This window comes from Melospiza melodia, chromosome 3 (genome assembly GCF_035770615.1).
Source record: "Melospiza melodia melodia isolate bMelMel2 chromosome 3, bMelMel2.pri, whole genome shotgun sequence".
Lineage (NCBI taxonomy): Eukaryota > Metazoa > Chordata > Aves > Passeriformes > Passerellidae > Melospiza > Melospiza melodia.
Genome location: NC_086196.1, coordinates 95927903 through 95999679, shown reverse-complemented (window position 1 = coordinate 95999679; position 71777 = coordinate 95927903).

The window sequence follows — 71777 nt, the reverse complement described above, 5'->3', positions numbered from 1 at the left end:
TTGGCAGGCGAGTTTTGTTTTCCAGGGAAAAGCGCCGTTGTTTGTGTTTGAGGGCCTGTGGCTGGGAGTGGCCGGCTGGCTCCTTAGAATCCACGATACGCAGGATGGTTCCCAGACCTGAGGTGGCACCAGTGCCAAGTCGGGCTAGTTTGATGGTGCAAAGTGGCTCCTGCAATCTGCCATCCAGAAGCGGGGCAGCTTACTTTTGTTTTCCAGGGAAACGGGCCGAGCTTTTTGTCTGGGGTCTATGGCTGGGAGTGACCGGCTGGCTCCTGAAAAGCTACGATAGGCAGGATGGTGACCAGACCCATGGTGGCACCAGAGCCATGTTCGGCTGATTTCAAAGTACAAAGTTGCTCCTGCAATCTTCCATCAAAAAGTCAGCAGGCGAGTTTTGTTTTCCAGGGAAAAGCGCCGTTGTTTGTGTCTGCGGGCCTGTGGCTGGAGTGGCCGGCTGGCTCCTTTCAACACACGATACGCCGGATGGTTCCCAGACCTGAGGTGGCACCAGTGCCAAGTTGGGCTGGTTTGATAGTACCAAGTGGTTCCTGCAATCTGCCATCAAAATGTTGGCAGGCGAGTTTTGTTTTCCAGGGAAAAGCGCCGTTGTTTTTTTTTGGGGGCCTGTGGCTGGGAGTGGCCGGCTGGCTCCTTAGAATCCACGATACGCAGGATGGTTCCCAGACCAGAGGTGGCACCAGTACCAAGTCGGGCTGGTTTGATAATAACAAGTGGCTCCTGCAATCTGCCATCCAGAAGCGGGGCAGCTTACTTTTGTTTGCCAGGGAAACGGGCCGAGCTTTGTGTCTGGGGGCCTATGGCTGGGAGTGACCGGCTGGCTCCTGAAAAGCTACGATAGGCAGGATGGTGACCAGACCCATGGTGGCACCAGTGCCAAGTTGGGCTGGTTTGATAGTACCAAGTGGCTCCTGCAATCTGCCATCAAAAAGTTGGCAGGCGAGTTTTGTTTTCCAGGGAAAAGCGTCGTTGTTTGTGTTTGGGGGCCTGTGGCTGGGAGTGGCCGTCTTGCTAATTGGAATCCACGATACACATGATGGTTCCCAGACCTGAGGTGGCACCAGTGACAAGTCGGGCCAGTTTGATGGTGCAAAGTGGCTCCTGCAATCTGCCATCCAGAAGCGGGGCAGCTTACTTTTGTTTGCCAGGGAAACGGGCCGAGGTTTGTGTCTGGGGGCCTATGGCTGGGAGTGACCGGCTGGCTCCTGAAAAGCTACGATAATCAGGATGGTGACCAGACCCATGGTGGCACCAGTGCCAAGTTGGGCTGATTTGATAGTACCAAGTGGCTCCTGCGATCTGCCATCAAAAAGTTGGCAGACGAGTTTTGTTTTCCAGGGAAAAGCGCTGTTGTTTGTATTTGGGGGCCTGTGGCTGGGAGTGACCGGCTGGCTCCTTAGAATCCACGATACGCAGGATGGTTCCCAGACCCAAGGTGGCACCAGTGCCAAGTTGGGCTGGTTTGATTATACCAAGTGGTTCCTGCAATCTGCCATCCAGAAGCGGGGCAGCTTACTTTTGTTTGCCAGGGAAACGGGCCGAGCTTTGTGTCTGGGGGCCTATGGCTGGGAGTGACCTGCTAGGTCCTGAAAAGCTACGATAGGCAGGATGGTGACCAGACCCATGGTGGCACCAGTGCCAAGTTGGGCTGGTTTGATAGTACCAAGTGGCTCCTGCAATCTGCCATCAAAAAGTTGGCAGGCGAGTTTTGTTTTCCAGGAAAAAGCGCCGTTGTTTGTGTTTGGGGGCCTGTGGCTGGGAGTGGCCGGCTGGCTCCTTAGAATCCACGATACGCAGCATTGTTCCCAGACCAGAGGTGGCACCAGTGCCAAGTCGGGCTAGTTTGATGGTGCAAAGTGGCTCCTGCAATCTGCCATCCAGTAGCGGGGTAGCTTACTTTTTTTTGCCAGGGAAACGGGCCGAGGTTTTTGTCTGGAGGCCTATGGCTGGGAGTGACCGGCTAGGTCCTGAAAAGCTACGATAGGCAGGATGGTGACCAGACCCATGGTGGCACCAGTGCCAAGTTGGGCTGGTTTGATAGTACCAAGTGGCTCCTGCAATCTGCCATCAAAACGTTGTCAGGCGAGTTTTGTTTTCCAGGGAAAAGCGCCGTTGTTTGTGTTTGCGGGCCTGTGGCTGGGAGTGGCCGGCTGACTCCTTAGAATCCACGATACGCAGGATGGTTCCCAGACCCAAGATGGCACCAGTGCCAAGTCGGGCTGGTTTGATAGTACCAAGTGGTTCCTGCAATCTGCCATCCAGAAGCGGGGTAGCTTACTTTTGTTTGCCAGGGAAACGGGCCGAGCTTTGTTTTTGGGGGCCTGTGGCTGGCAGTGGCCAGCTGGCTCCTGAAAATCCATGATACGCAGCATGGTTCCCAGACCCAAGATGGCACCAGTGCCAAGTGGGGCTGGTTTGACAGTGTCAAGTGCCTCATGCAATCTCCCATCCAGAAACGGGGCAGCTGAGTTCTTTTGCCTGTGAACCGGCCGTTGTTTTTGATTGGGGTCTGTGGCCGAGAATGGTCGACTGGCTACTGACAATCCACAATACGCAGGATGGTTCCCAGACTCAAGGTGGCACCAGGGCCAGGTCGGGCTCGTTTGATAGTACCAAGTGGCTCCTGCAATCTGCCATCCTGACGCGGGGCAGCGGATCTTTGTTTGCCAGAGTAAAGTTCCGTGGTTTGTTTTTGGGGGCATATGGCTGGGAGTGGCCGGCTGGCTCCTTAAGAAGCTCGATACGCAGGATGGTTCCCAGATCCATGGTGGCACCATTGCCTAATTTGGCTGTTTTTGTAGTACCAAGTGCGTCCTGCAATTTTCCATCCAGAAGAAGGGCAGTTGAGTTTTGTTTTCCAGGGAAAAGCGCCGTTGTTTTTGTTTGGAGGCCTGTGGCTGGGAGTGGCCGGCTGGCTCCTTTCAACACACGATACGCCGGATGGTTCCCAACCCAAGGTGGCACCAGTGCCAAGTTGGGCTGGTTTGATAGTACCAAGTGGCTCCTGCAATCTGCCATCCAGAAGCGGGGCAGCTTACTTTTGTTTGCCAGGGAAACGGGCCGAGGTTTGTGACTGGGGGCCTATGGCTGGGAGTGACCGGCTGGCTCCTGAAAAGCTACGATAATCAGGATGGTGACCAGACCCATGGTGGCACCAGTGCCAAGTTGGGCTGATTTGATAGTACCAAGTGGCTCCTGCGATCTGCCATCAAAAAGTTGGCAGGCGAGTTTTGTTTTCCAGGGAAAAGCGCTGTTGTTTGTATTTGGGGGCCTGTGGCTGGGAGTGACCGGCTGGCTCCTTAGAATCCACGATACGCAGGATGGTTCCCAGACCCAAGGTGGCACCAGTGCCAAGTTGGGCTGGTTTGATTATACCAAGTGGTTCCTGCAATCTGCCATCCAGAAGCGGGGCAGCTTACTTTTGTTTGCCAGGGAAACGGGCCGAGCTTTGTGTCTGGGGGCCTATGGCTGGGAGTGACCTGCTAGGTCCTGAAAAGCTACGATAGGCAGGATGGTGACCAGACCCATGGTGGCACCAGTGCCAAGCTGGGCTGGTTTGATAGTACCAAGTGGCTCCTGCAATCTGCCATCAAAAAGTTGGCAGGCGAGTTTTGTTTTCCAGGGAAAAGCGCTGTTGTTTGTATTTGGGGGCCTGTGGCTGGGAGTGGCCGGCTGGCTCCTTAGAATCCACGATACGCAGCATTGTTCCCAGACCAGAGGTGGCACCAGTGCCAAGTCGGGCTAGTTTGATGGTGCAAAGTGGCTCCTGCAATCTGCCATCCAGTAGCGGGGTAGCTTACTTTTTTTTGCCAGGGAAACGGGCCGAGGTTTTTGTCTGGAGGCCTATGGCTGGGAGTGACCGGCTAGGTCCTGAAAAGCTACGATAGGCAGGATGGTGACCAGACCCATGGTGGCACCAGTGCCAAGTTGGGCTGGTTTGATAGTACCAAGTGGCTCCTGCAATCTGCCATCAAAACGTTTTCAGGCGAGTTTTGTTTTCCAGGGAAAAGCGCCGTTGTTTGTGTTTGCGGGCCTGTGGCTGGGAGTGGCCGGCTGACTCCTTAGAATCCACGATACGCAGGATGGTTCCCAGACCCAAGATGGCACCAGTGCCAAGTCGGGCTGGTTTGATAGTACCAAGTGGTTCCTGCAATCTGCCATCCAGAAGCGGGGTAGCTTACTTTTGTTTGCCAGGGAAACGGGCCGAGCTTTGTTTTTGGGGGCCTGTGGCTGGCAGTGGCCAGCTGGCTCCTGAAAATCCATGATACGCAGCATGGTTCCCAGACCCAAGATGGCACCAGTGCCAAGTGGGGCTGGTTTGACTGTGTCAAGTGCCTCATGCAATCTCCCATCCAGAAACGGGGCAGCTGAGTTCTTTTGCCTGTGAACCGGCCGTTGTTTTTGATTGGGGTCTGTGGCCGAGAATGGTCGACTGGCTACTGACAATCCACAATACGCAGGATGGTTCCCAGACTCAAGGTGGCACCAGGGCCAAGTCGGGCTCGTTTGATAGTACCAAGTGGCTCCTGCAATCTGCCATCCTGACGCGGGGCAGCGGATCTTTGTTTGCCAGAGTAAAGTTCCGTGGTTTGTTTTTGGGGGCATATGGCTGGGAGTGGCCGGCTGGCTCCTTAAGAAGCTCGATACGCAGGATGGTTCCCAGATCCATGGTGGCACCATTGCCTAGTTTGGCTGTTTTTGTAGTACCAAGTGCGTCCTGCAATTTTCCATCCAGAAGAAGGGCAGTTGAGTTTTGTTTTCCAGGGAAAAGCGCCGTTGTTTTTGTTTGGAGGCCTGTGGCTGGGAGTGGCCGGCTGGCTCCTTTCAACACACGATACGCCGGATGGTTCCCAACCCAAGGTGGCACCAGTGCCAAGTTGGGCTGGTTTGATAGTACCAAGTGGCTCCTGCAATCTGCCATCCAGAAGCGGGGCAGCTTACTTTTGTTTGCCAGGGAAACGGGCCGAGGTTTGTGACTGGGGGCCTATGGCTGGGAGTGACCGGCTGGCTCCTGAAAAGCTACGATAGGCAGGATGGTGACCAGACCCATGGTAGCACCAGTGCCAAGTTGGGCTGGTTTGATAGTACCAAGTGGCTCCTGCAATCTGCCATCAAAAACTTGGCAGGCGAGTTTTGTTTTCCAGGGAAAAGCGCCGTTGTTTGTGTTTGGGGGCCTGTGGGTGGGAGTGGCCGGCTGGCTCCTTAGAATCCACGATATGCAGGATGGTTCCCAGACCTGAGGTGGCACCAGTGCCAAGTCGGGCTGGTTTGATGGTGCAAAGTGGCTCCTGCAATCTGCCATCCAGACGCAGGGCAGCAGATTTTTGTTTCCAAGAGAAATGGTCCGTGGTTTGTTTTTGGGGGTATATGGCTGGGCGTGGCCTGCTGGCTCCTTAAAAAGCTACGATAGGCAGGATGGTTCCCTGACCCAAGGTGGCACCAGTGCCAAGTCGGGCGGTTTTCGTAGTACAAAGTGCGTCCTAAAATTTGCCATCCAGAAGAGGGGCAGTTGAGTTTTGTTTATCAGAGAAAAGGGCCGTGGTTTTTTTTTGGGGGCATATGGCTGAGAGTGGCCGTCTGGCCCCTGAAAATCCACGATAGGCAGGATGGTTCCCAGACCAGAGGTGGCACCAGTGCCAAGTCGGGCTGGTTTGATAGTACTAAATAGCACCTGCAATCTGCCATCAAAAAGTTGGCAGGCCAGTTTTCTTTTCCAGGGAAAAGCACCGTTGTTTGTGTTTGGGGGACTGTGGCTGGGAGTGGCCGGCTGGCTCCTTAGAACACACGATACGCAGGATGGTTCCCAGACCCAAGGTGGCACCAGTGCCACGTCGGGCTAGTTTGATGGTGCAAAGTGGCTCCTGCAATCTGCCATCCTGAAGCGGGGTAGCTTACTTTTGTGTGCCAGGGAAACGGGCCGAGGTTTATGACTGGGGGCCTAGGGCTAGGAGTGACAGGCTGGCTCCTGAAAAGCTACAATATGCAGGATGGTTCCCAGACCCAAGGTGGCACCAGTGCAAAGTTGGGCTGGTTTGATGGTACCAAGTGGCTCCTGCAATCTGCCATCAAAAAGTTGGCAGGCCAGTTTTGTTTTCCAGGGAAAAGCGCCGTTGTTTGTGTTTGGGGGACTGTGGCTGGGAGTGGCCGGCTGGCTCCTTAGAACACAAGATACGCAGGATGGTTCCCAGACCAGAGGTGGCACCAGTGCCAAGTTGGGCTGGTTTGATAGTCCCAAGTGTCTCCTGCAATCTGCCATCCAGAAGCGGGGCAGCTTACTTTTGTTTGCCAGAGAAATAGGCCTAGGTTTTTGTTTGGGGGCCTGTGGCTAGGAGTGGCCGGCTGGCTCCTAAGAATCCACGATACGCAGGATGTTTACATGACCCATGGTGGCACCAGTGCCAAGTTGGGCTGGTTTGATAGTACCAAGTGGCTCCTGCAAACTCCATCAAAAAGTTGGCAGGCGTGTTTTGTTTTCCAGGGAACAGCGCCGTTGATTTTGTTTGGGGGCCTGTGGCTGGGAGTGGCCGGCTGGCTCCTTAGAATCCACGATACGCAGGATGGTTCCCAGACCCAAGGTGGCACCAGTGGCAAGTCGGGCTGGTTTGATAGTACCAAGTGGCTCCGGCAATCTGCCATCCAGAAGTGAGGCAGCTAAGTTTTGTTTGCGAGAAAAAAGGGCCGTGGTTTTTGTTGGGGGCCTGTGGCTGGGAGTAGCCGGCTGGCTCCTTAAAATCCACGATAGGCAGGATGGTTCCCAGACCCAAGGTGGCACCAGTGCCAAGTCGGGCTGGTTTGATAGTACCAAGTGGCTCCTGCAATCTGCCATCCAGAAGCGGGGCAGCTGAGTTTTGTTTGCCAGAGAAAAAGGCTGTGGTTTGTGTTTGGGGGCCTGTGGCTGGCAGTGGCCGGCTGGCTCCTGAAAATCCACGATACGCAGCATGGTTCCCAGACCCAAGGTGGCACCAGTGCCAAGTGGGTCTCGTTTGACAGTGTAAAGTGCCTCCTGCAATCTCCCATCCAGAAGCGGGGCAGCTGAGTTTTTTTTGCCAGGGAAACGGACCTTTGTTTTTGATTGGGGTCTGTGGCCGAGAGTGGTCGGCTGTCTCCTGACAATCCACAATACGCAGGATGGTTCCCAGACCAAAGGTGGCACCAATGCCAAGTCGGGCTGGTTTGATAGTACCAAGTGTCTCCTGCAATCTGCCATCCAGAAGCGGGGCAGCTGAGTTTTGTTTGCCAGAGAAAAGGGCCGTGGGTTGTGTTTGGGGGCATATGGCTGGGAGTGGCCACCTGGCTCCTTAAAATGCACGATACGCCGCATGGTAACCAGACGCAAGGTGGCACCAGTGCCAAGTCGGGCTGTTTTTGTAGTACCCAGTGGCTTCTGCAATTTGCCATCCAGAAGCGGGGCAGCTAAATTTTGTTTGCTAGAGAAAAGGGCTGTGGTTTGTGTTTGGGGGCCTATGGCTGAGAGTGGCCGGCTGGCCCCTGAAAATCAACGATAGGCAGGATGGTTCCCAGATCCAAGGTGGCACCAGTGCCAAGTAAGGCTGGTTGTATGGTTCAAAGTGACTCCTGCAATCTGCCATCCAGAAGCGGGACAGCTGAGTTTTTTTTGCCAGAGAAAAGGTCCATGGTTTCTTTTTGGGGCATACGGCTGGGAATTGCCGGCTGGCTCCTTAAAATGCTCGATACGCAGGATGGTTCCCAGAGCCAAGGTGGCACCACTGCCAAGTCGGGCTCTTTTTGTAGTACCAAGTGCGTCCTGCAATTTGCCATCCAGAAGAGGGGCAGTTGAGTTTTGTTTGCCAGAGAAAAGGGCCGAGGTTTGTGTTTGGGGGCATATGGCTGGGAGTGTTCGGCTGGTTCCTGAATATGTACGATACGCAGGATGGTTCCCAGATCCAAGGTGGCAGCAGTGCCATGTTGTGCTGGTGTGATAGTCCCAAGTGGCTCCTGCAATCTGCCATCCAGAAGTGGGGCAGCTGATTTTTGTTTGCCAGAGAAAAGGTCCGTGGTTTGTGTTTGGGGGCATATGGCTGAGAGTGGCCGGCTGGCCCCTGAAAATCCACGATACACAGGATGGTTCCCAGATCCAAGGTGGCACCTGTGCCAAGTCGGGCTGATTTGATAGTACTAAGTAGCTCCTGCAATCTGCCATCCAGAAGCAGGGCAGCTGAGTTTTGTTTGCCAGAGAAAAGGGCCTTGGTTTGTGTTTGGGGGCATATGGCTGGGTGTGGCCAGCTGGCTCCTTAAAATGCACGATATGCAACATGGCTCCCAGACCCAAGGTGGCACAAGTGCCAAGTTGGGCTGGTTTGATAGTACCAAGTGGCTCCTGCAATCTTCCATGATCACGTGGAGAAATACTTTCTGGTTTCAGCCTCATGCTCTTTCTTCTCTCCCTCAACTTCTCTATCACCTCTCATCTGGTTCACATGCGCTGTCTTCAAGGTCCACAGGCTACTTTTCACAGAATCTTCTGGCCTGATGAAGTAAGGATGATGAATAGAACAGAGCTGGGATCTATTTTCCAGTTTGGATAAAATGCATTCTGCACACAAATCCAAGGAGAACGGGCTGCCCCGATGCCCAGAAAATCTTTCACTCCTGCTAGTGTTCTACGTCAACCGCAACTTAGTCTGAAAGAAAAGCTTTTTCTCTGAGAGCATCTGAGAGGTTTGCATGAAGCACTGATATCTGACATATGCAATTTTGAATAGGAGAGGAAAAAGAAAATGGCAAGGAGTTTTTAATTTTAGTGGTTTCAATTTTAATTTCCGTGCACTTTTTCAAAACTTGTCAGCTCAAATGCCCATCAACATCTTTTAGTCATCTGTAAGTCAGTATTCATATAAAATGTGCTTCAAATCCAAAGAATTTCAAATTTGCACTCCAAGCTTCTATGCCTAGATTTATGATTTCCTACACATATTAGATGAAAGGAAGGCCTTTTTTACTGTGGGAGTGCTGGAACACTGGAACAGGTTGCCCAGAGAAGTTGTGGGTGTCCCATCCCTGAAAGTATTCAAGGTCACCTTGGACGGGGCTTGGAGCAGCAACAAAGGAGAAGCTTGATGGTAGAGAAACAAAGTTGGACTATAGAAGAAACTCGGATTGAAGTATAGGATCAAGTTTTCTCTCAGCTCTTGGGGTAAATTCAAAGTTGTACAAAATGACATTTATCTGTGCTATTCACTACTGTAACAGAAAGTTTCATGAAAACTGTACAGAAGATAGTAAATTTTAAAAGAGATAAGAATTACAGCATAAAATCCATGGGATAGGTTACAACATGAGACACTCTCTAAGAGAAAATCTCTGTGTTTCAGCACTTCATCGGGGTAAGATTTCATGAAGTGCCAAAGAAGGCGGCAAAATATCATTCGGGACATTATTTACTGGAATTCAGCCTGGCCATTAGTAGGAACTGCCTTTGAACATATCATGTAGATATACCACACACGCTTTCCCTTCACTGAAAAATTACTGTTTACAACAAATAAGCAATTGACGATCAAAATTGATTGAAAGCATCTTAAACATGTCAAGTATTTCATTGTAGATGATCTGTGATCCAAATGCTTCTTCCACCTTCGAGAGGGACAGAAGAATTCTTCCATATCATGATGGTTTAAAATTGTATCAACCAATGTTTTCTGCTGAAAAGATATCATCTATTTTTTTCTATTTTTGGAAGAAAATATTCCTAGACATACAACAGGTGAGAACTAAGTAATTTTAAAGAAACAAATGAAATGAAAATATTCTGTAAATAGAATGAAATGAAAAGCTGTGTTTTAAATAGGAGCTAAATATTAAACAGAATTTTTGTACCAGGCATTTGAATTACTGCACCAGCTCTTTTGCCCATCAAGAGAGGCATTTAGCATTTCAGTCTTTTCCAAGGTGTTCATGATCTGCTATGCTGATCTCTGTGTGTGCCTAGGTGTGTGTGGAGGGGGGGGCATATGAAGGGGAGTGTGTATGTTTGCTTTACAATTGTTGTGGCAGATTCATGCCTCAGCTCCACATTTTGTTTTAAAAAGGTCACACCGAGTGGATATGAAGTTTACTATCAACAAGAGATCGATTCCCAAATCATCCATTTGACTCTCCCTTATAAATCATGTGCTTTGTTGCATATTTTATCAAATATACTTTCAAGCCAGATGGAGGAAGGAGGATGTGGGAATCCCTCCACCATCTTGCAACTTTTATGTAAGTAGGTTTTCAAGAAAATCATCATTTCTCTTTTAAATATGTCTGGAACAGGCATGATGGTAGTGTCAACCTGTTGGAGTTTTTGTTGCTGGAAGAAGTTGTACAAAAGGATTGGTTTTTACATTGACCAGTTACTGAATCAAGCGCAGGAATACATTGGAAATTTAGCTGGGGGTTCCTTTTCCCAGCAGACTACTTCTAGAACGAGCTTGTACACTGAAGCTGACTCTTTTGCTCTCTTTTTGTTTCTTTCCTATTTTCTTGGCTTCTTTGCCACTATCTAGACAATTTTGGAACTTTGTTCCCAACTAAAATGGTTTCAATAGTCTGATTGTGATCATACATTTTTACAAGGAATTTTTAAAATCTTTCCTCGAGTCCAGAAAGTCAAGGACTTAGATCTTTTTCTTCCCTTATCAATATTGCCATGAAATTGATAAATAAAGACCAACTCTTTATTTTTGTTTTTAACCCACGTAGATAATTCCCATCCATTAATCCATTTTGTGGACCAATAGCTGCCATTCTGATGGAAGCTGTCACTTCTTAACAATAGGCATTCTGTGACTATGTTGACAGCACTTTGGGTGAAGATCCTAACTGGTCTTAGATATACATAGGGAGAAATTTGCTCAGCCAGTGTCAGTCTTAAGCATGCGTATCAGAAGATCTTTCTAGAGCTGGGAATTTTCCCATGAAAGGGATTCAGTTAGGGAAGAGACACTTGTGCCAGAGTTTTACATTCTTCTTGAACACTGCTTAAGGAACTTAGATGCCATGTCCATTTGGATCTCTGTCTGCACAGAACTTTGTCATGCCAGTGCTTTGAAATGCATCTTGAAGAGAATTCACTAGCACAGAATGAAAGAGAGTGGAAGGGGTTGGTGGGGCTAACCAGGCCCAACCCCCCTGCCTAAACCAGGATACCTAGAGCCTCTTGCCCAGGATTCTATCTGGGTGTACTTTTAATGTCTTCAAAGATCCAGGCTCCACAATCTTTCTGGGCAGTCTGTGCCGTGGTTCAGTCACCCTGACAGTAAAGAAACATTTACTGATGTTCAAAGGCAATCTCCTGTATTTCAGTGTGTGCCCACTGCCTCTTGTCTTTTCCCTCAGCATCACTGAAAAGACACTGATTCCCTCCCCTTTGCACTATTGCTTCCATATGTATGTGTGATGCCATGTAGAGGTATGTCAAAAACCTCCCTGAAGCCCAGGCAGATAATATTCCCTTCATCTACCAGTCAAGTTGATTCATCAGAGGAGTTTAAAGTGATGTTCAGCATGAAATTCCCCTGAAAAATCATGCTAACTACATTATTTGGTCATCTGTCATGTGCCTGGCAAGGATTTCCAGGAAGAGCTGCTTCATCAACTTCCTGGGGATAAAAAAGAGGCTGGCTGGTTTGTACTATGGCGAGTCCTCTTAATTGCCTTTTTTGAAGATGGGTGTCATTTGCTAACATCCACTCTTTAGCCTCTCTTGTCGTCTACATCTTAGCAAAACGCTTTTCCACTATGTCTGGCTAGGAAAAACTGTGCCAGCACAGAAAACATCTCCCATCGTGTTCTAGAAGTTGCACGGATGTCTGCCAAGTGTTTGGCAGGAAGAAAAGAAAAGTTGTCCAAAACAGCTTCCAATCGAATGTTCCTGTGATTGGAAAAGTCAGGAGAGTGCAAAGGTACTGTTTTCTATCAGTTGGCAAGGTGCGCACACAATCCCAGTGTTGTACAGCTTGCTTCTTCACCTTCCCGAAGCTGCCGCTCTCGCCGGCTGCCGGAGCCCAAGAAGCGGCTTCTTCGCGCAAAGACGATTGTGCCGCTCACAGGGCTCTCCTTAGCGCGGCTTCTGCCGAAAGACGCCCGGCAGCGGCTCTTACCTCCGGAGAGCATCCTACCTTCGTCTTTAGCTCCTCTTCTCATCTACACCTAGGCAAAAAGCTTCTCCACTATGTCTGGCTAGGAAAAACTGTGCCAGCACAGAAAACATCTCCCATCGTGTTCTAGAAGTTGCACGGATGTCTGCCAAGTGTTTGGCAGGAAGAAAAGAAAAGTTGTCCAAAACAGCTTCCAATCGAATGTTCCTGTGATTGGAAAAGTCAGGAGAGTGCAAAGGTACTGTTTTCTATCAGTTGGCAAGGTGCGCACACAATCCCAGTGTTGTACAGCTTGCTTCTTCACCTTCCCGAAGCTGCCGCTCTCGCCGGCTGCCGGAGCCCAAGAAGCGGCTTCTTCGCGCAAAGACGATTGTGCCGCTCACAGTGCTCTCCTTAGCGCGGCTTCTGCCGAAAGACGCCCGGCAGCGGCTCTTACCTCCGGAGAGCATCCTACCTTCGTCTTTCGCGTCTTTTGTAGTCTACATCTTAGCAAAACGCTTTTCCACTATGTCTGGCTAGGAAAAACTGTGCCAGCACAGAAAACATCTCCCATCGTGTTCTAGAAGTTGCACGGATGTCTGCCAAGTGTTTGGCAGGAAGAAAAGAAAAGTTGTCCAAAACAGCTTCCAATCGAATGTTCCTGTGATTGGAAAAGTCAGGAGAGTGCAAAGGTACTGTTTTCTATCAGTTGGCAAGGTGCGCACACAATCCCAGTGTTGTACAGCTTGCTTCTTCACCTTCCCGAAGCAGCCGCTTTCGCCGGCTGCCGGAGCCCAAGAAGCGGCTTCTTCGCGCAAAGACGATTGTGCCGCTCACAGTGCTCTCCTTAGCGCAGCTTCTGCCGAAAGACGCCCGGCAGCGGCTCTTACCTCCTGAGAGTGGCAGCTTCGGGAAGATGAAGAAGCAAGCTGTACAACACTGGGATTGTGTGCGCACCTTGCCAACTGATAGAAAACAGTACCTTTGCACTCTCCTGACTTTTCCAATCACATGAACATTCGATTGGAAGCTGTTTTGGACAACTTTTCTTTTCTTCCTGCCAAACACTTGGCAGACATCCGTGCAACTTCTAGAACACGATGGGAGATGTTTTCTGTGCTGGCACGGGTTTTCCTAGCCAGACATAGTGGAAAAGCGTTTTGCTAAGATGTAGACTACAAAAGACGCGAAAGACGAAGGTAGGATGCTCTCCGGAGGTAAGAGCCGCTGCCGGGCGTCTTTCGGCAGAAGCCGCGCTAAGGAGAGCCCTGTGAGCGGCACAATCGTCTTTGCGCGAAGAAGCCGCTTCTTGGGCTCCGGCAGCCGGCGAGAGCGGCAGCTTCGGGAAGGTGAAGAAGCAAGCTGTACAACACTGGGATTGTGTGCGCACCTTGCCAACTGATAGAAAACAGTACCTTTGCACTCTCCTGACTTTTCCAATCACAGGAACATTCGATTGGAAGCTGTTTTGGACAACTTTTCTTTTCTTCCTGCCAAACACTTGGCAGACATCCGTGCAACTTCTAGAACACGATGGGAGATGTTTTCTGTGCTGGCACAGTTTTTCCTAGCCAGACATAGTGGAAAAGCGTTTTGCTAAGATGTAGACTACAAAAGACGCGAAAGACGAAGGTAGGATGCTCTCCGGAGGTAAGAGCCGCTGCCGGGCGTCTTTCGGCAGAAGCCGCGCTAAGGAGAGCACTGTGAGCGGCACAATCGTCTTTGCGCGAAGAAGCCGCTTCTTGGGCTCCGGCAGCCGGCGAGAGCGGCAGCTTCGGGAAGGTGAAGAAGCAAGCTGTACAACACTGGGATTGTGTGCGCACCTTGCCAAATGATAGAAAACAGTACCTTTGCACTCTCCTGACTTTTCCAATCACAGGAACATTCGATTGGAAGCTGTTTTGGACAACTTTTCTTTTCTTCCTGCCAAACACTTGGCAGACATCCGTGCAACTTCTAGAACACGATGGGAGATGTTTTCTGTGCTGGCACAGTTTTTCCTAGCCAGACATAGTGGAAAAGCTTTTTGCCGAGGTGTAGATGAGAAGAGGAGCTAAAGACGAAGGTAGGATGCTCTCCGGAGGTAAGAGCCGCTGCCGGGCGTCTTTCGGCAGAAGCCGCGCTAAGGAGAGCACTGTGAGCGGCACAATCGTCTTTGCGCGAAGAAGCCGCTTCTTGGGCTCCGGCAGCCGGCGAGAGCGGCAGCTTCGGGAAGGTGAAGAAGCAAGCTGTACAACACTGGGATTGTGTGCGCACCTTGCCAACTGATAGAAAACAGTACCTTTGCACTCTCCTGACTTTTCCAATCACAGGAACATTCGATTGGAAGCTGTTTTGGACAACTTTTCTTTTCTTCCTGCCAAACACTTGGCAGACATCCGTGCAACTTCTAGAACACGATGGGAGATGTTTTCTGTGCTGGCACAGTTTTTCCTAGCCAGACATAGTGGAGAAGCGTTTTGCTAAGATGTAGACTACAAAAGACGCGAAAGACGAAGGTAGGATGCTCTCCGGAGGTAAGAGCCGCTGCCGGGCGTCTTTCGGCAGAAGCCACGCTAAGGAGAGCCCTGTGAGCGGCACAATCGTCTTTGCGCGAAGAAGCCGCTTCTTGGGCTCCGGCAGCCGGCGAGAGCGGCAGCTTCGGGAAGGTGAAGAAGCAAGCTGTACAACACTGGGATTGTGTGCGCACCTTGCCAACTGATAGAAAACAGTACCTTTGCACTCTCCTGACTTTTCCAATCACAGGAACATTCGATTGGAAGCTGTTTTGGACAACTTTTCTTTTCTTCCTGCCAAACACTTGGCAGACATCCGTGCAACTTCTAGAAAACGATGGGAGATGTTTTCTGTGCTGGCACGGGTTTTCCTAGCCAGACATAGTGGAAAAGCGTTTTGCTAAGATGTAGACTACAAAAGACGCGAAAGACGAAGGTAGGATGCTCTCCGGAGGTAAGAGCCGCTGCCGGGCGTCTTTCGGCAGAAGCCGCGCTAAGGAGAGCCCTGTAAGCGGCACAATCGTCTTTGCGCGAAGAAGCCGCTTCTTGGGCTCCGGCAGCCGGCGAGAGCGGCAGCTTCGGGAAGGTGAAGAAGCAAGCTGTACAACACTGGGATTGTGTGCGCACCTTGCCAACTGATAGAAAACAGTACCTTTGCACTCTCCTGACTTTTCCAATCACAGGAACATTCGATTGGAAGCTGTTTTGGACAACTTTTCTTTTCTTCCTGCCAAACACTTGGCAGACATCCGTGCAACTTCTAGAACACGATGGGAGATGTTTTCTGTGCTGGCACAGTTTTTCCTAGCCAGACATAGTGGAAAAGCGTTTTGCTAAGATGTAGACTACAAAAGACGCGAAAGACGAAGGTAGGATGCTCTCCGGAGGTAAGAGCCGCTGCCGGGCGTCTTTCGGCAGAAGCCGCGCTAAGGAGAGCCCTGTAAGCGGCACAATCGTCTTTGCGCGAAGAAGCCGCTTCTTCGGCTCCGGCAGCCGGCGAGAGCGGCAGCTTCGGGAAGGTGAAGAAGCAAGCTGTACAACACTGGGATTGTGTGCGCACCTTGCCAACTGATAGAAAACAGTACCTTTGCACTCTCCTGACTTTTCCAATCACAGGAACATTCGATTGGAAGCTGTTTTGGACAACTTTTCTTTTCTTCCTGCCAAACACTTGGCAGACATCCGTGCAACTTCTAGAACACGATGGGAGATGTTTTCTGTGCTGGCACAGTTTTTCCTAGCCAGACATAGTGGAGAAGCGTTTTGCTAAGATGTAGACTACAAAAGACGCGAAAGACGAAGGTAGGATGCTCTCCGGAGGTAAGAGCCGCTGCCGGGCGTCTTTCGGCAGAAGCCGCGCTAAGGAGAGCCCTGTGAGCGGCACAATCGTCTTTGCGCGAAGAAGCCGCTTCTTGGGCTCCGGCAGCCGGCGAGAGCGGCAGCTTCGGGAAGGTGAAGAAGCAAGCTGTACAACACTGGGATTGTGTGCGCACCTTGCCAACTGATAGAAAACAGTACCTTTGCACTCTCCTGACTTTTCCAATCACAGGAACATTCGATTGGAAGCTGTTTTGGACAACTTTTCTTTTCTTCCTGCCAAACACTTGGCAGACATCCGTGCAACTTCTAGAACACGATGGGAGATGTTTTCTGTGCTGGCACGGGTTTTCCTAGCCAGACATAGTGGAAAAGCGTTTTGCTAAGATGTAGACTACAAAAGACGCGAAAGACGAAGGTAGGATGCTCTCCGGAGGTAAGAGCCGCTGCCGGGCGTCTTTCGGCAGAAGCCGCGCTAAGGAGAGCCCTGTAAGCGGCACAATCGTCTTTGCGCGAAGAAGCCGCTTCTTGGGCTCCGGCAGCCGGCGAGAGCGGCAGCTTCGGGAAGGTGAAGAAGCAAGCTGTACAACACTGGGATTGTGTGCGCACCTTGCCAACTGATAGAAAACAGTACCTTTGCACTCTCCTGACTTTTCCAATCACAGGAACATTCGATTGGAAGCTGTTTTGGACAACTTTTCTTTTCTTCCTGCCAAACACTTGGCAGACATCCGTGCAACTTCTAGAACACGATGGGAGATGTTTTCTGTGCTGGCACAGTTTTTCCTAGCCAGACATAGTGGAGAAGCTTTTTGCCTAGGTGTAGATGAGAAGAGGAGCTAAAGACGAAGGTAGGATGCTCTCCGGAGGTAAGAGCCGCTGCCGGGCGTCTTTCGGCAGAAGCCGCGCTAAGGAGAGCCCTGTGAGCGGCACAATCGTCTTTGCGCGAAGAAGCCGCTTCTTGGGCTCCGGCAGCCGGCGAGAGCGGCAGCTTCGGGAAGGTGAAGAAGCAAGCTGTACAACACTGGGATTGTGTGCGCACCTTGCCAACTGATAGAAAACAGTACCTTTGCACTCTCCTGACTTTTCCAATCACAGGAACATTCGATTGGAAGCTGTTTTGGACAACTTTTCTTTTCTTCCTGCCAAACACTTGGCAGACATCCGTGCAACTTCTAGAACACGATGGGAGATGTTTTCTGTGCTGGCACAGTTTTTCCTAGCCAGACATAGTGGAAAAGCGTTTTGCTAAGATGTAGACGACAAGAGAGGCTAAAGAGTGGATGTTAGCAAATGACACCCATCTTCAAAAAAGGCAATTAAGAGGACTCGCCATAGTACAAACCAGCCAGCCTCTTTTTTATCCCCAGGAAGTTGATGAAGCAGCTCTTCCTGGAAATCCTTGCCAGGCACATGACAGATGACCAAATAATGTAGTTAGCATGATTTTTCAGGGGAATTTCATGCTGAACATCACTTTAAACTCCTCTGATGAATCAACTTGACTGGTAGATGAAGGGAATATTATCTGCCTGGGCTTCAGGGAGGTTTTTGACATACCTCTACATGGCATCACACATACATATGGAAGCAATAGTGCAAAGGGGAGGGAATCAGTGTCTTTTCAGTGATGCTGAGGGAAAAGACAAGAGGCAGTGGGCACACACTGAAATACAGGAGATTGCCTTTGAACATCAGTAAATGTTTCTTTACTGTCAGGGTGACTGAACCACGGCACAGACTGCCCAGAAAGATTGTGGAGCCTGGATCTTTGAAGACATTAAAAGTACACCCAGATAGAATCCTGGGCAAGAGGCTCTAGGTATCCTGGTTTAGGCAGGGGGGTTGGGCCTGGTTAGCCCCACCAACCCCTTCCACTCTCTTTCATTCTGTGCTAGTGAATTCTCTTCAAGATGCATTTCAAAGCACTGGCATGACAAAGTTCTGTGCAGACAGAGATCCAAATGGACATGGCATCTAAGTTCCTTAAGCAGTGTTCAAGAAGAATGTAAAACTCTGGCACAAGTGTCTCTTCCCTAACTGAATCCCTTTCATGGGAAAATTCCCAGCTCTAGAAAGATCTTCTGATACGCATGCTTAAGACTGACACTGGCTGAGCAAATTTCTCCCTATGTATATCTAAGACCAGTTAGGATCTTCACCCAAAGTGCTGTCAACATAGTCACAGAATGCCTATTGTTAAGAAGTGACAGCTTCCATCAGAATGGCAGCTATTGGTCCACAAAATGGATTAATGGATGGGAATTATCTACGTGGGTTAAAAACAAAAATAAAGAGTTGGTCTTTATTTATCAATTTCATGGCAATATTGATAAGGGAAGAAAAAGATCTAAGTCCTTGACTTTCTGGACTCGAGGAAAGATTTTAAAAATTCCTTGTAAAAATGTATGATCACAATCAGACTATTGAAACCATTTTAGTTGGGAACAAAGTTCCAAAATTGTCTAGATAGTGGCAAAGAAGCCAAGAAAATAGGAAAGAAACAAAAAGAGAGCAAAAGAGTCAGCTTCAGTGTACAAGCTCGTTCTAGAAGTAGTCTGCTGGGAAAAGGAACCCCCAGCTAAATTTCCAATGTATTCCTGCGCTTGATTCAGTAACTGGTCAATGTAAAAACCAATCCTTTTGTACAACTTCTTCCAGCAACAAAAACTCCAACAGGTTGACACTACCATCATGCCTGTTCCAGACATATTTAAAAGAGAAATGATGATTTTCTTGAAAACCTACTTACATAAAAGTTGCAAGATGGTGGAGGGATTCCCACATCCTCCTTCCTCCATCTGGCTTGAAAGTATATTTGATAAAATATGCAACAAAGCACATGATTTATAAGGGAGAGTCAAATGGATGATTTGGGAATCGATCTCTTGTTGATAGTAAACTTCATATCCACTCGGTGTGACCTTTTTAAAACAAAATGTGGAGCTGAGGCATGAATCTGCCACAACAATTGTAAAGCAAACATACACACTCCCCTTCATATGCCCCCCCCTCCACACACACCTAGGCACACACAGAGATCAGCATAGCAGATCATGAACACCTTGGAAAAGACTGAAATGCTAAATGCCTCTCTTGATGGGCAAAAGAGCTGGTGCAGTAATTCAAATGCCTGGTACAAAAATTCTGTTTAATATTTAGCTCCTATTTAAAACACAGCTTTTCATTTCATTCTATTTACAGAATATTTTCATTTCATTTGTTTCTTTAAAATTACTTAGTTCTCACCTGTTGTATGTCTAGGAATATTTTCTTCCAAAAATAGAAAAAAATAGATGATATCTTTTCAGCAGAAAACATTGGTTGATACAATTTTAAACCATCATGATATGGAAGAATTCTTCTGTCCCTCTCGAAGGTGGAAGAAGCATTTGGATCACAGATCATCTACAATGAAATACTTGACATGTTTAAGATGCTTTCAATCAATTTTGATCGTCAATTGCTTATTTGTTGTAAACAGTAATTTTTCAGTGAAGGGAAAGCGTGTGTGGTATATCTACATGATATGTTCAAAGGCAGTTCCTACTAATGGCCAGGCTGAATTCCAGTAAATAATGTCCCGAATGATATTTTGCCGCCTTCTTTGGCACTTCATGAAATCTTACCCCGATGAAGTGCTGAAACACAGAGATTTTCTCTTAGAGAGTGTCTCATGTTGTAACCTATCCCATGGATTTTATGCTGTAATTCTTATCTCTTTTAAAATTTACTATCTTCTGTACAGTTTTCATGAAACTTTCTGTTACAGTAGTGAATAGCACAGATAAATGTCATTTTGTACAACTTTGAATTTACCCCAAGAGCTGAGAGAAAACTTGATCCTATACTTCAATCCGAGTTTCTTCTATAGTCCAACTTTGTTTCTCTACCATCAAGCTTCTCCTTTGTTGCTGCTCCAAGCCCCGTCCAAGGTGACCTTGAATACTTTCAGGGATGGGACACCCACAACTTCTCTGGGCAACCTGTTCCAGTGTTCCAGCACTCCCACAGTAAAAAAGGCCTTCCTTTCATCTAATATGTGTAGGAAATCATAAATCTAGGCATAGAAGCTTGGAGTGCAAATTTGAAATTCTTTGGATTTGAAGCACATTTTATATGAATACTGACTTACAGATGACTAAAAGATGTTGATGGGCATTTGAGCTGACAAGTTTTGAAAAAGTGCACGGAAATTAAAATTGAAACCACTAAAATTAAAAACTCCTTGCCATTTTCTTTTTCCTCTCCTATTCAAAATTGCATATGTCAGATATCAGTGCTTCATGCAAACCTCTCAGATGCTCTCAGAGAAAAAGCTTTTCTTTCAGACTAAGTTGCGGTTGACGTAGAACACTAGCAGGAGTGAAAGATTTTCTGGGCATCGGGGCAGCCCGTTCTCCTTGGATTTGTGTGCAGAATGCATTTTATCCAAACTGGAAAATAGATCCCAGCTCTGTTCTATTCATCATCCTTACTTCATCAGGCCAGAAGATTCTGTGAAAAGTAGCCTGTGGACCTTGAAGACAGCGCATGTGAACCAGATGAGAGGTGATAGAGAAGTTGAGGGAGAGAAGAAAGAGCATGAGGCTGAAACCAGAAAGTATTTCTCCACGTGATCATGGAAGATTGCAGGAGCCACTTGGTACTATCAAACCAGCCCAACTTGGCACTGGTGCCACCTTGGGTCTGGGAGCCATGTTGCATATCGTGCATTTTAAGGAGCCAGCTGGCCACACCCAGCCATATGCCCCCAAACACAAACCAAGGCCCTTTTCTCTGGCAAAAAAAACTCAGCTGCCCTGCTTCTGGATGGCAGATTGCAGGAGCCACTTGGTACTATCAAACCAGCCCAACTTGGCACTGGTGCCACCATGGGTCTGGTCACCATCCTGCCTATTGTAGCTTTTCAGGAGCCAGCCGGTCACTCTCAGCCATAGGCCCCCAAACACAAACCTCGGCCCGTTTCTCTGGAAAACAAAAGTAAGCTGCCCCGCTTCTGCATGGCAGATTGCAGGAGCTACTTAGTACTATCAAATCAGCCCGACTTGGCACAGGTGCCACCTTGGATCTGGGAACCATCCTGTGTATCGTGGATTTTCAGGGGCCAGCCGGCCACTCTCAGCCATATGCCCCCAAACACAAACCACGGACCTTTTCTCTGGCAAACAAAAATCAGCTGCCCCACTTCTGGATGGCAGATTGCAGGAGCCACTTGGGACTATCACACCAGCACAACATGGCACTGCTGCCACCTTGGATCTGGGAACAATCCTGCGTATCGTACATATTCAGGAACCAGCCGAACACTCCCAGCCATATGCCCCCAAACACAAACCTCGGCCCTTTTCTCTGGCAAACAAAACTCAACTGCCCCTCTTCTGGATGGCAAATTGCAGGACGCACTTGGTACTACAAAAAGAGCCCGACTTGGCAGTGGTGCCACCTTGGCTCTGGGAACCATCCTGCGTATCGAGCATTTTAAGGAGCCAGCCGGCAATTCCCAGCCGTATGCCCCAAAAAGAAACCATGGACCTTTTCTCTGGCAAAAAAAACTCAGCTGTCCCGCTTCTGGATGGCAGATTGCAGGAGTCACTTTGAACCATACAACCAGCCTTACTTGGCACTGGTGCCACCTTGGATCTGGGAACCATCCTGCCTATCGTTGATTTTCAGGGGCCAGCCGGCCACTCTCAGCCATAGGCCCCCAAACACAAACCACAGCCCTTTTCTCTAGCAAACAAAATTTAGCTGCCCCGCTTCTGGATGGCAAATTGCAGAAGCCACTGGGTACTACAAAAACAGCCCGACTTGGCACTGGTGCCACCTTGCGTCTGGTTACCATGCGGCGTATCGTGCATTTTAAGGAGCCAGGTGGCCACTCCCAGCCATATGCCCCCAAACACAACCCACGGCCCTTTTCTCTGGCAAACAAAACTCAGCTGCCCCGCTTCTGGATGGCAGATTGCAGGAGACACTTGGTACTATCAAACCAGCCCGACTTGGCATTGGTGCCACCTTTGGTCTGGGAACCATCCTGCGTATTGTGGATTGTCAGGAGACAGCCGACCACTCTCGGCCACAGAGCCCAATCAAAAACAAAGGTCCGTTTCCCTGGCAAAAAAAACTCAGCTGCCCCGCTTCTGGATGGGAGATTGCAGGAGGCACTTTACACTGTCAAACGAGACCCACTTGGCACTGGTGCCACCTTGGGTCTGGGAACCATGCTGCGTATCGTGGATTTTCAGGAGCCAGCCGGCCACTGCCAGCCACAGGCCCCCAAACACAAACCACAGCCTTTTTCTCTGGCAAACAAAACTCAGCTGCCCCGCTTCTGGATGGCAGATTGCAGGAGCCACTTGGTACTATCAAACCAGCCCGACTTGGCACTGGTGCCACCTTGGGTCTGGGAACCATCCTGCCTATAGTGGATTTTAAGGAGCCAGCCGGCTACTCCCAGCCACAGGCCCCCAACAAAAACCACGGCCCTTTTTTCTGGCAAACAAAACTTAGCTGCCTCACTTCTGGATGGCAGATTGCCGGAGCCACTTGGTACTATCAAACCAGCCCGACTTGCCACTGGTGCCACCTTGGGTCTGGGAACCATCCTGCGTATCGTGGATTCTAAGGAGCCAGCCGGCCACTCCCAGCCACAGGCCCCCAAACAAAATCAACGGCGCTGTTCCCTGGAAAACAAAACACGCCTGCCAACTTTTTGATGGAGTTTGCAGGAGCCACTTGGTACTATCAAACCAGCCCAACTTGGCACTGGTGCCACCATGGGTCATGTAAACATCCTGCGTATCGTGGATTCTTAGGAGCCAGCCGGCCACTCCTAGCCACAGGCCCCCAAACAAAAACCTAGGCCTATTTCTCTGGCAAACAAAAGTAAGCTGCCCCGCTTCTGGATGGCAGATTGCAGGAGACACTTGGGACTATCAAACCAGCCCAACTTGGCACTGGTGCCACCTCTGGTCTGGGAACCATCCTGCGTATCTTGTGTTCTAAGGAGCCAGCCGGCCACTCCCAGCCACAGTCCCCAAAACACAAACAACGGCGCTTTTCCCTGGAAAACAAAACTGGCCTGCCAACTTTTTGATGGCAGATTGCAGGAGCCACTTGGTACCATCAAACCAGCCCAACTTGGCACTGGTGCCACCTTGGGTCTGGGAACCATCCTGCCTATAGTAGCTTTTCAGGAGCCAGCCTGTCACTCCTAGCCCTAGGCCCCCAGTCATAAACCTCGGCCCGTTTCCCTGGCACACAAAAGTAAGCTACCCCGCTTCAGGATGGCAGATTGCAGGAGCCACTTTGCACCATCAAACTAGCCCGACGTGGCACTGGTGCCACCTTGGGTCTGGGAACCATCCTGCGTATCGTGTGTTCTAAGGAGCCAGCCGGCCACTCCCAGCCACAGTCCCCCAAACACAAACAACGGTGGTTTTCCCTGGAAAAGAAAACTGGCCTGCCAACTTTTTGATGGCAGATTGCAGGTGCTATTTAGTACTATCAAACCAGCCCGACTTGGCACTGGTGCCACCTCTGGTCTGGGAACCATCCTGCCTATCGTGGATTTTCAGGGGCCAGACGGCCACTCTCAGCCATATGCCCCCAAAAAAAAACCACGGCCCTTTTCTCTGATAAACAAAACTCAACTGCCCCTCTTCTGGATGGCAAATTTTAGGACGCACTTTGTACTACGAAAACCGCCCGACTTGGCACTGGTGCCACCTTGGGTCAGGGAACCATCCTGCCTATCGTAGCTTTTTAAGGAGCCAGCAGGCCACGCCCAGCCATATACCCCCAAAAACAAACCACGGACCATTTCTCTTGGAAACAAAAATCTGCTGCCCTGCGTCTGGATGGCAGATTGCAGGAGCCACTTTGCACCATCAAACCAGCCCGACTTGGCACTGGTGCCACCTCAGGTCTGGGAACCATCCTGCATATCGTGGATTCTAAGGAGCCAGCCGGCCACTCCCACCCACAGGCCCCCAAACACAAACAACGGCGCTTTTCCCTGGAAAACAAAACTCGCCTGCCAAGTTTTTGATGGCAGATTGCAGGAGCCACTTGGTACTATCAAACCAGCCCAACTTGGCACTGGTGCTACCATGGGTCTGGTCACCATCCTGCCTATCGTAGCTTTTCAGGAGCCAGCCGGTCACTCCCAGCCATAGGCCCCCAGTCACAAACCTCGGCCCGTTTCCCTGGCAAACAAAAGTAAGCTGCCCCGCTTCTGGATGGCAGATTGCAGGAGCCACTTGGTACTATCAAACCAGCCCAACTTGGCACTGGTGCCACCTTGGGTTGGGAACCATCCGGCGTATCGTGTGTTGAAAGGAGCCAGCCGGCCACTCCCAGCCACAGGCCTCCAAACAAAAACAACGGCGCTTTTCCCTGGAAAACAAAACTCAACTGCCCTTCTTCTGGATGGAAAATTGCAGGACGCACTTGGTACTACAAAAACAGCCAAACTAGGCAATGGTGCCACCATGGATCTGGGAACCATCCTGCGTATCGAGCTTCTTAAGGAGCCAGCCGGCCACTCCCAGCCATATGCCCCCAAAAACAAACCACGGAACTTTACTCTGGCAAACAAAGATCCGCTGCCCCGCGTCAGGATGGCAGATTGCAGGAGCCACTTGGTACTATCAAACGAGCCCGACTTGGCCCTGGTGCCACCTTGAGTCTGGGAACCATCCTGCGTATTGTGGATTGTCAGTAGCCAGTCGACCATTCTCGGCCACAGACCCCAATCAAAAACAACGGCCGGTTCACAGGCAAAAGAACTCAGCTGCCCCGTTTCTGGATGGGAGATTGCATGAGGCACTTGACACTGTCAAACCAGCCCCACTTGGCACTGGTGCCATCTTGGGTCTGGGAACCATGCTGCGTATCATGGATTTTCAGGAGCCAGCTGGCCACTGCCAGCCACAGGCCCCCAAAAACAAAGCTCGGCCCGTTTCCCTGGCAAACAAAAGTAAGCTACCCCGCTTCTGGATGGCAGATTGCAGGAACCACTTGGTACTATCAAACCAGCCCGACTTGGCACTGGTGCCATCTTGGGTCTGGGAACCATCCTGCGTATCGTGGATTCTAAGGAGCCATCCGTCCACTCCCAGCCACAGGCCCGCAAACACAAACAACGGCGCTTTTCCCTGGAAAACAAAACTCGCCTGACAACGTTTTGATGGCAGATTGCAGGAGCCACTTGGTACTATCAAACCAGCCCAACTTGGCACTGGTGCCACCATGGGTCTGGTCACCATCCTGCCTATCGTAGCTTTTCAGGACCTAGCCGGTCACTCCCAGCCATAGGCCTCCAGACAAAAACCTCGGCCCGTTTCCCTGGCAAAAAAAAGTAAGCTACCCCGCTACTGGATGGCAGATTGCAGGAGCCACTTTGCACCATCAAACTAGCCCGACTTGGCACTGGTGCCACCTCTGGTCTGGGAACAATGCTGCGTATCGTGGATTCTAAGGAGCCAGCCGGCCACTCCCAGCCACAGGCCCCCAAACACAAACAACGGCGCTTTTTCCTGGAAAACAAAACTCGCCTGCCAACTTTTTGATGGCAGATTGCAGGAGCCACTTGGTACTATCAAACCAGCCCAACTTGGCACTGGTGCCACCATGGGTCTGGTCACCATCCTGCCTATCGTAGCTTTTCAGGACCTAGCAGGTCACTCCCAGCCATAGGCCCCCAGACACAAAGCTCGGCCCGTTTCCCTGGCAAACAAAAGTAAGCTGCCCCGCTTCTGGATGGCAGATTGCAGGAACCACTTGGTATAATCAAACCAGCCCAACTTGGCACTGGTGCCACCTTGGGTCTGGGAACCATCCTGCGTATCGTGGATTCTAAGGAGCCAGCCGGTCACTCCCAGCCACAGGCCCCCAAATACAAACAACAGCGCTTTTCCCTGGAAAACAAAACTCGCCTGCCAACTTTTTGATGGCAGATCGCAGGAGCCACTTGGTACTATCAAATCAGCCCAACTTGGCACTGGTGCCACCATGGGTCTGGTCACCATCCTGATTATCGTAGCTTTTCAGGAGCCAGCCGGTCACTCCCAGCCATAGGCCCCCAGACACAAACCTCGGCCCGCTTCCCTGGCAAACAAAAGTAAGCTGCCCCGCTTCTGGATGGCAGATTGCAGGAGCCACTTTGCACCATCAAACTGGCCCGACTTGTCACTGGTGCCACCTCAGGTCTGGGAACCATCATGCGTATCGTGGATTCCAATTAGCAAGACGGCCACTCCCAGCCACAGGCCCCCAAACACAAACAACGACGCTTTTCCCTGGAAAACAAAACTCGCCTGCCAACTTTTTGATGGCAGATTGCAGGAGCCACTTGGTACTATCAAACCAGCCCAACTTGGCACTGGTGCCACCATGGGTCTGGTCACCATCCTGCCTATCGTAGCTTTTCAGGAGCCAGCCGGTCACTCCCAGCCATAGGCCCCCAGACACAAAGCTCGGCCCGTTTCCCTGGCAAACAAAAGTAAGCTGCCCCGCTTCTGGATGGCAGATTGCAGGATCCACTTGTTATTATCAAACCAGCCCGACTTGGTACTGGTGCCACCTCTGGTCTGGGAACCATCCTGCGTATCGTGGATTCTAAGGAGCCAGCCGGCCACTCCCAGCCACAGGCCCCCAAAAAAAAACAAGGGCGCTTTTCCCTGGAAAACAAAACTCGCCTGCCAACATTTTGATGGCAGATTGCAGGAACCACTTGGTACTATCAAACCAGCCCAACTTGGCACTGGTGCCACCTCAGGTCTGGGAACCATCCGGCGTATCGTGTGTTGAAAGGAGCCAGCCGGCCACTCCAGCCACAGGCCCGCAGACACAAACAACGGCGCTTTTCCCTGGAAAACAAAACTCGCCTGCTGACTTTTTGATGGAATATTGCAGGAGCAACTTTGTACTTTGAAATCAGCCGAACATGGCTCTGGTGCCACCATGGGTCTGGTCACCATCCTGCCTATCGTAGCTTTTCAGGAGCCAGCCGGTCACTCCCAGCCATAGACCCCAGACAAAAAGCTCGGCCCGTTTCCCTGGAAAACAAAAGTAAGCTGCCCCGCTTCTGGATGGCAGATTGCAGGAGCCACTTTGCACCATCAAACTAGCCCGACTTGGCACTGGTGCCACCTCAGGTCTGGGAACCATCCTGCGTATCGTGGATTCTAAGGAGCCAGCCGGCCACTCCCAGCCACAGGCCCTCAAACACAAACAACGGCGCTTTTCCCTGGAAAACAAAACTCGCCTGCCAAATTTTGATGGCAGATTGCCGGAGCCACTTGGTACTATCAAACCAGCCCAACTTGGCACTGGTGCCACCATGGGTCTGGTCACCATCCTGCCTATCGTGGATTTTCAGGACCTAGCCGGTCACTCCCAGCCATAGGCCCCCAGACACAAACCTCGGCCCGTTTCCGTGGCAAACAAAACTAAGCGGCGCCGCTTGTGGATGGCAGATTGCAGGACGCACTTGGTACTATCAAACCAGCCCAACTTGGCACTGGTGCCACCTTGGGTCTGGGAACCATCCTGCGTATCGTGGTCTCTAAGGAGCCAGCCGGCCACTCCCAGCCACAGGCCCCCAAACAAAATCAACGGCGCTGTTCCCTGGAAAACAAAACACGCCTGCCAACTTTTTGATGGAGTTTGCAGGAGCCAATGGTACTATCAAACCAGCCCAACTTGGCACTGGTGCCACCATGGGTCTGGTAAACATCCTGCGTATCGTGGATTCTTAGGAGCCAGCCGGCCACTCCTAGCCACAGGCCCCCAAACAAAAACCTAGGCCTATTTCTCTGGCAAACAAAAGTAAGCTGCCCCGCTTCTGGATGGCAGATTGCAGGAGACACTTGGGACTATCAAACCAGCCCAACTTGGCACTGGTGCCACCTCTGGTCTGGGAACCATCCTGCGTATCTTGTGTTCTAAGGAGCCACCTGGCCACTCCCAGCCACAGTCCCCCAAACACAAACAACGGCGCTTTTCCCTGGAAAACAAAACTGGCCTGCCAACTTTTTGATGGCAGATTGCAGGAGCCACTTGGTACCATCAAACCAGCCCAACTTGGCACTGGTGCCACCTTGGGTCTGGGAACAATCCTGCCTATTGTAGCTTTTCAGGAGCCAGCCTGTCACTCCTAGCCCTAGGCCCCCAGTCATAAACCTCGGCCCGCTTCCCTGGCACACAAAAGTAAGCTACCCCGCTTCAGGATGGCAGATTGCAGGAGCCACTTTTCACCATCAAACCAGCCCGACGTGGCGCTGGTGCCACCTTGGGTCTGGGAACCATCCTGCGTATCGTGTGTTCTAAGGAGCCAGCCGGCCACTCCCAGCCACAGTCCCCCAAACACAAACAACGGTGCTTTTCCTTGGAAAACAAAACTGGCCTGCCAACTTTTTGATGGCAGATTGCAGGTGCTATTTAGTACTATCAAACCAGCCCGACTTGGCACTGGTGCCACCTCTGGTCTGGGAACCATCCTGCCTATCGTGGATTTTCAGGGGCCAGACGGCCACTCTCAGCCATATGCCCCCAGACACAAAGCTCTGCCCGTTTCCCTGGCAAACAAAAGTAAGCTACCCCGCTTCTGGATGGCAGATTGCAGGAGCCACTTGGTACTATCAAACCAGCCCAACTTGGCACTGGTGCCACCATGGGTCTGGTCACCATCCTGCCTATCGCAGCTTTTCAGGACCTAGCAGGTCACTCCCAGCCATAGGCCCCCAGACACAAACCTCGGCCCGTTTCCCTGGCAAACAAAAGTAAGCTGCCCCGCTTCTGGATGGCAGATTGCAGGACGCACTTGGTACTATCAAACCAGCCCAACTTGGCAAAGGTGCCACCTCTGGTCTGGGAACCATCCTGCGTATCGTGGATTCTAAGGAGCCAGCCGGCCACTCCCAGCCACAGGCCCTCAAACACAAACAACGGCGCTTTTCCCTGGAAAACAAAACTCGCCTGCCAACTTTTTGATGGCAGATTGCAGGAGCCACTTGGTACTATCAAACCAGCCCAACTTGGCACTGGTGCCACCATGGGTCTGGTCACCATCCTGCCTATCGTAGCTTTTCAGGAGCCAGCCGGTCACTCCCAGCCATAGGTCCCCAGTCACAAACCTCGGCCCGTTTCCCTGGCAAACAAAAGTAAGCTGCCCCGCTTCTGGATGGCAGATTGCAGGAGCCCCTTGGTACTATCAAACCAGCCCGACTTGGAACTGGTGCCACCTCTGGTCTGGGAACCATGCTGCGTAACACCGATTCTAAGGCGCCAGCCGGCCACTCCCAGCCACAAGCCCCCAAACACAAACAACGGCGCTATTCTCTGGCAAACAAAACTCCACTGCCCCTCTTCTGGATGGCAAATTGCAGGACGCACTTGGTACTATAAAAACAGCCCGACTTGGCACTGGTGCCACCTTGGGTCTCGGAACCATCCTGCGTATCGATCTTTTTAATGAGACAGCCGGCCACTCCAAGCCATATGCCCCCAAACACAACCCACGGCCCTTTTCTCTGGCAAACAAAACTCAACTGCACCGCTTCTGGATGGCAGATTGCAGGAGCCACTTGGTACTATCAAACCAGCCCGACTTGGCACTGGTGCCACCTTGGGTCTGGGAACCATCCTGCGTATTGTGGGTTGTCAGGAGCCAGCCGAACACTCTCGGCCACAGACCCCAATCAAAAACAACGGCCCGTTTCACAGGCAAACAAAACTCAACTGCCCCTCTTCTGGATGGCAAATTTTAGGACGCACTTTGTACTACGAAAACCGCCCGACGTGGCACTGGTGCCACCTTGTGTCAGGGAACCATCCTGCATATCGAGCTTTTTAAGGAGCCAGCCGGCCACGCTGAGCCATATACCCCCAAAAACAAACCACGGACCATTTCTCATGGAAACAAAAATCCGCTGCCCCGCGTCTGGATGGCAGATTGCAGGAGCCACTTTGCACCATCAAACCAGCCCGACTTGGCACTGGTGCCACCTTGGGTCTGGGAACAATCCTGCATATCGTGGATTCTAAGGAGCCAGCCGGCCACTCCCAGCCACAGGCCCCCAAACACAAACAAAGGCGCTTTTCCCTGGAAAACAAAACTCGCCTGCCAGCTTTTTGATGGCAGATTGCAGGAGCCACTTGGTACTATCAAATCATCCCAACTTGGTACTGGTGCCACTATGGGTCTGGGAACCATCCTGCCTATTGTAGCATTTCAGGAGCCAGCCGGTCACTCCCAGCCATAGGCCCCCATACACAAACCTCGGACCGTTTCCCTGGCAAACAAAATTAAGCTGCCCCGATTCTGGATGGCAGATTGCAGGAGCCACTTGGTAGTGTCAAACCAGCCCGACTTGGCACTGGTGCCACCTTGGGTCTGGGAACCATCCTGCGTATCGTGGATTCTAAGCAGCCACCCGGCCACTCTGAGCCACAGGCGCCCAAACACAAAATACGGCGCTTTTCCCTGGAAAACAAAACTCGCCTGCCAACATTTTGATGGCAGATTGCAGGAGGCACATGGTACTATCAGACCAGGCAAACATGGCACTGGTGCCACCTTGGCTCTGGGAACCATCCTGCCTATCGTGGATTTTCAGGGGCCAGCCGGCCAATCTCAGCCATATGGATCCAAACACATACCACGGCCCTTTTCTCTGACAAACAAAACTCAACTGCCCCTCTTCTGGATGGCAAATTGCAGGACGCACTTGGTACTACGAAAACAGCCCGACTTGGCACTGATGCCACCTTGGGTCAGGGAACAATCCTGCGTATCGATCTTTTTATGGAGCCAGCCGGCCACGTCCAGCCATATACCCCCAAAAAAAAACCACGGAACTTTTCTCCAGCAAACAAAAATCCGCTGCCCCGCGTCTGAATGGCAGATTTCAGGAGCTATTTAGTATTATCAAACCAGCCCGACTTGGCACTGGTGCCACCATGAGTCTGGTAACCATCCTGCCTATCGTAGCTTTTCAGTAGCCAGCCGGTCACTCCCAGCCATAGGCCCCCAGACAAATACCTCGGCCCGTTTCCCTGGGAAACAAAAGTAAGCTGTCCCGCTTCTGGATGGCAGATTGCAGGAGCCACTTGGTACTATCAAACCAGCCCAACTTGGCACTGGTGCCACCTTGGCTCTGGGAACCATCCTGCGTATCCTGGGTTCAAAGGAGGCAGCCGGCCACTCCCAGCCACAGGCCTCTAAACAAGAACAACGGCGCTTTTCCCTGGAAAACAAAACTCGCCTGACAACTTTTGGATGGCAGATTGCAGGAGCCACTTGGTACTATCAAACCAGCCCAACTTGGCACTGGTGCCACCATGGGTCTGGTCACCATCCTGCCTATCGTAGCTTTTCAGGAGCCAGCCGGTCACTCCCAGCCATAGGCCCCCAGACAAATATCTCGGCCCGTTTCCCTGGCAAGCAAAAGTAAGCAGCCCCGCTTCTGGATGGCAGATTGCAGGAGCCACATGGTACTATCAAACCAGGCCAACATGGCACTGGTGCCACCTTGGTTCTGGGAACCATCCTGCCTATCGTGGATTTTCAGGGGCCAGCCGGCCACTCTCAGCCATATGCCCCCAAACATATACCACGGTCCTTTTCTCTGGCAAACAAAACTCAACTGCCCCTCTTCTGGATGGCAAATTGCAGGACGCACTTGGTACTACGAAAACAGCCCGACTTGGCACTCATGCCACCTTGGGTCAGGGAACAATCCTGCGTATCGAGATTTTTAAGGAGCCAGCCGGCCACGTCCAGCCATATACCCCCAAAAAAAACCACGGAACTTTTCTCCAGCAAACAGAAATCCGCTGCCCCGCGTCTGGATGGCAGATTTCAGGAGTTATTTAGTATTATCAAACCAGCCCGACTTGGCAGTGGGGCCACCATGAGACTGGTAACCATCCTGCCTATCGTAGCTTTTCAGTAGCCAGCCAGTCACGCCCAGCCATAGGCCCCCAGACAAATACCTCGGCCCGTTTCCCTGGGAAACAAAATTAAGCTGTCCCGCTTCTGGATGGCAGTTTGCAGGATCCACTTGGTACTATCAAACCAGCCGAACTTGGCACTGGCGTAACCTTGGCTCTGGGAACCATCCTGCGTATCCTGGGTTCAAAGGAGGCAGCCGGCCACTCCCACCCACAGGCCCCCAAACAGAAACAACGGCGCTTTTCCCTGGAAAACAAAACTGGCCTGCCAAGTTTTTGATGGCAGATTGCAGGAGCCACTTGGTACTATCAAACCAGCCCAACTTGGCACTGGTGCCACCATGGGTCTGGTCACCATCCTGCCTATCGTAGCTTTTCAGGAGCCAGCCGGTCACTCCCAGCCATAGGCCCCCAGACAAATATCTCGGCCCGTTTCCCTGGCAAGCAAAAGTAAGCAGCCCCGCTTCTGGATGGCAGATTGCAGGAGCCACATGGTACTATCAAACCAGGCCAACATGGCACTGGTGCCACCTTGGTTCTGGGAACCATCCTGCCTATCGTGGATTTTCAGGGGCCAGCCGGCCACTCTCAGCCATATGCCCCCAAACATATACCACGGTCCTTTTCTCTGGCAAACAAAACTCAACTGCCCCTCTTCTGGATGGCAAATTGCAGGACGCACTTGGTACTACGAAAACAGCCCGACTTGGCACTCATGCCACCTTGGGTCAGGGAACAATCCTGCGTATCGAGATTTTTAAGGAGCCAGCCGGCCACGTCCAGCCATATACCCCCAAAAAAAAACCACGGAACTTTTCTCCAGCAAACAGAAATCCGCTGCCCCGCGTCTGGATGGCAGATTTCAGGAGTTATTTAGTATTATCAAACCAGCCCGACTTGGCAGTGGGGCCACCATGAGCCTGGTAACCATCCTGCCTATCGTAGCTTTTCAGTAGCCAGCCAGTCACGCCCAGCCATAGGCCCCCAGACAAATACCTCGGCCCGTTTCCCTGGGAAACAAAATTAAGCTGTCCCGCTTCTGGATGGCAGTTTGCAGGATCCACTTGGTACTATCAAACCAGCCGAACTTGGCACTGGCGTAACCTTGGCTCTGGGAACCATCCTGCGTATCCTGGGTTCAAAGGAGGCAGCCGGCCACTCCCAGCCACAGGCCCCCAAACAGAAACAACGGCGCTTTTCCCTGGAAAACAAAACTGGCCTGCCAAGTTTTTGATGGCAGATTGCAGGAGCCACTTGGTACTATCAAACCAGCCCAACTTGGCACTGGTGCCACCATGGGTCTGGTCACCATCCTGCCTATCGTAGCTTTTCAGGCGCCAGCCGGTCACTCCCAGCCATAGGCCCCCAGTCACAAACCTCGGCCCGTTTCCCTGGCAAACAAAAGTAAGCTACCCCGCTTCTGGATGGCAGATTGCAGGAGCCACTTTGCACCATCAAACCAGCCCGACTTGGCACTGCTGCGACCTCTGGTCTGGGAACCATCCTGCGTATCGTGGATTCTAAGGAGCCAGCTGGCCACTCCCAACCACAGGCCCCCAAACAGAAACAACGGCGCTTTTCCCTGGAAAACAAAACTCACCTGCCAACTTTTTGATGGCAGATTGCAGGAGCCACTTGGTACTATCAAACCAGCCCAACTTGGCACTGGTGCCACCATGGGTCTGGTCACCATCCTGCCTATCGTAGCTTTTCAGGAGCCAGCCGGTCACTCCCAGCCATAGGCCCCGAGACACAAACCTCGGCCCGTTTCCCTGGCAAACAAAAGTAAGCTACCCCGCTTCTGGATGGCAGATTGCAGGACGCACTTGGTACTATCAAACCAGCCCAACTTGGCACTGGTGCCACCTCAGGTCTGGGAACCATCCTGCGTCTCGTGGATTCTAAGGAGCCAGCCGGCCACTCCCACCCATAGGCCCCCAAACAAAAACAACGGCGCTTTTCCCTGGAAAACAAAACTAGCCAGCCAACTTTTTGATGGCCGATTGCAGGAACCACTTGGTATTATCAAGCCAGCCCGACTTGGCACTGGTGCCACCTTGGGTCTGGGAACCATGCTGCGTATCGTGGATTCTAAGGAGCCAGCCGGCCACTCCCTGCCACAGGCCCCCAAACACAAACAACGGCGCTTTTCCCTGGAAATCAACACTCGCTTGCCGACTTTTTGATGGCAGATTGCAGGAGCCACTTGGTACTATCAAACCAGCCCAACTTGGCACTGGTGCCACCATGGGTCTGGTCACCATCATGCCTCTCGTAGCTTTTAAGGACCTAGCGGGTCACTCACAGCCATAGGCCCCCAGACACAAACCTTGGCCCGTTTCCCTGGCAAAGAAAAGTAAGCTGCCCCGTTTCTGGATGGCAGATTTCAGTAGCAACTTTGCACCATCAAACTGGCCCGACTTGTAACTGGTGCCACTTTAGGTCTGGGAACCATCCTGCGTATCGTGGATTCTAATTAGCCATCCGGCCACTCCCACCCACAGGCCCCCAAACACAAACAACGGCGCTTTTCCCTGGAAAACAAAACTCGCCTACCAACATTTTGATGGCAGATTGCAGGAGCCACTTGGTACTATCAAATCAGCCCAACTTGGCACTGGTGCCACCATGGGTCTGGTAACCATCCTGCCTATCGTACCTTTTCAGGAGCCAGCTGGTCACTCCCAGCCATAGGCCCCCAGACAAAAACCTCGGCTCCTTTCCCTGGCAAACAAAAGTAAGCAGCCCTGCTTCTGGATGGCAGATTGCAGGAGCCACTTTGCACCATCAAACTGGCCCGACTTGTCACTGTTGCCACCACTGGTCTGGGAACCATCCTGCGTATCGTGGGTTCTAATTAGCCAGCCGGCCACTCCCAGCCACAGGCCCCCAAACACAAACAACGGCGCTTTTCCCTGGAAAACAAAACTGGCCTGCCAACTTTTTGATGGCAGATTGCAGGAGCCACTTGGTACTATCAAACCAGCCCAACTTGGCACTGGTGCCACCATGGGTCTGGTCACCATCCTGCCTATCGTAGCTTTTCAGGAGCCAGCCGGTCACTCCCAGCCATAGGCCCCCAGACACAAAGCTCGGCCCGTTTCCCTGGCAAACAAAAGTAAGCTGCCCCGCTTCTGGATGGCTGATTGCAGGAGCCACTTGGTACTATCAAACCAGCCCGACTTGGCACTGGTGCCACCACTGGTCTGGGAACCATCCTGCGTATCGTGGATTCTAATTAGCCAGCCGGCCACTCCCAGCCACAGGCACCCAAACACAAACGACGGCGCTTTTCCCTGGAAAACAAAACTCGCCTGACAACTTTTTGATGGCAGATTGCAGGAGCCACTTGGTACTATCAAACCAGCCCGACTTGGCACTGGTGCCACCTCTGGTCTGGGAACCATCCTGCCTATCGTGGATTTTCAGGGGCCAGACGGCCACTCTCAGCCATATGCCCCCAGACACAAAGCTCTGCCCGTTTCCCTGGCAAACAAAAGTAAGCTGCCCCGCTTCTGGATGGCAGATTGCAGGACGCACTTGGTACTATCAAACCAGCCCGACTTGGCACTGGTGCCACGTCAAGTCTGGGAACCATCCTGCGTATCGTGGATTCTAAGGAGCCAGCCGGCCACTCCCAGCCACAGGCCCCCAAACACAAACAACGGCGCTTTTCCCTGGAAAACAAAACTCGCCTGCCAACTTTTTGATGGCAGATTGCAGGAGCAACTTGGTACTATCAAACCAGCCCAACTTGGCACTGGTGCCACCATGGGTCTGGTCACCATCCTGCCTATCGTAACTTTTCAGGAGCCAGCCGGTCACTCTCAGCCATAGGCCCCCAAACAAAACCCACGGCCCGTTTCCCTGGCAAACAAAAGTAAGCTGCCCCGCTTCTGGATGGCAGATTCCCGGACGCACTTGGTACTATCAAACCAGCCCAACTTGGCACTGGTGCCACCTCTGATCTGGGAACCATGCTGAGTATCGTGGATTCTAAGGAGCCAGCCGGCCACTCCCAGCCACAGGCCCCCAAACACAAACAACGGCGCTTTTCCCTGGAAAACAAAACTCGCCCGCCAAGTTTGTGATGGCAGATTGCAGGAGCCACTTGGTACTATCAAACCAGCCCAACTTGGCACTGGTGCCGTCATGGGTCTGGTCACCATCCTGCCTATCGTAGCTTTTCACGAGCCAGCCGGTCACTCCCAGCCATAGGCCCCCAGACAAAAACCTCGGCCCGTTTCCCTGGCAAACAAAAGTAAGCTGCCCCGCTTCTGCATGGCAGATTGCAGGAGCCACTTGGTACTATCAAACCAGCCCAACTTGGCACTGGTGCCACCATGGGTCTGGTCACCATCCTGCCTATCGTAGCTTTTCAGGAGCCAGCCAGCCACCCCCAGCCAGAGGCCCCCAGACAAATATTTCGGCCCGTTTCCCTGGCAAACAAAAGTAAGCTGCCCCGCTTCTGCATGGCAGATTGCAGGAGCCACTTTGCACCGTCAAACCAGCCCAACTTGGCACTGGTGCCACCTCAGGTCTGGGAACCATCCTGCGTCTCGTGGGTTCTAATTAGCCATCCGTCCACTCCAGGCCATAGGGCCCCAGGCACAAACAACGGCGCTTTTCCCTGGAAAACAAAACTCGCCTGCCAACATTTTGATGGCCGATTGCAGGAACCACTTGGTATTATCAAGCCAGCCCAACTTGGCACTGGTGCCACCATGGGTCTGGTCACCATCCTGCCTATCGTAGCTTTTCAGGAGCCAGCCGGTCACTCCCAGCCATAGGCCCCCAGACACAAACCTCGGACCGTTTCCCTGGCAAACAAAAGTAAGCTGCCCCGCTTCTGGATGGCAGATTGCAGGAACCACTTGGTACTATCAAACCAGCCCAACTTGGCACTGGTGCCACCATGGGTCTGGGAACCATCCTGTGTATCGTGGATTCTAATTAGCCATCCGTCCACTCCAGGCCAAATGGCCCCAGGCACAAACAACGGCGCTTTTCCCTGGAAAACAAAACTCGCCTGCGAACATTTTGATGGCCGATTGCAGGAACCACTTGGTATTATCAAGCCAGCCCGACTTGGCACTGGTGCCACCTTGGGTCTGGGAACCATGCTGCGTATCGTGGATTCTAAGGAGCCAGCCGGCCACTCCCAGCCACAGGCCCCCAAACACAAACAACGACGCTTTTCCCTGGAAATCAACACTCGCTTGCCGACTTTTTGATGGCAGATTGCAGGAGCCACTTGGTACTATCAAACCAGCCCAACTTGGCACTGGTGCCACCATGGGTCTGGTCACCATCCTGCCTATCGTAGCTTTTCATGAGCCAGCCGGCCACTCCCAGCCATAGGCCCCCAGACACAAACCTCGGCCCGTTTCCCTGGCAAACAAAAGTAAGCTGCCCCGCTTCTGGATGGCAGATTCCCGGACGCACTTGTTACAATCAAACCAGCCCAACTTGGCACTGGTGCCACCTCTGGTCTGGGAACCATCCTGCGTATCGTGGATTCTAAGGAGCCAGCCGGCCACTCCCAGCCACAGGCCCCCAAACACAAACAACGGCGCTTTTCCCTGGAAAACAAAACTCGCCTGCCAAGTTTTTGATGGCAGATTGCAGGAGCAACTTGGTACTATCAAACCAGCCCAACTTGGTACTGGTGCCGTCATGGGTCTGGTCACCATCCTGCCTATCGTAGCTTTTCACGAGCCAGCCGGTCACTTCCAGGCTTAGGCCCCCAGACACAATCCTCGGACCGTTTCCCTGGCAAACAAAAGTAAGCTGCCCCGCTTCTGGATGGCAGATTGCAGGAACCACTTGGTACTATCAAACCAGCCCAAGTTGGCACTGGTGCCACCATGGGTCTGGGAACCATCCTGTGTATCGTGGATTCTAATTAGCCATCCGTCCACTCCAGGCCATAGGGCCCCAGGCACAAACAACGGCGCTTTTCCCTGGATAACAAACTCGCCTGCCAAATTTTTGATGGCAGATTGCAGGAGCCACTTGGTACTATCAAACCAGCCCAACTTGGCACTGGTGCCACCATGGGTCTGGTCACCATCCTGCCTATCGTAGCTTTTCAGGAGCCAGCCGGTCACTCCCAGCCATAGGCCCCGAGACACAAACCTCGGCCCGTTTCCCTGGCAAACAAAAGTAAGCTGCCCCGCTTCTGGATGGCAGATTGCAGGAGCCACTTGGTACTATCAAACCAGCCCGACTTGGCACTGGTGCCACCACTGGTCTGGGAACCATCCTGCGTATCGTGGATTCTAATTAGCCAGCTGGCCACTCCCAGCCACAGGCACCCAAACACAAACGACGGCGCTTTTCCCTGGAAAACAAAACTCGCCTGACAACTTTTTGATGGCAGATTGCAGGAGCCACTTGGTACTATCAAACCAGCCCAACTTGGCACTGGTGCCACCATGGGTCTGGTCACCATCCTGCCTATCGTAGCTTTTCAGGAGCCAGCCGGTCACTCCCAGCCATAGGCCCCCAGACAAATACCTCGGCCCGTTTCCCTGGAAAACAAAAGTAAGCTGCCCCGCTTCTGGATGGCAGATTGCAGGACGCACTTGGTACTATCAAACCAGCCCGACTTGGCACTGGTGCCACGTCAAGTCTGGGAACCATCCTGCGTATCGTGGATTCTAAGGAGCCAGCCGGCCACTCCCTGCCACAGGCCCCCAAACACAAACAACGGCGCTTTTCCCTGGAAAACAAAACTCGCCTGCCAACTTTTTGATGGCAGATTGCAGGAGCAACTTGGTACTATCAAACCAGCCCAACTTGGCACTGGTGCCACCATGGGTCTGGTCACCATCCTGCCTATCGTAACTTTTCAGGAGCCAGCCGGTCACTCTCAGCCATAGGCCCCCAAACAAAACCCACGGCCCGTTTCCCTGGCAAACAAAAGTAAGCTGCCCCGCTTCTGGATGGCAGATTCCCGGACGCACTTGGTACTATCAAACCAGCCCAACTTGGCACTGGTTCCACCTCTGATCTGGGAACCATGCTGAGTATCGTGGATTCTAAGGAGCCAGCCGGCCACTCCCAGCCACAGGCCCCCAAACACAAACAACGGCGCTTTTCCCTGGAAAACAAAACTCGCCCGCCAAGTTTGTGATGGCAGATTGCAGGAGCCACTTGGTACTATCAAACCAGCCCAACTTGGCACTGGTGCCGTCATGGGTCTGGTCACCATCCTGCCTATCGTAGCTTTTCACGAGCCAGCCGGTCACTCCCAGCCATAGGCCCCCAGACAAAAACCTCGGCCCGTTTCCCTGGAAAACAAAAGTAAGCTGCCCCGCTTCTGGATGGCAGATTGCAGGAACCACTTGGTACTATCAAACCAGCCCAACTTGGCACTGGTGCCACCATGGGTCTGGGAACCATCCTGTGTATCGTGGATTCTAATTAGCCATCCGTCCACTCCAGGCCATAGGGCCCCAGGCACAAACAACAGCGCTTTTCCCTGGAAAACAAAACTCGCCTGCCAACTTTTTGATGGCCGATTGCAGGAACCACTTGGTATTATCTAGCCAGCCCAACTTGGCACTGGTGCCACCATGGGTCTGGTCACCATCCTGCCTATCGTAGCTTTTCAGGAGCCAGCCGGTCACTCCCAGCCACAGGCCCCCAAACAAAATCAACGGCGCTGTTCCCTGGAAAACAAAACACGCCTGCCAACTTTTTGATGGAGTTTGCAGGAGCCAATGGTACTATCAAACCAGCCCAACTTGGCACTGGTGCCACCATGGGTCTGGTAAACATCCTGCGTATCGTGGATTCTTAGGAGCCAGCCGGCCACTCCTAGCCACAGGCCCCCAAACAAAAACCTAGGCCTATTTCTCTGGCAAACAAAAGTAAGCTGCCCCGCTTCTGGATGGCAGATTGCAGGAGACACTTGGGACTATCAAACCAGCCCAACTTGGCACTGGTGCCACCTCTGGTCTGGGAAACATCCTGCGTATCTTGTGTTCTAAGGAGCCACCTGGCCACTCCCAGCCACAGTCCCCCAAACACAAACAACGGCGCTTTTCCCTGGAAAACAAAACTGGCCTGCCAACTTTTTGATGGCAGATTGCAGGAGCCACTTGGTACCATCAAACCAGCCCAACTTGGCACTGGTGCCACCTTGGGTCTGGGAACCATCCTGCCTATTGTAGCTTTTCAGGAGCCAGCCTGTCACTCCTAGCCCTAGGCCCCCAGTCATAAACCTCGGCCCGTTTCCCTGGCACACAAAAGTAAGCTACCCCGCTTCAGGATGGCAGATTGCAGGAGCCACTTTTCACCATCAAACCAGCCCGACGTGGCACTGGTGCCACCTTGGGTCTGGGAACCATCCTGCGTATCGTGTGTTCTAAGGAGCCAGCCGGCCACTCCCAGCCACAGTCCCCCAAACACAAACAACGGTGCTTTTCCCTGGAAAACAAAACTGGCCTGCCAACTTTTTGATGGCAGATTGCAGGTGCTATTTAGTACTATCAAACCAGCCCGACTTGGCACTGGTGCCACCTCTGGTCTGGGAACCATCCTGCCTATCGTGGATTTTCAGGGGCCAGACGGCCACTCTCAGCCATATGCCCCCAGACACAAAGCTCTGCCCGTTTCCCTGGCAAACAAAAGTAAGCTACCCCGCTTCTGGATGGCAGATTGCAGGAGCCACTTGGTACTATCAAACCAGCCCAACTTGGCACTGGTGCCACCATGGGTCTGGTCACCATCCTGCCTATCGCAGCTTTTCAGGACCTAGCAGGTCACTCCCAGCCATAGGCCCCCAGACACAAACCTCGGCCCGTTTCCCTGGCAAACAAAAGTAAGCTGCCCCGCTTCTGGATGGCAGATTGCAGGACGCACTTGGTACTATCAAACCAGCCCAACTTGGCAAAGGTGCCACCTCTGGTCTGGGAACCATCCTGCGTATCGTGGATTCTAAGGAGCCAGCCGGCCACTCCCAGCCACAGGCCCTCAAACACAAACAACGGCGCTTTTCCCTGGAAAACAAAACTCGCCTGCCAACTTTTTGATGGCAGATTGCAGGAGCCACTTGGTACTATCAAACCAGCCCAACTTGGCACTGGTGCCACCATGGGTCTGGTCACCATCCTGCCTATCGTAGCTTTTCAGGAGCCAGCCGGTCACTCCCAGCCATAGGTCCCCAGTCACAAACCTCGGCCCGTTTCCCTGGCAAACAAAAGTAAGCTGCCCCGCTTCTGGATGGCAGATTGCAGGAGCCCCTTGGTACTATCAAACCAGCCCGACTTGGAACTGGTGCCACCTCTGGTCTGGGAACCATGCTGCGTAACACAGATTCTAAGGCGCCAGTCGGCCACTCCCAGCCACAAGCCCCCAAACACAAACAACGGCGCTATTCTCTGGCAAACAAAACTCCACTGCCCCTCTTCTGGATGGCAAATTGCAGGACGCACTTGGTACTATAAAAACAGCCCGACTTGGCACTGGTGCCACCTTGGGTCTCGGAACCATCCTGCGTATCGATCTTTTTAATGAGACAGCCGGCCACTCCAAGCCATATGCCCCCAAACACAACCCACGGCCCTTTTCTCTGGCAAACAAAACTCAACTGCACCGCTTCTGGATGGCAGATTGCAGGAGCCACTTGGTACTATCAAACCAGCCCGACTTGGCACTGGTGCCACCTTGGGTGTGGGAACCATCCTGCGTATTGTGGGTTGTCAGGAGCCAGCCGAACACTCTCGGCCACAGACCCCAATCAAAAACAACGGCCCGTTTCACAGGCAAACAAAACTCAACTGCCCCTCTTCTGGATGGCAAATTTTAGGACGCACTTTGTACTACGAAAACCGCCCGACGTGGCACTGGTGCCACCTTGTGTCAGGGAACCATCCTGCATATCGAGCTTTTTAAGGAGCCAGCCGGCCACGCTGAGCCATATACCCCCAAAAACAAACCACGGACCATTTCTCATGGAAACAAAAATCCGCTGCCCCGCGTCTGGATGGCAGATTGCAGGAGCCACTTTGCACCATCAAACCAGCCCGACTTGGCACTGGTGCCACCTTGGGTCTGGGAACAATCCTGCATATCGTGGATTCTAAGGAGCCAGCCGGCCACTCCCAGCCACAGGCCCCCAAACACAAACAACGGCGCTTTTCCCTGGAAAACAAAACTCGCCTGCCAGCTTTTTGATGGCAGATTGCAGGAGCCACTTGGTACTATCAAATCATCCCAACTTGGTACTGGTGCCACTATGGGTCTGGGAACCATCCTGCCTATTGTAGCATTTCAGGAGCCAGCCGGTCACTCCCAGCCATAGGCCCCCAGACACAAACCTCGGACCGTTTCCCTGGCAAACAAAATTAAGCTGCCCCGATTCTGGATGGCAGATTGCAGGAGCCACTTGGTAGTGTCAAACCAGCCCGACTTGGCACTGGTGCCACCTTGGGTCTGGGAACCATCCTGCGTATCGTGGATTCTAAGCAGCCACCCGGCCACTCTGAGCCACAGGCGCCCAAACACAAAATACGGCGCTTTTCCCTGGAAAACAAAACTCGCCTGCCAACATTTTGATGGCAGATTGCAGGAGGCACATGGTACTATCAGACCAGGCAAACATGGCACTGGTGCCACCTTGGCTCTGGGAACCATCCTGCCTATCGTGGATTTTCAGGGGCCAGCCGGCCAATCTCAGCCATATGGATCCAAACACATACCACGGCCCTTTTCTCTGACAAACAAAACTCAACTGCCCCTCTTCTGGATGGCAAATTGCAGGACGCACTTGGTACTACGAAAACAGCCCGACTTGGCACTGATGCCACCTTGGGTCAGGGAACAATCCTGCGTATCGATCTTTTTATGGAGCCAGCCGGCCACGTCCAGCCATATACCCCCAAAAAAAAACCACGGAACTTTTCTCCAGCAAACAAAAATCCGCTGCCCCGCGTCTGAATGGCAGATTTCAGGAGCTATTTAGTATTATCAAACCAGCCCGACTTGGCACTGGTGCCACCATGAGTCTGGTAACCATCCTGCCTATCGTAGCTTTTCAGTAGCCAGCCGGTCACTCCCAGCCATAGGCCCCCAGACAAATACCTCGGCCCGTTTCCCTGGGAAACAAAAGTAAGCTGTCCCGCTTCTGGATGGCAGATTGCAGGAGCCACTTGGTACTATCAAACCAGCCCAACTTGGCACTGGTGCCACCTTGGCTCTGGGAACCATCCTGCGTATCCTGGGTTCAAAGGAGGCAGCCGGCCACTCCCAGCCACAGGCCTCTAAACAAGAACAACGGCGCTTTTCCCTGGAAAACAAAACTCGCCTGACAACTTTTGGATGGCAGATTGCAGGAGCCACTTGGTACTATCAAACCAGCCCAACTTGGCACTGGTGCCACCATGGGTCTGGTCACCATCCTGCCTATCGTAGCTTTTCAGGAGCCAGCCGGTCACTCCCAGCCATAGGCCCCCAGACAAATATCTCGGCCCGTTTCCCTGGCAAGCAAAAGTAAGCAGCCCCGCTTCTGGATGGCAGATTGCAGGAGCCACATGGTACTATCAAACCAGGCCAACATGGCACTGGTGCCACCTTGGTTCTGGGAACCATCCTGCCTATCGTGGATTTTCAGGGGCCAGCCGGCCACTCTCAGCCATATGCCCCCAAACATATACCACGGTCCTTTTCTCTGGCAAACAAAACTCAACTGCCCCTCTTCTGGATGGCAAATTGCAGGACGCACTTGGTACTACGAAAACAGCCCGACTTGGCACTCATGCCACCTTGGGTCAGGGAACAATCCTGCGTATCGAGATTTTTAAGGAGCCAGCCGGCCACGTCCAGCCATATACCCCCAAAAAAAACCACGGAACTTTTCTCCAGCAAACAGAAATCCGCTGCCCCGCGTCTGGATGGCAGATTTCAGGAGTTATTTAGTATTATCAAACCAGCCCGACTTGGCAGTGGGGCCACCATGAGCCTGGTAACCATCCTGCCTATCGTAGCTTTTCAGTAGCCAGCCAGTCACGCCCAGCCATAGGCCCCCAGACAAATACCTCGGCCCGTTTCCCTGGGAAACAAAATTAAGCTGTCCCGCTTCTGGATGGCAGTTTGCAGGATCCACTTGGTACTATCAAACCAGCCGAACTTGGCACTGGCGTAACCTTGGCTCTGGGAACCATCCTGCGTATCCTGGGTTCAAAGGAGGCAGCCGGCCACTCCCACCCACAGGCCCCCAAACAGAAACAACGGCGCTTTTCCCTGGAAAACAAAACTGGCCTGCCAAGTTTTTGATGGCAGATTGCAGGAGCCACTTGGTACTATCAAACCAGCCCAACTTGGCACTGGTGCCACCATGGGTCTGGTCACCATCCTGCCTATCGTAGCTTTTCAGGAGCCAGCCGGTCACTCCCAGCCATAGGCCCCCAGACAAATATCTCGGCCCGTTTCCCTGGCAAGCAAAAGTAAGCAGCCCCGCTTCTGGATGGCAGATTGCAGGAGCCACATGGTACTATCAAACCAGGCCAACATGGCACTGGTGCCACCTTGGTTCTGGGAACCATCCTGCCTATCGTGGATTTTCAGGGGCCAGCCGGCCATTCTCAGCCATATGCCCCCAAACATATACCACGGTCCTTTTCTCTGGCAAACAAAACTCAACTGCCCCTCTTCTGGATGGCAAATTGCAGGACGCACTTGGTACTACGAAAACAGCCCGACTTGGCACTCATGCCACCTTGGGTCAGGGAACAATCCTGCGTATCGAGATTTTTAAGGAGCCAGCCGGCCACGTCCAGCCATATACCCCCAAAAAAAAACCACGGAACTTTTCTCCAGCAAACAGAAATCCGCTGCCCCGCGTCTGGATGGCAGATTTCAGGAGTTATTTAGTATTATCAAACCAGCCCGACTTGGCAGTGGGGCCACCATGAGACTGGTAACCATCCTGCCTATCGTAGCTTTTCAGTAGCCAGCCAGTCACGCCCAGCCATAGGCCCCCAGACAAATACCTCGGCCCGTTTCCCTGGGAAACAAAATTAAGCTGTCCCGCTTCTGGATGGCAGTTTGCAGGATCCACTTGGTACTATCAAACCAGCCGAACTTGGCACTGGCGTAACCTTGGCTCTGGGAACCATCCTGCGTATCCTGGGTTCAAAGGAGGCAGCCGGCCACTCCCAGCCACAGGCCCCCAAACAGAAACAACGGCGCTTTTCCCTGGAAAACAAAACTGGCCTGCCAAGTTTTTGATGGCAGATTGCAGGAGCCACTTGGTACTATCAAACCAGCCCAACTTGGCACTGGTGCCACCATGGGTCTGGTCACCATCCTGCCTATCGTCGCTTTTCAGGCGCCAGCCGGTCACTCCCAGCCATAGGCCCCCAGTCACAAACCTCGGCCCGTTTCCCTGGCAAACAAAAGTAAGCTACCCCGCTTCTGGATGGCAGATTGCAGGAGCCACTTTGCACCATCAAACCAGCCCGACTTGGCACTGCTGCGACCTCTGGTCTGGGAACCATCCTGCGTATCGTGGATTCTAAGGAGCCAGCTGGCCACTCCCAACCACAGGCCCCCAAACACAAACAACGGCGCTTTTCCCTGGAAAACAAAACTCACCTGCCAACTTTTTGATGGCAGATTGCAGGAGCCACTTGGTACTATCAAACCAGCCCAACTTGGCACTGGTGCCACCATGGGTCTGGTCACCATCCTGCCTATCGTAGCTTTTCAGGAGCCAGCCGGTCACTCCCAGCCATAGGCCCCGAGACACAAACCTCGGCCCGTTTCCCTGGCAAACAAAAGTAAGCTACCCCGCTTCTGGATGGCAGATTGCAGGACGCACTTGGTACTATCAAACCAGCCCGACTTGGCACTGGTGCCACCTCAGGTCTGGGAACCATCCTGCGTCTCGTGGATTCTAAGGAGCCAGCCGGCCACTCCCTGCCACAGGCCCCCAAACACAAACAACGGCGCTTTTCCCTGGAAATCAACACTCGCTTGCCGACTTTTTGATGGCAGATTGCAGGAGCCACTTGGTACTATCAAACCAGCCCAACTTGGCACTGGTGCCACCATGGGTCTGGTCACCATCATGCCTCTCGTATCTTTTAAGGACCTAGCGGGTCACTCACAGCCATAGGCCCCCAGACACAAACCTTGGCCCGTTTCCCTGGCAAACAAAAGTAAGCTGCCCCGTTTCTGGATGGCAGATTTCAGTAGCAACTTTGCACCATCAAACTGGCCCGACTTGTCACTGGTGCCACTTTAGGTCTGGGAACCATCCTGCGTATCGTGGATTCTAATTAGCCATCCGGCCACTCCCACCCACAGGCCCCCAAACACAAACAACGGCGCTTTTCCCTGGAAAACAAAACTCGCCTACCAACATTTTGATGGCAGATTGCAGGAGCCACTTGGTACTATCAAATCAGCCCAACTTGGCACTGGTGCCACCATGGGTCTGGTAACCATCCTGCCTATCGTACCTTTTCAGGAGCCAGCTGGTCACTCCCAGCCATAGGCCCCCAGACAAAAACCTCGGCTCCTTTCCCTGGCAAACAAAAGTAAGCAGCCCTGCTTCTGGATGGCAGATTGCAGGAGCCACTTTGCACCATCAAACTGGCCCGACTTGTCACTGTTGCCACCTCTGGTCTGGGAACCATCCTGCGTATCGTGGGTTCTAATTAGCCAGCCGGCCACTCCCAGCCACAGGCCCCCAAACACAAACAACGGCGCTTTTCCCTGGAAAACAAAACTCGCCTGACAACTTTTTGATGGCAGATTGCAGGAGCCACTTGGTACTATCAAACCAGCCCAACTTGGCACTGGTGCCACCATGGGTCTGGTCACCATCCTGCCTATCGTAGCTTTTCAGGAGCCAGCCGGTCACTCCCAGCCATAGGCCCCCAGACACAAAGCTCGGCCCGTTTCCCTGGCAAACAAAAGTAAGCTGCCCCGCTTCTGGATGGCTGATTGCAGGAGCCACTTGGTACTATCAAACCAGCCCGACTTGGCACTGGTGCCACCACTGGTCTGGGAACCATCCTGCGTATCGTGGATTCTAATTAGCCAGCCGGCCACTCCCAGCCACAGGCACCCAAACACAAACGACGGCGCTTTTCCCTGGAAAACAAAACTCGCCTGACAACTTTTTGATGGCAGATTGCAGGAGCCACTTGGTACTATCAAACCAGCCCGACTTGGCACTGGTGCCACCTCTGGTCTGGGAACCATCCTGCCTATCGTGGATTTTCAGGGGCCAGACGGCCACTCTCAGCCATATGCCCCCAGACACAAAGCTCTGCCCGTTTCCCTGGCAAACAAAAGTAAGCTGCCCCGCTTCTGGATGGCAGATTGCAGGACGCACTTGGTACTATCAAACCAGCCCGACTTGGCACTGGTGCCACGTCAAGTCTGGGAACCATCCTGCGTATCGTGGATTCTAAGGAGCCAGCCGGCCACTCCCAGCCACAGGCCCCCAAACACAAACAACGGCGCTTTTCCCTGGAAAACAAAACTCGCCTGCCAACTTTTTGATGGCAGATTGCAGGAGCAACTTGGTACTATCAAACCAGCCCAACTTGGCACTGGTGCCACCATGGGTCTGGTCACCATCCTGCCTATCGTAACTTTTCAGGAGCCAGCCGGTCACTCTCAGCCATAGGCCCCCAAACAAAACCCACGGCCCGTTTCCCTGGCAAACAAAAGTAAGCTGCCCCGCTTCTGGATGGCAGATTCCCGGACGCACTTGGTACTATCAAACCAGCCCAACTTGGCACAGGTTCCACCTCTGATCTGGGAACCATGCTGAGTATCGTGGATTCTAAGGAGCCAGCCGGCCACTCCCAGCCACAGGCCCCCAAACACAAACAACGGCGCTTTTCCCTGGAAAACAAAACTCGCCCGCCAAGTTTGTGATGGCAGATTGCAGGAGCCACTTGGTACTATCAAACCAGCCCAACTTGGCACTGGTGCCGTCATGGGTCTGGTCACCATCCTGCCTATCGTAGCTTTTCACGAGCCAGCCGGTCACTCCCAGCCATAGGCCCCCAGACAAAAACCTCGGCCCGTTTCCCTGGCAAACAAAAGTAAGCTGCCCCGCTTCTGGATGGCAGATTGCAGGAACCACTTGTTACTATCAAACCAGCCCAACTTGGCACTGGTGCCACCATGGGTCTGGGAACCATCCTTTGTATCGTGGATTCTAATTAGCCATCCGTCCACTCCAGGCCATAGGGCCCCAGGCACAAACAACGGCGCTTTTCCCTGGAAAACAAAACTCGCCTGCCAACTTTTTGATGGCCGATTGCAGGAACCACTTGGTATTATCAAGCCAGCCCGACTTGGCACTGGTGCCACCTTGGGTCTGGGAACCATGCTGCGTATCGTGGATTCTAAGGAGCCAGCCGGCCACTCCCTGCCACAGGCCCCCAAACACAAACAACGGCGCTTTTCCCTGGAAAACAAAACTCGCCTGACAACTTTTTGATGGCAGATTGCAGGAGCCACTTGGTACTATCAAACCAGCCCAACTTGGCACTGGTGCCACCATGGGTCTGGTCACCATCCTGCCTATCGTAGCTTTTCAGGAGCCAGCCAGCCACCCCCAGCCAGAGGCCCCCAGACAAATATTTCGGCCCGTTTCCCTGGCAAACAAAAGTAAGCTGCCCCGCTTCTGCATGGCAGATTGCAGGAGCCACTTTGCACCGTCAAACCAGCCCAACTTGGCACTGGTGCCACCTCAGGTCTGGGAACCATCCTGCGTCTCGTGGGTTCTAATTAGCCATCCGTCCACTCCAGGCCATAGGGCCCCAGGCACAAACAACGGCGCTTTTCCCTGGAAAACAAAACTCGCCTGCCAACATTTTGATGGCCGATTGCAGGAACCACTTGGTATTATCAAGCCAGCCCAACTTGGCACTGGTGCCACCATGGGTCTGGTCACCATCCTGCCTATCGTAGCTTTTCAGGAGCCAGCCGGTCACTCCCAGCCATAGGCCCCCAGACACAAACCTCGGACCGTTTCCCTGGCAAACAAAAGTAAGCTGCCCCGCTTCTGGATGGCAGATTGCAGGAACCACTTGGTACTATCAAACCAGCCCAACTTGGCACTGGTGCCACCATGGGTCTGGGAACCATCCTGTGTATCGTGGATTCTAATTAGCCATCCGTCCACTCCAGGCCATAGGGCCCCAGGCACAAACAACGGCGCTTTTCCCTGGAAAACAAAACTCGCCTGCGAACATTTTGATGGCCGATTGCAGGAACCACTTGGTATTATCAAGCCAGCCCGACTTGGCACTGGTGCCACCTTGGGTCTGGGAACCATGCTGCGTATCGTGGATTCTAAGGAGCCAGCCGGCCACTCCCAGCCACAGGCCCCCAAACACAAACAACGACGCTTTTCCCTGGAAATCAACACTCGCTTGCCGACTTTTTGATGGCAGATTGCAGGAGCCACTTGGTACTATCAAACCAGCCCAACTTGGCACTGGTGCCACCATGGGTCTGGTCACCATCCGGCCTATCGTAGCTTTTCATGAGCCAGCCGGCCACTCCCAGCCATAGGCCCCCAGACACAAACCTCGGCCCGTTTCCCTGGCAAACAAAAGTAAGCTGCCCCGCTTCTGGATGGCAGATTCCCGGACGCACTTGTTACAATCAAACCAGCCCAACTTGGCACTGGTGCCACCTCTGGTCTGGGAACCATCCTGCGTATCGTGGATTCTAAGGAGCCAGCCGGCCACTCCCAGCCACAGGCCCCCAAACACAAACAACGGCGCTTTTCCCTGGAAAACAAAACTCGCCTGCCAAGTTTTTGATGGCAGATTGCAGGAGCCACTTGGTACTATCAAACCAGCCCAACTTGGCACTGGTGCCGTCATGGGTCTGGTCACCATCCTGCCTATCGTAGCTTTTCACGAGCCAGCCGGTCACTTCCAGGCTTAGGCCCCCAGACACAATCCTCGGACCGTTTCCCTGGCAAACAAAAGTAAGCTGCCCCGCTTCTGGATGGCAGATTGCAGGAACCACTTGGTACTATCAAACCAGCCCAAGTTGGCACTGGTGCCACCATGGGTCTGGGAACCATCCTGTGTATCGTGGATTCTAATTAGCCATCCGTCCACTCCAGGCCATAGGGCCCCAGGCACAAACAACGGCGCTTTTCCCTGGATAACAAACTCGCCTGCCAAATTTTTGATGGCAGATTGCAGGAGCCACTTGGTACTATCAAACCAGCCCAACTTGGCACTGGTGCCACCATGGGTCTGGTCACCATCCTGCCTATCGTAGCTTTTCAGGAGCCAGCCGGTCACTCCCAGCCATAGGCCCCGAGACACAAACCTCGGCCCGTTTCCCTGGCAAACAAAAGTAAGCTGCCCCGCTTCTGGATGGCAGATTGCAGGAGCCACTTGGTACTATCAAACCACCCCGACTTGGCACTGGTGCCACCACTGGTCTGGGAACCATCCTGCGTATCGTGGATTCTAATTAGCCAGCTGGCCACTCCCAGCCACAGGCACCCAAACACAAACGACGGCGCTTTTCCCTGGAAAACAAAACTCGCCTGCCAAGTTTTTGATGGCAGATTGCAGGAGCCACTTGGTACTATCAAACCAGCCCAACTTGGCACTGGTGCCACCATGGGTCTGGTCACCATCCTGCCTATCGTAGCTTTTCAGGAGCCAGCCGGTCACTCCCAGCCATAGGCCCCCAGACAAATACCTCGGCCCGTTTCCCTGGAAAACAAAAGTAAGCTGCCCCGCTTCTGGATGGCAGATTGCAGGACGCACTTGGTACTATCAAACCAGCCCGACTTGGCACTGGTGCCACGTCAAGTCTGGGAACCATCCTGCGTATCGTGGATTCTAAGGAGCCAGCCGGCCACTCCCTGCCACAGGCCCCCAAACACAAACAACGGCGCTTTTCCCTGGAAAACAAAACTCGCCTGCCAACTTTTTGATGGCAGATTGCAGGAGCAACTTGGTACTATCAAACCAGCCCGACTTGGCACTGGTGCCACCATGGGTCTGGTCACCATCCTGCCTATCGTAACTTTTCAGGAGCCAGCCGGTCACTCTCAGCCATAGGCCCCCAAACAAAACCCACGGCCCGTTTCCCTGGCAAACAAAAGTAAGCTGCCCCGCTTCTGGATGGCAGATTCCCGGACGCACTTGGTACTATCAAACCAGCCCAACTTGGCACAGGTTCCACCTCTGATCTGGGAACCATGCTGAGTATCGTGGATTCTAAGGAGCCAGCCGGCCACTCCCAGCCACAGGCCCCCAAACACAAACAACGGCGCTTTTCCCTGGAAAACAAAACTCGCCCGCCAAGTTTGTGATGGCAGATTGCAGGAGCCACTTGGTACTATCAAACCAGCCCAACTTGGCACTGGTGCCGTCATGGGTCTGGTCACCATCCTGCCTATCGTAGCTTTTCACGAGCCAGCCGGTCACTCCCAGCCATAGGCCCCCAGACAAAACCTCGGCCCGTTTCCCTGGAAAACAAAAGTAAGCTGCCCCGCTTCTGGATGGCAGATTGCAGGAACCACTTGGTACTATCAAACCAGCCCAACTTGGCACTGGTGCCACCATGGGTCTGGGAACCATCCTGTGTATCGTGGATTCTAATTAGCCATCCGTCCACTCCAGGCCATAGGGCCCCAGGCACAAACAACAGCGCTTTTCCCTGGAAAACAAAACTCGCCTGCCAGCTTTTTGATGGCCGATTGCAGGAACCACTTGGTATTATCTAGCCAGCCCAACTTGGCACTGGTGCCACCATGGGTCTGGTCACCATCCTGCCTATCGTAGCTTTTCAGGAGCCAGCCGGTCACTCCCAGCCATAGGCCCCCAGACACAAACCTCGGACCGTTTCCCTGGCAAACAAAAGTAAGCTGCCCCGCTTCTGGATGGCAGATTGCAGGAACCACTTGTTACTATCAAACCAGCCCAACTTGGCACTGGTGCCACCATGGGTCTGGGAACCATCCTGTGTATCGTGGATTCTAATTAGCCATCCGTCCACTCCAGGCCATAGGGCCCCAGGCACAAACAACGGCGCTTTTCCCTGGAAAACAAAACTCGCCTGCGAACATTTTGATGGCCGATTGCAGGAACCACTTGGTATTATCAAGCCAGCCCAACTTGGCACTGGTGCCACCTTGGGTCTGGGAACCATGCTGCGTATCATGGATTCTAAGGAGCCAGCCGGCCACTCCCTGCCACAGGCCCCCAAACACAAACAACGGCGCTTTTCCCTGGAAAACAAAACTCGCCTGCCAAGTTTTTGATGGCAGATTGCAGGAGCCACTTGGTACCATCAAACCAGCCCAAGTTGGCACTGGTGCCACCATGGGTCTGGTCACCATCCTGCCTATCGTAGCTTTTCAGGAGCCAGCCAGCCACCCCCAGCCAGAGGCCCCCAGACAAATATTTCGGCCCGTTTCCCTGGCAAACAAAAGTAAGCTGCCCCGCTTCTGCATGGCAGATTGCAGGAGCCACTTTGCACCGTCAAACCAGCCCAACTTGGCACTGGTGCCACCTCAGGTCTGGGAACCATCCTGCGTCTCGTGGGTTCTAATTAGCCATCCGTCCACTCCAGGCCATAGGGCCCCAGGCACAAACAACGGCGCTTTTCCCTGGAAAACAAAACTCGCCTGCCAACATTTTGATGGCCGATTGCAGGAACCACTTGGTATTATCAAGCCAGCCCAACTTGGCACTGGTGCCACCATGGGTCTGGTCACCATCCTGCCTATCGTAGCTTTTCAGGAGCCAGCCGGTCACTCCCAGCCATAGGCCCCCAGACACAAACCTCGGACCGTTTCCCTGGCAAACAAAAGTAAGCTGCCCCGCTTCTGGATGGCAGATTGCAGGAACCACTTGGTACTATCAAACCAGCCCAACTTGGCACTGGTGCCACCATGGGTCTGGGAACCATCCTGTGTATCGTGGATTCTAATTAGCCATCCGTCCACTCCAGGCCATAGGGCCCCAGGCACAAACAACGGCGCTTTTCCCTGGAAAACAAAACTCGCCTGCCAACTTTTTGATGGCCGATTGCAGGAACCACTTGGTATTATCAAGCCAGCCCGACTTGGCACTGGTGCCACCTTGGGTCTGGGAACCATGCTGCGTATCGTGGATTCTAAGGAGCCAGCCGGCCACTCCCAGCCACAGGCCCCCAAACACAAACAACGACGCTTTTCCCTGGAAATCAAAACTCGCTTGCCGACTTTTTGATGGCAGATTGCAGGAGCCACTTGGTACTATCAAACCAGCCCAACTTGGCACTGGTGCCACCATGGGTCTGGTCACCATCCTGCCTATCGTAGCTTTTCATGAGCCAGCCGGCCACTCCCAGCCATAGGCCCCCAGACACAAACCTCGGCCCGTTTCCCTGGCAAACAAAAGTAAGCTGCCCCGCTTCTGGATGGCAGATTCCCGGACGCACTTGTTACAATCAAACCAGCCCAACTTGGCACTGGTGCCACCTCTGGTCTGGGAACCATGCTGAGTATCGTGGATTCTAAGGAGCCAGCCGGCCACTCCAAGCCACAGGCCCCCAAACACAAACAACGGCGCTTTTCCCTGGAAAACAAAACTCGCCTGCCAAGTTTTTCATGGCAGATTGCAGGAGCCACTTGGTACTATCAAACCAGCCCAACTTGGCACTGGTGCCGTCATGGGTCTGGTCACCATCCTGCCTATCGTAGCTTTTCACGAGCCAGCCGGTCACTTCCAGGCTTAGGCCCCCAGACACAATCCTCGGCCCGTTTCCCTGGCAAACAAAAGTAAGCTGCCCCGCTTCTGGATGGCAGATTGCAGGAACCACTTGGTACTATCAAACCAGCCCAACTTGGCACTGGTGCCACCATGGGTCTGGGAACCATCCTGTGTATCGTGGATTCTAATTAGCCATCCGTCCACTCCAGGCCATAGGGCCCCAGGCACAAACAACGGCGCTTTTCCCTGGATAACAAACTCGCCTGCCAAATTTTTGATGGCAGATTGCAGGAGCCACTTGGTACTATCAAACCAGCCCAACTTGGCACTGGTGCCACCATGGGTCTGGTCACCATCCTGCCTATCGTAGCTTTTCAGGAGCCAGCCGGTCACGCACAGCCATAGGCCCCCAGACACAAACCTTGGCCCGTTTCCCTGGCAAACAAAAGTAAGCTGCCCCGTTTCTGGATGGCAGATTTCAGTAGCAACTTTGCACCATCAAACTGGCCCGACTTGTCACTGGTGCCACTTTAGGTCTGGGAACCATCCTGCGTATCGTGGATTCTAATTAGCCATCCGGCCACTCCCACCCACAGGCCCCCAAACACAAACAACGGCGCTTTTCTCTGGAAAACAAAACTCGCCTACCAACATTTTGATGGCAGATTGCAGGAGCCACTTGGTACTATCAAATCAGCCGAACTTGGCACTGGTGCCACCATGGGTCTGGTAACCATCCTGCCTATCGTACCTTTTCAGGAGCCAGCTGGTCACTCCCAGCCATAGGCCCCCAGACACAAACCTCGGCTCCTTTCCCTGGCAAAAAAAAGTAAGCAGCCCTGCTTCTGGATGGCAGATTGCAGGAGCCACTTTGCACCATCAAACTGACCCGACTTGTCACTTTTGCCACCTCTGGTCTGGGAACCATCCTGCGTATCGTGGATTCTAATTAGCCAGCCGGCCACTCCCAGCCACAGGCCCCCAAACACAAACAACGGCGCTTTTCCCTGGAAAACAAAACTCGCCTGACAACTTTTTGATGGCAGATTGCAGGAGCCACTTGGTACTATCAAACCAGCCCAACTTGGCACTGGTGCCACCATGGGTCTGGTCACCATCCTGCCTATCGTAGCTTTTCAGGAGCCAGCCGGTCACTCCCAGCCATAGGCCCCCAGACACAAAGCTCGGCCCGTTTCCCTGGCAAACAAAAGTAAGCTGCCCCGCTTCTGGATGGCAGATAGTAGGACGCACTTGTTACTATCAAACCAGCCCGACTTGGCACTGGTGCCACCACTGGTCTGGGAACCATCCTGCGTATCGTGGATTCTAAGGATCCAGCCGGCCACTCCCTGCCACAGGCCCCCAAACACAAACAACGGCGCTTTTCCCTGGAAAACAAAACTCGCCTGACAACTTTTTGATGGCAGATTGCAGGAGCCACTTGGTACTATCAAACCAGCCCAACCTGGCACTGGTGCCACCATGGGTCTGGTCACCATCCTGCCTATCGTAGCTTTTCAGGAGCCAGCCGGTCACTCCCAGCCATAGGCCCCCAGACAAATACCTCGGCCCGTTTCCCTGGAAAACAAAAGTAAGCTGCCCCGCTTCTGGATGGCAGATTGCAGGACGCACTTGGTACTATCAAACCAGCCCGACTTGGCACTGGTGCCACGTCAAGTCTGGGAACCATCCTGCGTATCGTGGATTCTAAGGAGCCAGCCGGCCACTCCCAGCCACAGGCCCCCAAACACAAACAACGGCGCTTTTCCCTGGAAAACAAAACTCGCCTGCCAACTTCTTGATGGCAGATTGCAGGAGCCACTTGGTACTATCAAACCAGCCCAACTTGGCACTGGTGCCGTCATGGGTCTGGTCACCATCCTGCCTATCGTAGCTTTTCAGGAGCCAGCCGGTCACTCCCAGCCATAGGCCCCCAGACAAAAACCTCGGCCCGTTTCCCTGGAAAACAAAAGTAAGCTGCCCCGCTTCTGGATGGCAGATTGCAGGAACCACTTGGTACTATCAAACCAGCCCAACTTGGCACTGGTGCCACCATGGGTCTGGTCACCATCCTGCCTATCGAAGCTTTTCAGGAGCCAGCCGGTCACTCACAGCCATAGGCCCCGAGACACAAAGCTCGGCCCGTTTCCCTGGCAAACAAAAGTAAGCTGCCCCGCTTCTGGATGGCAGATTGCAGAAGCCACTTGGTACTATCAAACCAGCCCAACTTGGCACTGGTGCCACCTCTGGTCTGGGAACCATCCTGCGTATCGTAGATTTTAAGGAGCCAGCCGGTTGTCCCAGCCATAGGCCCCCAAACACAAACAACGGTCCGTTTCCCTGGCAAACAAAAGTAAGATGCCCCGCTTCTGGATGGCAGATTGCAGGAACCACTTGGTAGTATCAAACCAGCCCAACTTGGCACTGGTGGCACCTCTTGTCTGGGAACCATGCTGCGTATCGTGGTTTCTAAGGAGCCAGCCGGCCACTCCCAACCATAGACCCCCAGACACAAAGCTCGGCCCGTTTCCCTGGAAAACAAAAGTAAGCTACCCCGATTCTGGATGGCAGATTGCAGGAGCCACTTGGTACTATCAAATCAGCCCAACTTGGCACTGGTGCCACCATGGGTCTGGTAAACATCCTGCCTATCGTAGCTTTTCAGGAGCCAGCCGGCCACTCTCAGCCATATGCCCCCAAAAACAAACCACGGCCCTTTACTCTGGCAAACAAAACTCAACTGCCCCTCTTCTGGATGGCAAATTTTAGGACGCACTTTGTACTACGAAAACCGCCCGACGTGGCACTGGTGCCACCTTGTGTCAGGGAACCATCCTGCATATCGAGCTTTTTAAGGAGCCAGCCGGCCACGCCCAGCCATAAACCCCCAAAAACAAACCACGGACCATTTCTCTTGGAAACAAAAATCCGCTGCCCCGCGTCTGGATGGCAGATTGCAGGAGCCACTTTGCACCATCAAACCAGCCCGACTTGGCACTGGTGCCACCTTGGGTCTGGGAAAAATCCTGCATATCGTGGATTCTAAGGAGCCAGCCGGCCACTCCCAGCCACAGGCCCCCAAACAAAAACAACGGCGCTTTTCCCTGGAAAACAAAATTCGCCTGCCAACTTTTTGATGGCAGATTGCAGGAGCCACTTGGTACTATCAAACCAGCCCAACTTGGCACTGGTGCCACCTCTGGTCTGGGAACCATCCTGCCTATCGTAGCTTTTCGGGAGCCAGCCGGTCACTCCCAGCCATAGACCCCCAGACACAAACCTCGGCCCGTTTCCCTGGAAAACAAAAGTAAGCTACCCCGATTCTGGATCGCAGATTGCAGGAGCCACTTGGTACTATCAAATCAGCCCAACTTGGCACTGGTGCCACCATGGGTCTGGTAAACATCCTGCCTATCGTAGCTTTTGAGGAGCCAGCCGGTCACTCCCTGCCCTAGGCCCCCAGACACAAACCTCGGCCCGTTTCCCTGGCAAACAAAAGTAAGCTGCCCCGCTTTTGGATGGCAGATTGCAGGAGCCACGTTGCACCATCAAACCAGCCCGACTTGGCACTGGTGCCACCTTGGGTCTGGGAACAAGTTGGGCTGGTTTGAGAGTACCAAGTGGCTCCTGCAATCTTCCATCCAGAAGCGGGACAGCTTACTTTTGTTTCCCAGGGAAACGGGCCGAGGTATTTGTCTGGGGGCCTATGGCTGGGAGTGACCGGCTGGCTACTGAAAAGCTACGATAGGCAGGATGGTTACCAGACTCATGGTGCCACCAGTGCCAAGTCGGGCTGCTTTGATAATACTAAATAGCTCCTGCAATCTGCCATCCAGACGCGGGGCAGCGGATTTTTGTTTGCTGGAGAAATGTTCCGTGGTTTTTTTTGGGGTTATATGACTGGACGTGGCCGGCTGGCTCCTTAAAAAGCTCTATACGCAGGATTGTTCCCTGACCCAAGGTGGCATCAGTGCCAAGTCGGGCTGTTTTCGTAGTACCAAGTGCGTCCTGCAATTTGCCATCCAGAAGCGGGGCAGCCTACTTTTGTTTGCCAGGGAAACGTGCCGAGGTATTTGTCTGGAGGCCTATGGCTGGGAGTGAGCTGCTGGCTCCTAAAAAGCTACGATAGGCAGGATGGTGACCAGACCCATGGTGGCACCAGTGCCAAGTTGGGCTGGTTTGATAGTACCAAGTGGCTCCTGCAATCTGCCATCAAGAAGTTGGCAGGCGAGTTTTGTTTTCCAGGGAAAAGCGCCGTTGTTTTTGTTTAGAGGCCTGTGGCTGGGAGTGGCCGCCTGTCCTCGTAGAATCTACGTTACGCAGCATGGTTCCCAGAGCCAAGGTGGCACCAGGGCCAAGTCGGGCTGGTTTGTAAGTACCAAGTGCATCCTGCAATCTGCCATCCAAAAGCGGGGCAGCTTACTTTTGTTTGCCAGGGAAACGGGCCGAGGTTTGTGTCCAGGGGCCTATGGCAGGGAGTGACCGGCTGGCTCCTGAAAAGCTACGATAGGCAGGATGTTTACCAGACCCATGGTGGCACCAGTGCCAAGTTGGGCTGATTTGATAGTACCAAGTGGCTCCTGCAATCTGCCATCCAGAATTGGGGTAGCTTACTTTTGTTTTCCCGGGAAACGGGCCGAGGTTTGTGTCTGGGGGTCTATGGCTGGGAGTGACCGGCTGGCTCCTGAAAAGCTACGATAGGCAGGATGGTTCCCAGACCAGAGGTGGCACCAGTGCCAAGTTGGGCTGGTTTGATAGTACCAAGTGGCTCCTGCAATCTGCCATCAAAAAGTTGGCAGGCGAATTTTGTTTTCCAGGGAAAAGCGCCGTTGTTTGTGTTTGGGGGCCTGTGGCTGGGAGTGGCCGGCTGGCTCCTTAGAATCCACGATATGCAGGATTGTTCCCAGACCCAAGGTGGCACCAGTGCCAAGTCGGGCTGGTTTGATGGTGCAAAGTGGCTCCTGCAATCTGCCATCCAGACGCGGGGCAGCGGATTTTTGTTTCCAAGAGAAATAGTCCGTGGTTTGTTTTTGGGGGTTTATGGCTGGGCGTGGCCGTCTGGCTCCTTAAAAAGCTCGATATGCAGGATGGTTCCCTGACACAAGGTGGCACCAGGGCCACGTCGGGCGGTGTTCGTAGTACTAAGGGCGTCCTAAAATTTGCCATCCAGAAGAGGGGCAGTTGAGTTTTGTTTGCCAGAGAAAAGGGCCGTGGTTTGTTTTTGGGGGCATATGGCTGAGAGTGGCCGGCTGGCCCCTGAAAATCCACGATAGGCAGGATGGTTCCCAGACCTGAGGTGGCACCAGTGCCAAGTCGGGCTGGTTTGATAGTACTAAGCAGCTCCTGCAATCTGCCATGCAGAAGCGGGGCAGCTTACTTTTGTTTGCCAGGGAAACGGGCCGAGGTTTGTGTCTAGGGGCCTCTGGCTGGGGGTGGCTGGCTGGCTCCTGAAAAGCTACGATAGGCAGGATGGTGACCAGACCCATGGTGGCACCAGTGCCAAGTTGGGCTGGTTTGATAGTACCAAGTGGCTCCTGCAATCTGCCATCAAAAAGTTGGCAGGCGAGTTGTGTTTTCCAGGGAAAAGCGCCGTTGTTTGTGTTTGGGGGCCTGTGGCTGGGAGTGGCCGGCTGGCTCCTTAGAACCCACGATACGCAGGATGGTTCCCAGACCTGAGGTGGCACCAGTGCCAAGTTGGGCTGGTTTGATGGTGCAAAGTGGCTCCTGCAATCTGCCATGCAGAAGCGGGGCAGCTTACTTTTGTTTGCCAGGGAAACGGGCCGAAATATTTGTCTGGGGGCCTCTGGATTGGGGTGGCTGGCTGGCTCCTGAAAAGCTACGATAGGCAGGATGGTGACCAGACCCATGGTGGCACCAGTGCCAAGTTGGGCTGGTTTGATAGTACCAAGTGGCTCCTGCAATCTGCCATCAAAAGTTTGGCAGGCGAGTTTTGTTTTCCAGGGAAAAGCACCGTTGTGCGTGTTTTGGGGCCTGTGGCTGGGAGTGGCCAGCTGGCTCCTTAGAATCCACGATACGCAGGATGGTTCCCAGACCCAAGGTGGCACCAGTGCCAAGTCGGGCTGGTTTGTTAGTACCAAGTGGTTCCTGCAATCTGCCATCCAGAAGCGGGGCAGCTGAATTTTGTTTGCCAGAGAAAAAGGCTGTTGTTTGTGTTTCGGGGCCTGTGGCTGGCAGTGGCCGGCTGGCTCCTGAAAATCCATGATACGCAGGATGGTTCCCAGACCCAAGGTGGCATCAGTGCCAAGTAGGGCTGGTTTCATAGTACCCAGTGGCTCCTGCAATCTGCCATCCAGAAGAGGGGCAGTTGAGTTTTGTTTTCCAGAGAAAAGGGCCGTGGTTTGTGTTTGGGGCCTATGGCTGAGAGTGACCGGCTGGCCCCTGAAAATCCACGATAGGAAGGATGGTTCCCAGATCCAAGGTGGCAGCAGTGCCATGTTGTTCTGGTGTGATAGTCCCAAGTGGCTCCTGCAATCTGCCATCCAGAAGCGGGGCAGCTGAGTTTTGTTTGCCAGAGAAAAAGGCTTTGGTTTGTATTTGGGGGCCTGTGGCTGGGAGTGTTCGGCTGGCTCCTGACAACCCACAATACGCAGGATGGTTCCCAGACCCAAGGTGGCACCAGTGCCAAGTCGGGCTGTTTTTATAGTACCAAGTGCGTCCTGCAATTTGCCATCCAGAAGAGGGGCAGTTGAGTTTTGTTTGCCAGAGAATAGCGCCGTTGTTTGTGTTTGGGGGCTTGTGGCTGGTAGTGGCCGACTGGCTCCTTAGAATCTGTGTTACGCAGCATGGTTCCCAGACCCAAGGTGGCACCAGTGCCAAGTTGGGCTGGTTTGATAGTACCAAGTGGCTCCTGCAATCTGCCATCCAGAAGCGGGGCAGCTTACTTTTGTTTGCCAGGGAAACGGGCCGAGGTTTGTGACTGGGGACCTATGGCTGGGAGTGACCGGCTGGCTCCTGAAAATCTACAATAGGCAGGATGGTTACCAGACCCATGGTGGCACCAGTGCCAAGTTGGGCTGGTTTGATAGTAACAAGTGGCTCCGGCAATCTGCCATCAAAAAGTTGGCAGGCGAGTTTTGTTTTCCAGGGAAAAGCGCCATTGTTTGTATTTGGGGGCCTGTGGCTGGGAGTGGCCGGCTGGCTCCTTTGAACCCACGATACGCAGGATGGTTCCCAGACCCAAGGTGGCACCAGTGCCAAGTCGGGCTGGTTTGATACTACCAAGTGCGTCCTGCAATCTGCCATCCAGAAGCGGGGCAGCTTACTTTTGTTTGCCAGGGAAACGGGCCGTGGGTTTTGATTGGGGGCATATAGCTGAGAGTGGCCGGCTGGCTCCTGAAAATCCACGCTAGGCAGCATGGTTCCCAGATGCAAGGTGGCACCAGTGCCAAGTCGGGCTGGTTTGATGGTGCAAAGTGTCTCCTGCAATCTGCCATCCAGAAGAGGGGCAGCTGATTTTTGTTTGCCAGAGAAAAATTCCGTGGATTGTTTTTGGGGGCATATTGCTGGGAGTGGCCGGCTGGCTCCTTAAAATGCTCGATACGCATGATGGTTCCCAGGCCCAAGGTGTCACCACTACCAAGTCGGCCTGCGGTTTTAGTATCAAGTTCATCCTGCAATTTGCCATCCAGAAGAGGGGCAGTTGAGTTTTGTTTGCCAGAGAAACGGGCCGAGGTTTCTGTTTGGGGACATATGGCTGAGAGTGGCCGGCTGGCCCCTGAATATCCACGATACACAGCATGGTTCCCAGATCCAAGGTGGCACCAGTGCCAAGTCGGGCTGGTTTGATAGTACCAAGTGTCTCCTGCAATCTGCCATCCAGAAGCAGGGCAGCTTACTTTTGTTTGCCAGAGAAATAGGCCTAGGTTTTTGTTTGGGGGCCTGTGGCTAGGAGTGGCAGGCTGGCTCCTAAGAATCCACGATACGCAGGATGTTTCCCAGACCCAAGGTGGCACCAGTGCCAAGTCGGGCTGGTTTGATAGTACCAAGTGGCTCCTGCAAACTCCATCAAAAAGTTGGCAGGCGTGTTTTGTTTTCCAGGGAACAGCGCCGTTGATTTTGTTTGGGGGCCTGTGGCTGGGAGTGGCCGGCTGGCTCCTTAGAATCCACGATACGCAGGATGGTTCCCAGACCCAAGGTGGCACCAGTGCCAAGTCGGGCTGGTTTGATTACACCAAGTGGCTCCTGCAATCTGCCATCCAGAAGTGAGGCAGCTAAGTTTTGTTTGCGAGAAAAAAGGGCCGTGGTTTTTGTTGGGGGCCTGTGGCTGGGAGTAGCCGGCTGGCTCCTTACAATCCACGATAGGCAGGATGGTTCCCAGACCCAAGGTGGCACCAGTGCCAAGTCGGGCTGGTTTGATAGTACCAAGTGGCTCCTGCAATCTGCCATCCAGAAGCGGGGCAGCTGAGTTTTGTTTGCCAGAGAAAAAGGCTGTGGTTTGTGTTTGGGGGCCTGTGGCTGGCAGTGGCCGGCTGGCTCCTGAAAATCCACGATACGCAGCATGGTTCCCAGACCCAAGGTGGCACCAGTGCCAAGTGGGGCTCGTTTGACAGTGTCAAGTGCCTCCTGCAATCTCCCATCCAGAAGCGGGGCGGCTGAGTTTTTTTTGCCAGGGAAACGGACCTTTGTTTTTGATTGGGCTCTGTGGCCGAGAGTGGTCGGCTGTCTCCTGACAATCCACAATACGCAGGATGGTTCCCAGACCCAAGGTGGCACCAGTGCCAAGTCGGGCTGGTTTGATAGTCCCAAGTGGCTCCTGCAAACTGCCATCCAGAAGCGGGGCAGCTTACTTTTGTTTGCCAGGGAAATGGGCCGTTGTTTGTGTTTGGGTGCCTGTGGCTGGGAGTGTTCGGCTGGTTCCTGAATATGTACGATACGCAGGATTGTTCCCAGATCCAAGGTGGCAGCAGTGCCATGTTGTGCTGGTGTGATAGTCCCAAGTGGCTCCTGCAATCTGCCATCCAGAAGTGGGGCAGCTGATTTTTGTTTGCCAGAGAAAAGGTCCGTGGTTTGTTTTTGGGGGCATATGGCTGAGAGTGGCCGGCTGGCCCCTGAAAATCCACGATACACAGGATGGTTCCCAGATCCAAGGTGGCACCTGTGCCAAGTCGGGCTGATTTGATAGTACTAAGTAGCTCCTGCAATCTGCCATGCAGAAGCGGGGCAGCTTACTTTTGTTTGCCAGGGAAACGGGCCGAGGTTTGTGTTTGGGGGCCTATGGCTGAGAGTGACTGGCTGGCTCCTGAAAATCCATGATACGCAGCATGGTTCCCAGACCCAAGGTGGCACCAGTGCCAAGTGGGGCTGGTTTCACAGTGTCAAGTGCCTCCTGCAATCTCCCATCCAGAAGCGGGGCAGCTGAGTTTTGTTTGCCTGTGAAACGGGCCGTTGTTTTTAATTGGGGTCTGTGGCCGAGAGTGTTCGGCTGGCTCCTGACAACCCACAATACGCAGGATGGTTCCCAGACCCAAGGTGGCACCAGTGCCAAGTCGGGCTGTTTTTATAGTACCAAGTGCGTCCTGCAATTTGCCATCCAGAAGAGGGGCAGTTGAGTTTTGTTTGCCAGAGAATAGCGCCGTTGTTTGTGTTTGGGGGCTTGTGGCTGGGAGTGGCCGACTGGCTCCTTAGAATCTGTGTTACGCAGCATGGTTCCCAGACCCAAGGTGGCACCAGTGCCAAGTCGGGCTGGTTTGATAGTACCAAGTGGCTCCTGCAATCTGCCATCCAGAAGCGGGGCAGCTTACTTTTGTTTGCCAGGGAAACGGGCCGAGGTTTGTGACTGGGGACCTATGGCTGGGAGTGACCGGCTGGCTCCTGAAAAGCTACAATAGGCAGGATGGTTACCAGACCCATGGTGGCAGCAGTGCCAAGTTGGGCTGATTTGATAGTACCAAGTGGCTCCTGCAATCTGCCATCAAAAAGTTGGCAGGCGAGTTTTGTTTTCCAGGGAAAAGCGCCATTGTTTGTATTTGGGGGCCTGTGGCTGGGAGTGGCCGGCTGGCTCCTTTGAACCCACGATACGCAGGATGGTTCCCAGACCCAAGGTGGCACCAGTGCCAAGTCGGGCTGGTTTGATACTACCAAGTGCGTCCTGCAATCTGCCATCCAGAAGCGGGGCAGCTGATTTTTGTTTGCCAGAGAAAAATTCCGTGGATTGTTTTTGGGGGCATATTGCTGGGAGTGGCCGGCTGGCTCCTTAAAATGCTCGATACGCATGATGGTTCCCAGGCCCAAGGTGTCACCACTACCAAGTCGGCCTGCGGTTTTAGTATCAAGTTCATCCTGCAATTTGCCATCCAGAAGAGGGGCAGTTGAGTTTTGTTTGCCAGAGAAACGGGCCGAGGTTTCTGTTTGGGGACATATGGCTGAGAGTGGCCAGCTGGCCCCTGAATATCCACGATACACAGCATGGTTCCCAGATCCAAGGTGGCACCAGTGCCAAGTCGGGCTGGTTTGATAGTACCAAGTGTCTCCTGCAATCTGCCATCCAGAAGCAGGGCAGCTTACTTTTGTTTGCCAGAGAAATAGGCCTAGGTTTTTGTTTGGGGGTCTGTGGCTAGGAGTGGCCGGCTGGCTCCTAAGAATCCACGATACGCAGGATGTTTCCCAGACCCAAGGTGGCACCAGTGCCAAGTCGGGCTGGTTTGATAGTACCAAGTGGCTCCTGCAAACTCCATCAAAAAGTTGGCAGGCGTGTTTTGTTTTCCAGGGAACAGCGCCGTTGATTTTGTTTGGGGGCCTGTGGCTGGGAGTGGCCGGCTGGCTCCTTAGAATCCACGATACGCAGGATGGTTCCCAGACCCAAGGTGGCACCAGTGCCAAGTCGGGCTGGTTTGATTACACCAAGTGGCTCCTGCAATCTGCCATCCAGAAGTGAGGCAGCTAAGTTTTGTTTGCGAGAAAAAAGGGCCGTGGTTTTTGTTGGGGGCCTGTGGCTGGGAGTAGCCGGCTGGCTCCTTACAATCCACGATAGGCAGGATGGTTCCCAGACCCAAGGTGGCACCAGTGCCAAGTCGGGCTGGTTTGATAGTACCAAGTGGCTCCTGCAATCTGCCATCCAGAAGCGGGGCAGCTGAGTTTTGTTTGCCAGAGGAAAAGGCTGTGGTTTGTGTTTGGGGGCCTGTGGCTGGGAGTGTTCGGCTGGCTCCTGAAAATCCACGATACGCAGCATGGTTCCCAGACCCAAGGTGGCACCAGTGCCAAGTGGGGCTCGTTTGACAGTGTCAAGTGCCTCCTGCAATCTCCCATCCAGAAGCGGGGCAGCTGAGTTTTTTTTGCCAGGGAAACGGACCTTTGTTTTTGATTGGGCTCTGTGGCCGAGAGTGGTCGGCTGTCTCCTGACAATCCACAATACGCAGGATGGTTCCCAGACCCAAGGTGGCACCAGTGCCAAGTCGGGCTGGTTTGATAGTACCAAGTGTCTCCTGCAATCTGCCATCCAGAAGCGGGGCAGCTGAGTTTTGTTTGCCAGAGAAAAGGGCCGTGGGTTGTGTTTGGGGGCATATGGCTGGGAGTGGCCACCTGGCTCCTTAAAATGCACGATACGCCGCATGGTAACCAGACGCAAGGTGGCACCAGTGCCAAGTCAGGCTGTTTTTGTAGTACCCAGTGGCTCCTGCAATTTGCCATCCAGAAGCGGGGCAGTTGAATTTTGTTTGCTAGAGAAAAGGGCTGTGGTTTGTGTTTGGGGGCCTATGGCTGAGAGTGGCCGGCTGGCCCCTGAAAATCAACGATAGGCAGGATGGTTCCCAGATCCAAGGTGGCACCAGTGCCAAGTAAGGCTGGTTGTATGGTTCAAAGTGACTCCTGCAATCTGCCATCCAGAAGCGGGACAGCTGAGTTTTTTTTGCCAGAGAAAATGTCCATGGTCTCTTTTTGGGGCATACGGCTGGGAATTGCCGGCTGGCTCCTTAAAATGCTCGATACGCAGGATGGTTCCCAGAGCCAAGGTGGCACCACTGCCAAGTCGGGCTCTTTTTGTAGTACCAAGTGCGTCCTGCAATTTGCCATCCAGAAGAGGGGCAGTTGAGTTTTGTTTGCCAGAGGAAAGGGCCGAGGTTTGTGTTTGGGGGCATATGGCTGGGAATGACCGGCTGGCCCCTGAAAATCCACGATAGGAAGGATGGTTCCCAGATCCAAGGTGGTACCATTACCAAGTCGGGCTGGTTTGATAGTCCCAAGTGGCTCCTGCAAACTGCCATCCAGAAGCGGGGCAGCTGAGTTTTGTTTGCCAGGGAAATGGGCCGTTGTTTGTGTTTGGGGGCCTGTGGCTGGGAGTGTTCGGCTGGTTCCTGAATATGTACGATACGCAGGATTGTTCCCAGATCCAAGGTGGCAGCAGTGCCATGTTGTGCTGGTGTGATAGTCCCAAGTGGCTCCTGCAATCTGCCATCCAGAAGTGGGGCAGCTGATTTTTGTTTGCCAGAGAAAAGGTCCGTGGTTTGTTTTTGGGGGCATATGGCTGAGAGTGGCCGGCTGGCCCCTGAAAATCCACGATACACAGGATGGTTCCCAGATCCAAGGTGGCACCTGTGCCAAGTCGGGCTGATTTGATAGTACTAAGTAGCTCCTGCAATCTGCCATCCAGAAGCGGGGCAGCTTACTTTTGTTTGCCAGGGAAACGGGCCGAGGTTTGTGTTTGGGGGCCTATGGCTGAGAGTGACCGGCTGGCTCCTGAAAAGCTACAATAGGCAGGATGGTGACCAGACCCATGGTGGCACCAGTGCCAAGTTCGGCTGGTTTGATAGTACCAAGTGGTTCCTGCAATCTGCCATCCAGAAGCAGGGCAGCTGAGTTTTGTTTGCCAGAGAAAAGGGCCTTGGTTTTTGTTTGGGGGCATATGGCTGGGTGTGGCCAGCTGGCTCCTTAAAATGCACGATATGCAACATGGCTCCCAGACCCAAGGTGGCACCAGTGCCAAGTTGGGCTGGTTTGATAGTACCAAGTGGCTCCTGCAATCTTCCATGATCACGTGGAGAAATACTTTCTGGTTTCAGCCTCATGCTCTTTCTTCTCTCCCTCAACTTCTCTATCACCTCTCATCTGGTTCACATGCGCTGTCTTCAAGGTCCACAGGCTACTTTTCACAGAATCTTCTGGCCTGATGAAGTAAGAATGATGAATAGAACAGAGCTGGGATCTATTTTCCAGTTTGGATAAAATGCATTCTGCACACAAATCCAAGGAGAACGGGCTGCCCCGATGCCCAGAAAATCTTTCACTCCTGCTAGTGTTCTACGTCAACCGCAACTTAGTCTGAAAGAAAAGCTTTTTCTCTGAGAGCATCTGAGAGGTTTGCATGAAGCACTGATATCTGACATATGCAATTTTGAATAGGAGAGGAAAAAGAAAATGGCAAGGAGTTTTTAATTTTAGTGGTTTCAATTTTAATTTCCGTGCACTTTTTCAAAACTTGTCAGCTCAAATGCCCATCAACATCTTTTAGTCATCTGTAAGTCAGTATTCATATAAAATGTGCTTCAAATCCAAAGAATTTCAAATTTGCACTCCAAGCTTCTATGCCTAGATTTATGATTTCCTACACATATTAGATGAAAGGAAGGCCTTTTTTACTGTGGGAGTGCTGGAACACTGGAACAGGTTGCCCAGAGAAGTTGTGGGTGTCCCATCCCTGAAAGTATTCAAGGTCACCTTGGACGGGGCTTGGAGCAGCAACAAAGGAGAAGCTTGATGGTAGAGAAACAAAGTTGGACTATAGAAGAAACTCGGATTGAAGTATAGGATCAAGTTTTCTCTCAGCTCTTGGGGTAAATTCAAAGTTGTACAAAATGACATTTATCTGTGCTATTCACTACTGTAACAGAAAGTTTCATGAAAACTGTACAGAAGATAGTAAATTTTAAAAGAGATAAGAATTACAGCATAAAATCCATGGGATAGGTTACAACATGAGACACTCTCTAAGAGAAAATCTCTGTGTTTCAGCACTTCATCAGGGTAAGATTTCATGAAGTGCCAAAGAAGGCGGCAAAATATCATTCGGGACATTATTTACTGGAATTCAGCCTGGCCATTAGTAGGAACTGCCTTTGAACATATCATGTAGATATACCACACACACTTTCCCTTCACTGAAAAATTACTGTTTACAACAAATAAGCAATTGACGATCAAAATTGATTGAAAGCATCTTAAACATGTCAAGTATTTCATTGTAGATGATCTGTGATCCAAATGCTTCTTCCACCTTCGAGTGGGACAGAAGAATTCTTCCATATCATGATGGTTTAAAATTGTATCAACCAATGTTTTCTGCTGAAAAGATATCATCTATTTTTTTCTATTTTTGGAAGAAAATATTCCTAGACATACAACAGGTGAGAACTAAGTAATTTTAAAGAAACAAATGAAATGAAAATATTCTGTAAATAGAATGAAATGAAAAGCTGTGTTTTAAATAGGAGCTAAATATTAAACAGAATTTTTGTACCAGGCATTTGAATTACTGCACCAGCTCTTTTGCCCATCAAGAGAGGCATTTAGCATTTCAGTCTTTTCCAAGGTGTTCATGATCTGCTATGCTGATCTCTGTGTGTGCCTAGGTGTGTGTGGAGGGGGGGGCATATGAAGGGGAGTGTGTATGTTTGCTTTACAATTGTTGTGGCAGATTCATGCCTCAGCTCCACATTTTGTTTTAAAAAGGTCACACCGAGTGGATATGAAGTTTACTATCAACAAGAGATCGATTCCCAAATCATCCATTTGACTCTCCCTTATAAATCATGTGCTTTGTTGCATATTTTATCAAATATACTTTCAAGCCAGATGGAGGAAGGAGGATGTGGGAATCCCTCCACCATCTTGCAACTTTTATGTAAGTAGGTTTTCAAGAAAATCATCATTTCTCTTTTAAATATGTCTGGAACAGGCATGATGGTAGTGTCAACCTGTTGGAGTTTTTGTTGCTGGAAGAAGTTGTACAAAAGGATTGGTTTTTACATTGACCAGTTACTGAATCAAGCGCAGGAATACATTGGAAATTTAGCTGGGGGTTCCTTTTCCCAGCAGACTACTTCTAGAACGAGCTTGTACACTGAAGCTGACTCTTTTGCTCTCTTTTTGTTTCTTTCCTATTTTCTTGGCTTCTTTGCCACTATCTAGACAATTTTGGAACTTTGTTCCCAACTAAAATGGTTTCAATAGTCTGATTGTGATCATACATTTTTACAAGGAATTTTTAAAATCTTTCCTCGAGTCCAGAAAGTCAAGGACTTAGATCTTTTTCTTCCCTTATCAATATTGCCATGAAATTGATAAATAAAGACCAACTCTTTATTTTTGTTTTTAACCCACGTAGATAATTCCCATCCATTAATCCATTTTGTGGACCAATAGCTGCCATTCTGATGGAAGCTGTCACTTCTTAACAATAGGCATTCTGTGACTATGTTGACAGCACTTTGGGTGAAGATCCTAACTGGTCTTAGATATACATAGGGAGAAATTTGCTCAGCCAGTGTCAGTCTTAAGCATGCGTATCAGAAGATCTTTCTAGAGCTGGGAATTTTCCCATGAAAGGGATTCAGTTAGGGAAGAGACACTTGTGCCAGAGTTTTACATTCTTCTTGAACACTGCTTAAGGAACTTAGATGCCATGTCCATTTGGATCTCTGTCTGCACAGAACTTTGTCATGCCAGTGCTTTGAAATGCATCTTGAAGAGAATTCACTAGCACAGAATGAAAGAGAGTGGAAGGGGTTGGTGGGGCTAACCAGGCCCAACCCCCCTGCCTAAACCAGGATACCTAGAGCCTCTTGCCCAGGATTCTATCTGGGTGTACTTTTAATGTCTTCAAAGATCCAGGCTCCACAATCTTTCTGGGCAGTCTGTGCCGTGGTTCAGTCACCCTGACAGTAAAGAAACATTTACTGATGTTCAAAGGCAATCTCCTGTATTTCAGTGTGTGCCCACTGCCTCTTGTCTTTTCCCTCAGCATCACTGAAAAGACACTGATTCCCTCCCCTTTGCACTATTGCTTCCATATGTATGTGTGATGCCATGTAGAGGTATGTCAAAAACCTCCCTGAAGCCCAGGCAGATAATATTCCCTTCATCTACCAGTCAAGTTGATTCATCAGAGGAGTTTAAAGTGATGTTCAGCATGAAATTCCCCTGAAAAATCATGCTAACTACATTATTTGGTCATCTGTCATGTGCCTGGCAAGGATTTCCAGGAAGAGCTGCTTCATCAACTTCCTGGGGATAAAAAAGAGGCTGGCTGGTTTGTACTATGGCGAGTCCTCTTAATTGCCTTTTTTGAAGATGGGTGTCATATGCTAACATCCACTCTTTAGCCTCTCTTGTCGTCTACATCTTAGCAAAACGCTTTTCCACTATGTCTGGCTAGGAAAAACTGTGCCAGCACAGAAAACATCTCCCATCGTGTTCTAGAAGTTGCACGGATGTCTGCCAAGTGTTTGGCAGGAAGAAAAGAAAAGTTGTCCAAAACAGCTTCCAATCGAATGTTCCTGTGATTGGAAAAGTCAGGAGAGTGCAAAGGTACTGTTTTCTATCAGTTGGCAAGGTGCGCACACAATCCCAGTGTTGTACAGCTTGCTTCTTCACCTTCCCGAAGCTGCCGCTCTCGCCGGCTGCCGGAGCCCAAGAAGCGGCTTCTTCGCGCAAAGACGATTGTGCCGCTCACAGTGCTCTCCTTAGCGCGGCTTCTGCCGAAAGACGCCCGGCAGCGGCTCTTACCTCCGGAGAGCACCCTACCTTCGTCTTTAGCTCCTCTTCTCATCTACACCTCGGCAAAAAGCTTCTCCACTTTGTCTGGCTAGGAAAAACTGTGCCAGCACAGAAAACATCTCCCATCGTGTTCTAGAAGTTGCACGGATGTCTGCCAAGTGTTTGGCAGGAAGAAAAGAAAAGTTGTCCAAAACAGCTTCCAATCGAATGTTCCTGTGATTGGAAAAGTCAGGAGAGTGCAAAGGTACTGTTTTCTATCAGTTGGCAAGGTGCGCACACAATCCCAGTGTTGTACAGCTTGCTTCTTCACCTTCCCGAAGCTGCCGCTCTCGCCGGCTGCCGGAGCCCAAGAAGCGGCTTCTTCGCGCAAAGACGATTGTGCCGCTCACAGTGCTCTCCTTAGCGCGGCTTCTGCCGAAAGACGCCCGGCAGCGGCTCTTACCTCCGGAGAGCATCCTACCTTCGTCTTTCGCGTCTTTTGTAGTCTACATCTTAGCAAAACGCTTTTCCACTATGTCTGGCTAGGAAAAACTGTGCCAGCACAGAAAACATCTCCCATCGTGTTCTAGAAGTTGCACGGATGTCTGCCAAGTGTTTGGCAGGAAGAAAAGAAAAGTTGTCCAAAACAGCTTCCAATCGAATGTTCCTGTGATTGGAAAAGTCAGGAGAGTGCAAAGGTACTGTTTTCTATCAGTTGGCAAGGTGCGCACACAATCCCAGTGTTGTACAGCTTGCTTCTTCACCTTCCCGAAGCTGCCGCTCTCGCCGGCTGCCGGAGCCCAAGAAGCGGCTTCTTCGCGCAAAGACGATTGTGCCGCTCACAGTGCTCTCCTTAGCGCGGCTTCTGCCGAAAGACGCCCGGCAGCGGCTCTTACCTCCGGAGAGCATCCTACCTTCGTCTTTAGCTCCTCTTCTCATCTACACCTCGGCAAAAAGCTTTTCCACTATGTCTGGCTAGGAAAAACTGTGCCAGCACAGAAAACATCTCCCATCGTGTTCTAGAAGTTGCACGGATGTCTGCCAAGTGTTTGGCAGGAAGAAAAGAAAAGTTGTCCAAAACAGCTTCCAATCGAATGTTCCTGTGATTGGAAAAGTCAGGAGAGTGCAAAGATACTGTTTTCTATCAGTTGGCAAGGTGCGCACACAATCCCAGTGTTGTACAGCTTGCTTCTTCACCTTCCCGAAGCTGCCGCTCTCGCCGGCTGCCGGAGCCGAAGAAGCGGCTTCTTCGCGCAAAGACGATTGTGCCGCTCACAGTGCTCTCCTTAGCGCGGCTTCTGCCGAAAGACGCCCGGCAGCGGCTCTTACCTCCGGAGAGCATCCTACCTTCGTCTTTCGCGTCTTTTGTAGTCTACATCTTAGCAAAACGCTTTTCCACTATGTCTGGCTAGGAAAAACTGTGCCAGCACAGAAAACATCTCCCATCGTGTTCTAGAAGTTGCACGGATGTCTGCCAAGTGTTTGGC